At 34.2% G+C, this 72,089-nt stretch overlaps 1 protein-coding gene across 1 annotated transcript; it reads right to left on the bottom strand.

Moving 5' to 3' along the window:
- Positions 1-29,883: 29,883 nt before the first annotated feature.
- Positions 29,884-42,614, bottom strand: LOC140442079 (general transcription factor II-I repeat domain-containing protein 2-like). The gene is made up of 2 exons (XM_072533151.1): positions 42,448-42,614; positions 29,884-30,376 (listed from the first exon to the last, which is right to left on the bottom strand). Exons 1-2 carry the CDS (start codon positions 42,612-42,614, stop codon positions 29,884-29,886), a joined length of 660 nt encoding a protein of 219 aa, XP_072389252.1.
- Positions 42,615-72,089: the final 29,475 nt, after the last annotated feature.

Here is a 72,089-nt window from a genome sequence, read left to right as displayed (position 1 = left end):
AGACATGCGTATAGTCATGTGTGGCATTTCGACCTTGAGGATATCTTACATCTTCTAAACTGTTGATTAAATGAAATTACGGGGATATTTTATCGAATATTATCATATGAATAAATAAATTTCTATCTAAGTGCACTGACAGATGACTAAATTATATTTTTTTAAACCTACGATTAAATTATAGGTAGGTATGTGGAATGTATTTTGAGCACTTACAGAAAGTGTGATTCAAGTCTCTTACTTTCTGACATTCAGTACACAGATTTGAATTAAAAAATTCTTGCAGATGTAGAGAGAAACTTGCATGTACAAACTTCATTTTGATTAAAGCTGTTATATATCTTCGAGGTACTATATAATTTTTAAATTAATATATATTTGGAACTGTAGGTTGAATCAGTGAATACTGAGATTTGGAATGTTTACAAAGATCTTGCTATAATTGACTCCATTGATTTTTAATACTCTGCTTAATAGTATTACCTACCCTATGTTTATTAAATATATATATACACATCGGTTTAGAACGTCTTTCGACGTTGTCCGATACCTAAACACCATCTCTTCCTATGTTCGCAGTCGTTTGTTGTTAAATTTCTTTCGCTCATGGACTTGTTTACGCCGTGTTGCCATTCTAATCTGGGTCTTCCTTTTTCCGTCGACCTATCGGTTGCCATTCTATTACTTTTTTGGGGAGTCTTGATGCTGGCATCCGTTGAACATGCCCATACCACCTTAATTGTTTCTTCTCTATATCTTGAGTTATATTTCCTTCTATTCCCATACGTTGTTTTATTACATCATTTTTGATTCGGTCTCGTCTGGAAATACCTAAAGATCTTCTCATTGCATCCATCTCTACTGCTTCTATTCGCTTTTTGTTCTTTTCACTAATTCTCCATGTTTCAGCGCCATAAAGAAGAGTAGTTTTAATCATGGTCTCATATATATTAAATTTCCTTCCTTTCGTTATCTCTTTACTCCACAGTATACCATTGAGACATCCTAAGACTTTCTTTGCTTGAGTGATTCGTTTTTCTATTTCCCGTGTATCAGTTCCTGTATTGTCAAAGGCAACACCCAAGTAGTCATAGCTCTGACAGTAGGAAATATGTTGTCCGTTTTCGAGGTCTATGTTATCTGACTCGTTTCCAATACAAAGATATTTGGTTTTTGTTCTATTGACATTCATTCCCCAGTCGTTATATTCTTCTATCAGTTTTCTTAGCATGTACTGCATGTCTTCCCTGTCGGTCGCTAGCACTACCTGGTCATCAGCAAACTGGAGTGTATATATACATTCATTGCTAAGCTCTATACCCATCCTATGTACCTTTCTTTTCCATCTTTCCAATGCCGCTGCAACATATATCTTGAATAAGGTTGGTGAGATACAGCATCCCTGTCGCAAGCCTTTTGTAACCAGGAATTCTTCCGTTAGATATTTTCCTGTTTTTATCTGTGCCTTTGAGTCTCTATATAGTTCTTGTACAGCATTTATCAATGTGTGGTTGATGTTAGATCTGTGGACAACGTGAAGAGTGTCCACAGTTTTGTTAAGTTGTCATATGCTTTTTGCAGGTCTACAAAAGTAATATGAGTTTCTAGATTCTTAGCCGATCTTTTTTCTATTATTTGTTTAAGACAAAATACGTTATCGGTGCACGATCTTCCTGCACGGAAACCGCTTTGTTCTTCCTCTTCATTGTGCTTATATTCTTCCTCGATCATATTTCTCAAAATTCGTCCATACAGTCTGCTCAGAGTGCTGGTTACCGATATGCCTCTATAATTATTACAATTCCTTTTGTCCCCCTTTTTGTGTATTGAGGACATGTATGCCGTTCTCCATTGTTCTGGTACTGGGTGTCCATTTAGACACTGATTTATCACATAAGTTAATATTTCAAATAATTTATGAGTTCCATTCTTAAGCATTTCAGCATAGATTCCCTCAGGTCCAGCGGATTTACCATTCTTTAGGGTCATTACAGCCTTTCTTACTGTTTCGATGTCTACCCTCGCTTCCTCTCCTTGTATATGTACTGACTGTGTTGGGGAGTTCGCTAGGTATTCTTGTCTTGTCTCTATCAGCAAGCTTTCATAGTGATCTTTCCATTGTCTTGGTTTTATGGTGTGTATGTGTGCTTTGTCTTTTCCTGTATTTTTTACTGATTGTATAAAATTTCATACCTCTGTACATTGCTTCCCTCTGATGTATGTATTGATTTCTTGACATTTATGATCCCATGTTTTATTCTTTTCTTGTTTTATCATTTTTCGTAGTTGTCTATCGGCTTCTTTGTAAGCTTGATGGTCTTCAGTATTTTTTGTATTTAGCCATTTTAGATGCTGTTCTTTTTTCTGTTTTACCATATATTCGATTTCTTCGTTCCACCATATTTTGTTACTAATTTTGTTTTGCTGTATCCCGAGTATCTCCTTAGAGGCCTGGTGTAAACTAGCAATAATATTCTCGTAAATATCTGAAAATGTTTGTCTCTCTATTTCTCGTAGTTTTTCATCCAGTCGTCGTTGGTATAGCTGTTTAGTACTATCATTTATAAAACTATTGAAGTTGTACTTCGGAGTATCTACTGTCTGCAAGTCTTGCTTGTCTTCTAGGTTTTGGTCTCCGTGTATTATCTTAAGTGGGAACAAAATTTTCGCTCTTACTAAGTAGTGATCGGATCCACATGTTATTCCTCGGAGAATTCTTACATCATTCCACTGCAATACAGATTTTTGTTTACTAATAATATAATCGATGACTGATTTTAGATTGCGTGTTTGTTGAATCCAGGTATATCTATGTATGTCCTTATGTTTGTAGAATCCATTGCTAATTTTTAACTCATAGCTCTCACATAAGTGTATAAGTCTACCGCCATTATCATTAGTTGCCATTTCTCCAAAAGGTCCTACTACTCTACTGTTTTTCTGATATCCCGTTCTACTATTGAAGTCCCCAAGCATAATTATTTCTCTGTTTTTTTCTATGTTGTTAAGTATATCCTCGATTTTTTGAAAGAAATCTTCTTTCACGTTGATTGTTGCATCATCAGAGGGGGCATAAGCGGCTATCATGGTAATCTTGTGCCCATATATGTCTATATTTACTTTTAGGATATTCTCATCAATTGTTTCCCAGTCTGTGATATTATTCTTAAGTTTTTTCTTTATTATTATTGATACTCCCCTAGCGGCTCTTTTATCTTTCGGGACTCCAGTGAATATATGTATATAATTTCCTACCATATCAGTGCCAGTTCCTTTTTTCTTTGTTTCAGTTAGTGCTATAATATCCATTTTCATTTGTTCTAGATCAGGCACAATGATATCAATCTTTTGTTTTATCCCCTGTATATTCCATGTACCAATATTCATAATCCGTTTTCTTAGGTTTGGTCGTTTCCTTGAAAACCCATCTAAAGTTCCGAGGCTTTGTTTAGGCTTTTTGGTATGTTAAAATTTTGACGAGTATTGGAGAACCAGTCCAATGCCACAACCCCCAACCTGGAGTACCGGGTAATTTGTGATCAAGGTTTTCTTCCTCTAGCCTTTGACGATCCAACGACTATAACTACAAGGCAGCAGCTTGATTCTATACAAACCCTAAAATCAAAGGTTGCCACTTCCGCCCTCCATGCCGTAGTGAAAATATTCTTCCCCGCCACGAATGCCTTTGTGGACTTCCAAATAACCTATGGTTATTTGAAATACCATATTCAATGGCTTTTTAGCCAAACCATCAACATATTCATTAGGTGTTAGTCTTACAATACGATTTTGAAATTGCTTTAAAAAATTTTAAACCCTTATTGCATCGATTTACTATAAATTCAATATGTAATTTCCAAGTCAATTTACGATCTATAATCATCCCTAAATATTTAATGGATGAAGGAAATGCATAGTCTCAGCGATTAAGTTTTAACTTTCCTATTTTTGTGATATTGTGTCTAGTGAAAATGCAGACAGTAGATTTGTTTGGAGCAATTTCAAACCCGTTTTGATTGAACCATGAATTAACATAGCATTAAATAATACAGAAGAAAATCATCAGCATATGGCATTATTTGAAATCTAAAAATGTTAGTGGAAACTTTATGCAAATCCGCAGTATACGTATTAAACATCGGAGGTCATAAAACTGATCCCTGTAGTAGTCCTAAATTATTATATCTAGGACCTATCAGTTTGTTATTGTTAGTTGTCAGATATATCTTTCTGTAGGAATAAAAATTATAAACAGCTTCTGCCAACTGAGGCAATATTTAATTAATTGTTTCATTAAAATATCTAGACTCATGTTACCACTGTAGTATTTATAGCTAGGGAGTCTGTTATACAACATGTATACTTATATCAATTTTATTAAAATCTATAAAAATAATAAATAAATAAATAATGAAATTATTTTATTCAACAGCTTATTGTACTACTTTTTTTTTAACTCGCCTGTTGGCTCGTACGGTCTTTAAGTTGTGAACAAATAAAAACTATTCAATTGTTGCACAAATTATTAGTTTTTCAATGATCTTGCCACTTAACTATTAATAATAAAATTATTGTACCCATTTAATATAATACACAAAGTAAACTCTATCCAGCTGTTTCTAAGATCAGCGTAAAGGATTTTCCCAGCTTCTTTTTCACTCTATTCACCGCTCGCGTTGAATAATCGTCCAAACATTTTTCAATCTTTTATTATGGCTAATTGGCATTCAACATTACCTCTTCCCCTAGGGAAGCCTCGTTAATTAGGAGACTATTCAATTTTATGTTCGTAATTTTTCACTAAAACTGGCAAAATTCCAACCAGACTAGTATCTACAGGAGATGACCTGATTATATTCATTTTTTCATAGTTAAGTTCAAACAGTGGCGCAACAAGATGTTGCTAGCATGTCAGAACTTCAAAAATATACAGTACATTTTATTTATAAAATAACGGGTAAAAGTCCTTGTGAAAACAGGACTTTTTGCTTTTCTGTTTAATCGATTACTGTTTCGGGTCATTTCAAACCTTTTTGGTTCGATATTCATTCTATATATTTAATCAAGTATACTAAGTGTAAGTCCATCTGCAAACCTTTGTAATTTTCTTTGATTTATTTATTTTTTGAGCCTACTGCCTTTGTCGTATGCGATATTTATAATGATGATTAGGTAACACATGTAAGTATGTCAGAGTCTGTCATAAGTCATGTAGAGCTAAGATTAATACTATTACAGGAATTAATATTAAACTCAATAGTCTTCCGGGTTGAACGGCGTCGATTATCATTGCGTCGAGCTTTCGACATCCTCTTCGATGTCTTCTTCAGGGCTTCCGAGGTCTCAGTCTTCGAAGTCCCCAGACACTAACACACTGATCACTAAACATTACTGGTGCTGAGAATAGAGGACGGGTCATTTATACCGTCGAGGGTGATTTTTTTTGTGTGGTTTGGATGAAGGTTGGCGTGGGAAATAGCATGGTGATAGGCGCGGGGATTGGCGCGGGAATTGGCTCGGATATTGGCGCGGGGGTTGGCGCGAACATTTCTGACAGTGGGATTGTGATTGACGAGTGGAACGTACGATGTTTTCTTTTTGAGAGGTCTCCAAGTCGAAGATAACCGTAAGCTGTTATCTCTTTTATTGAGACAATTTAAGCTTTTTTCCATTTCTATAAGTTCTCGAAAAATTCTTGGTTTATAATGGATAATGTTGTCTTTGATTGATTGGACAAGAGATGAAAGTTTTTGTTGAGGGGTAAATATTGTCTTTATCTTGATTTTAGAATTTTGTCAATATTGTCAGTGACAACTTTGATGTAAGGAAGAAGAGCTTTAGTATGATAAGGGTCTGAGTCTTTGGATTGAGTTTAAGTGGGAGATTAATGTCTGTGGATGCTCCTATCGATGTGATTTTCGCGGTATTCGTTTTGGATGAGTGCTTGTCTTAAACTAGAGAGCTCAGCGAGTCTACTTGTATCATCGCAAAGTCGTGTTGATCCGAAGACAAGCGTATTAATGACAATTAATTTGTGAAGGGAGATGATGAGAGTTGGCATGAAAGTAAAGATTGGTATGGGTGGGTTTTCGATAAACAGAGTGATGAAACCTTGGGATTGGTTTTTTTTTATGATAGCGTCGAGAAACGGTAGGAATGAATTAGTTTCCACCTCCATGGTGAACAGGATACTAGGATGTATACCATTCAGATGAGTATGAAAAAACACCAAAGCATCGTTGTCGAATGTATCGTCAACATATCCTAGCCAACATGTGATTTTGCGCACTGATGTGGATAGTGCTCGGATCTCGAAGTCTTCCATAAAGATATTGGCAATTACTGGAGAAATTGGGGCGCCCATTTGGGCACTATTGATTTGTCTGTAGAACCTAGCCTAACCCAACCTTTCGGAACATTGTTATTGTTAAATATAAAATATATGTTCCGATATATATCAAAATCACAATTGTTTGTCTTCTTCAGACCAAATTCAGGTTCATAAAATTCTCGAGCCACGTCAAAAAGGAAAGCAAATAACTTATAGTGTATCTTGGTAGCAGTTAATTTTAATCTATCCAGGACTCCCGTAGAATAATCATTTTCACCTACACTTTTTCTTTCTAATCAATTAAATTAAATTTTTCAAAAATTCAATGCTTCTAAACTTTGACAATCGAGTTTTTCAAACATACATTCTAAGATGATCTTCTTTCTGGTTCTCTTACCTTTAGCTTTTCTCTTTCCTCCTCCCAGATAATTCCTAGCCAATCCATTTCTTCAGTTTTTTCCCTGTCAGATTTTTTTGTTCTACGTAAAACATACCTCTGTCTTTCACAAAGTTTCCATGTAATTTTTACAAATTAGAAAATTATAGAAACTCAAACAAATTTACTTATGGGTACTTACTAAAGAAATTATGGGTAAAACATATGGGTAAAAAGAAGAAGAATATCTTGGTTAAAGAACCTCAGAATCTGATTCAATACAAAATCTGTGCAGCTTTTCCGCGCTGCTGCAGATAAGATAAAGATTTCCATGATGATCGCCAACATTCATAACGGATAGGCACATCAAGAAGAAGAAGAATGGTATCTGTTGGTTTGTTGTATTCTGCAGACTTCTCTATCAGGTTCTTTATCACTAGTAAGTGGTCGTTAGTGCTGTATCCCGGACTAAATCCAGCTTGCTCTCCAGGCTGGTAGAAATCTGATTTAGCGTCCAGTCTTTTTTTTTGATAATTTGTGTGAAAAGTTTATATATGTGTGAAAGTTAACTAATAGAACGGTAGTTTTTTAAATCTGTTATGTCTCATTGCTTGTATAATAAAATATTGACTGCATTGTTCCATTGAGAAGGAATTTTTCCTTGGTAGATGCGTTCGGTGGAAAGCTTGGCCAAAGCATGGATAATTTTATTTCCACTTAGTTTGATCGTTTCGATTATTACTTCGTCATCGCCAGAGAGATTTTATATGGAGTTATTTTTGGCATTAATTCTTATCCCTGGTTTGTGATTTTGGGCAGGGGCTGATCTTGCCTTTCGTCTGTGCTCTCATACATTTCGCGATAAAAGGATTCGACAACCTCAAGTATTTTGGTTCTATCAGTAGTAATGTTTCCATCTTCTTTTCTTATTTTGTATGTATTTTTGTTCCCTATGTTGTTCGTATTTCGCCTCAAAACTTTTAAACTTCTTGAATTTCTTGAATTATTGAATTGAATTATTTCAGTTCTTTCTCTTATATTGTTTTCTCTTATTTAATTTCTTCATTGTTGTGTAGTTGGACCCGTATTTTTCCGTCAGCTGTCCTCTTTTACCTATTAGCTCTTTGGTATTTTGGTTTAGTTTTTCTGTATGGATCAGAACGGTCGGGCAGCACTCCCTTTCCGTTTCTTTTCGAACCTTCATTATTCCATCATTTGCTTGATCTACATCTTTTATTTCGTCTTGCAAGTCTAATATATGTTTGGTTAGTGTATCTTCATAGAGGTCGTTGTTTCTAGGGAAATCCATTTCTTTTTTCTTGTTTTTAGGATCATCTTTGTTCTTTCCAATTTGACATTTAATAGTATCTTAGCTCGTATTCATCTGTGGTCGCTTCCTATTGAAAATTTGTTGAGTACTTCGATATCTTTAATTAACTTACTTAGGAATAGACAAAAGATATGATTATTTAATCAAAAATACGTTTTATTATTATATTATTTATTATAATATTTTATTATCGGTCACAATGCGACATTGTGCTTTTTTCTCCGAATCACTAATTAAACTACCTATCTAAATTATACAGTCAACATTTGGGATTGTGCTGCAAATTTTCATCTCTAATGCACTTCAAGACTCACAGCATATGGGAATCAGGACAATATACAATATTTTAAGTATTTTATATATTCAAGGTCAAGGTTTTTGTAAATGTCTCGATTAAAAGGGATCAAAAACCAGTACAAAATATATTCACTGAACAATCGTCATAATAGTAATGTTAAGTTGTAACGCCCTGTATGAATTGAAAGAAACAAAGTAACGGCGCATAAATGAATAAATGGGTAATCGTTCCGGTCATCATTAACTAATTTCTATATATCATTTTAAGAGACTTTTGCTATAAACGGGTCTAATGGACGAAATTCTCCCTTCGGCAAGAAATTATTGAAAAGGTTCTGAATAGACTACTTGCCGTATAATTTCTTTCCTACGGATAAGAAGATAAGTAATGATGCGGACATGCAATTTCGTACCAATTGAAATATTCATAATGTAATCTCTATACGTAAAGTTACCTTATGGCCATTCTCTTAGTAAAACTGTGAGAGAAGTTAAGGCCGATATATGGAGGTATCAATGCTTATAATTTAGTTATTTTGTCTAAGCTTGTGAGGTACAACTTCTTGTTATACTGAATCAACGTGAGAACAGAAGTTATCAGAATATTTTTATCCACCAAAAAATTTTGATTTTTAAGTTTATACATAAAATTTATTATTGTCAACTTTTATATAAATTGAGTCGCTCAAAAGCACAATGACCTAAGTATAAAATTGATGTTTTGTGATATCGGCAAATAAAGAATTAAGCTAAAAATGAAACCTTCTTCTTCTTCATGTGCCTTGTCCGTTCCGAACGTTGGCAATCAACATGGCTATTCTGACTTTGTTTACGGCAGATCTGAATAGTTCAGCAGATGGCAATCCGAACCATTGCCAAGTTTTGGAGCCACGAGTGTCTTCTCCTCCCTGGACCCCATCTGCTGTCTATTTTCCCTTAAACGATCAGTTGTAGTACTCTATATGAAACCAGTTTTTTTTATTAACCAGTATTATTTTGTTCACGCACACAAAAAATTCCTGGAACCTTATACATTATATAAGCGAATAAGAGTCAAATGAGCAAAAAATTGACAAAAAATCTTTTATTCTACAAAAAAGTCAGTTGGGCCACTATGTCAAATATTAAGCTTGTACGAAAAAACATAAAACTTTCTCTTGGGTCACCTATTCCTCTGTTTCCGATCCAATATCAATATCTATTGCCTCCACGTTTGTCTTCAGGTTTGTGTAAATTCATGATCCTCCTCCTCCTAAGTGCCTTCTCTGTTGAGGTTGGCGATCAATATGGCAAATTTCTCTCTATTCTGGGCTTGGTGAATTAATTTATTTCCTTTTATGGGGTCCAATCTCTGATGTTTCGTAGCCAAGATTTTTTCTTTCGTCCTATGCCCCTTTTACCTTCAAGCTTGCCTTCTAATATTACCTGGAGCTGCTAAAATTCCCTATGGCGCATTATGTGTCCTAGATATGACGTCTTTCTAATTTTGATAGTATTGACCAGATGAGGGCGTGTGTTTATTGCTCTCAGTACTTCTTTAATCGTAGTTCTGCTGGTCCAGCTTATACTTAGCATTCGGCGGTACATCCACATTTCAAATGAATTTAATTTGTTGACGTCATACTCTTTTAATGTCCAGGTCTCACAGCCATATAGTAATAGAGATCACACATAACACTTTAGTGTTGGCAATCTTATTGAGACTGATAGCTTTGGGTTACAGAGCATTTTACGCATATTTATGAAACCAGATCTTGCTATTTCAATGCGTCTTCTCATTTCTTTTGAGTGGTCTAGTTGACTATTTAGTTTTCTGCCTAGGTATATGAAGCTTTGGGAACTCTAAAGGGTGATACCATTTATTTGTATGTTAGGTGTAACTTGTTCATGGGGGTTTTTATGTTATACCAGAATTTTGGTTTTGGAAAAGTTAATGTCCATGCCCAGCCTGTGACTTTCTTCTGATAATATGTTCATCAATATTTTTAGTTGGTCTTCTGTTTCTGCTAATACTACGGTGTCATCGGCATATCTTATATTGTTAATGATGATTCCATTGGCTCGGCACCTTCAGGGTGATCTTCAAGAGAAGCCCTAACTATATGTTCGGCATATACATTAAATAATAGGGGGATAAAATGCACCCTTGACGCACTCTTCGTTCTATGTTGATGTACTTAGTGTTTCCGTTCTCTGTTCGAACGCATCCTGTGTGGTTCCAGTATTTATTACTTATGATACCTATGTCGTGTCCGTCCAACCCTACTTCCGTGCTCAAGATACCTTTCTGCCATCAGTGTCAATCCAATAATTGCTTCTCTAGTGGCTGTACCCTTTCTAAAGCCATATTGAGAACGACTCAGGTATTCTTCACACTTATTTTGAATTCGGTTATAAATTATTCGCATAAAAATCTTAGCGGCATGACTCATTAGGGATACAGTTCGATGGTCCTCACATTTCCTTGCTTTTTGTTTTTTTAGGAAGAGCTATATATGCGGATGTTAGCCAGTCATCCGGTATTATGCCATGTTCATATATAATGTTGTAGAGGGATGTTAATTTCCTGACAACATTATCACTTAGGTGTTTAAAATGTTCGGCTGTTATTAGGTCTTCGCCGGGTGCCTTGTTGTTCTTTGCGTCTTTTATTGCCTGCAAAACTTCTTCGGTGAGAATGTTTAATTTTTCATCTGTATCTATTTGTGGGGGCTGTTCTGTTCTCTGATCACCAAACAAATCTTTAAGATATTGCTCCCATATTTCTTTCTGCTTTTCAGCGTCCAATTCAATTTGGTTTTTCTTGTTTGTTGCAAACGATAAGTGTTTGGGTTTCCATATTCCAGCTACTTCTTTAACCTTTCTGTGTACTTCTCTATCTTTATGCTTCATATGCAGATCTTCTACCTCTTTACATTTTTCTTTTATCCACTCTTCCTTAGCTACATTAATTTTTTTCTCAATTTCATCATTTTCTTTAAATTCATGATAGACCGGCGGAATGTAAGGATGAAGACTCTGAAGGTCTTTATATTTTAGTTGCTCTATGAGTATTCCAGCAGGATAGAGGATGTCCAAGTAGAAGTCTTCTCTTTTTATCTGAAAGACGTCTGTTTTTTTTTGAAACGTCAACACAATTAAATAATACACTCTCGTTATTAGAATATTTAAAATAAATTTTGAAGGGCTCTTCTGCTTTGAACATTAGCCACTGTATTTTAAGTCATTCTACTTTTATATCTTGTTCCGCTTTTTTCCGGTTTGTAAGTAACTTCTCTAGTTTTTCAGTACACTTTTTAGAGGTCATTTTAAATACCTGAAATTTGTTCTTCTTTTTGGAACTGGAAATAACTTTCACCCAATAGTCTAGCAAAAAAATGTCTTTAAAATATGGTTTTTATTTTTCGATCACTCTGAAGTCTCTGTCACATGGCAAATAGGAGTGACACGAAAGTAGAAACTTGTGATATATGACTGTGGTGAATTTCGATTCTGACCTCCGCATTGATCGCTGTACAAGATCAAAACCGGATAAAAAAAAATCGGTTGCCTGTAAAGTCGGTTTTACGGGCGAAGATTTTACGTGACAACGTCTTTTTCTCGGTAGAATATTTATTGATATGAATATTATTAAATTGCACAATATTTGTTTGCAGTTGAAACGCGCTGTTTCTTCTCAATCTACTGAATTACGATTGATTGCAGAGTGATTTAAACTAATAATTTACTTAACACTATCAACATTTGTCAATAGTATGACATAACCTATAAACTCAGTTTCTCAACTTTTGTGTCAATCTAACAATTAATCAATCAATCATAGTTTACGATAATGAAATATTAGTGTACAATTATTTACCTTTATTGTTGTAGTTGTTGTAAATGACGAATCTAAGCACTCCACATTTTCACTACAGACACAGCTGACGATACTTTAACCACACGTGTGAACTTGTATTATGACGCTTTCTCGGTTTTCCAACGCCAAGGACGCTCGAGAAAGACAGAGACACAAGCACGCACCGATTCAACGCGCCTAATTCTCTAGTGCTGCGCGCGCAGCGGACCGATCATGTTTGAGTGGGAGAGAGACGCAAGGCATTCGCCGGTCCGGCGGGCCTCTCTCTCGCTCGGTGACTCATCGTAACAGACGTGAGCGGGCGTTACACTTTTTCATGAGTGACTCCGAGCCACAACCTAATTTAAGACGTTGTCACGTCAAAACATACGTTTTTACGTAGTGTAAAATGCAAGAACCAATTTCTTGTGGGCTACGTGAGGCTATGCCTTCATGCCATACATACATGTGTATCTGAACTGTCTTTACATTGTGGATGCCAAAACAATACGTCCACAGCTGTCTCTTGTAATAAGTCACTCCCGTAGAAATACTAGGAGTAGCTAAAGTTTTCATCAAATCAAATGTAATTACTGTTGTGGTATCTTTATTCTTGGCTGTATCTTCCTTTATTCAACTTCGAGTTGCTTCTGCCTTCCGTAGGTGTAATTCTTTTTCTGTTTCCATTCTGCTTTTTTCTACACCAACACCGCTTTTTATTTTCGTGTTATAAGCGTCACATCGTTTGCAAGTGTCACTATCATTAAAGTTTGAATTGGTGCATAGAACGGCAGCATTGGGTAGCAGAATGGCATAATGTAGCATTTAGCGATGAATCGTAAGGCGCCGCCGTGGAGCGCGACCAGATATCGGGTTTTCTGTTGAGAGGCATGTACACAGGACAGTTGCAGTAATGGTTTGGGGGAATATTGCCTACGCTAGCCGATCACACCTGTGTTTATAAAAGACAGTATGACAACTAAGCGGGGTGTGTATGACATCTTACAAACCAACAAGAGATATTGCTCGTCGAACTATAACCGTTTTCCAAGAAGCGGGCGTTAATGTTTTGCCGTGGTCATCCTGTTGGCCGGATTTAAATCATGTCGAACATGCATGGGATATGATGGGAAGGAGACTGTCCAGACGTCACAGAGGTATGCCCCAGATTCTGGCATAGTTAATCTATGAAGTTCAAGTTGCTTGAAACGAGGTGCCAAAAGCAGACATTGATCATCTCATTTTGTCAATGCCTATACGTATACAGGAGCGTATTCAGCCAAGGAGTTGCCAAACATATTATAAATTTTTTTTTAATACATTTTAATAAAAAATTTTGCCAACGTTATCGTTTTATTCTTAACGTAAATCTACCATGTTTCCAAAAAAATAAGTTTATGAAATTGTTCTTCTATTCTTTTCTATTTTATTTTCCAAAAAAACTCTTTGGTCCAAAATCTAAAGTAATTTTAAATTTATTACATCGAGATAATTTCCTTAAAGCTCATTTTTTTTTGATACTCTAGGTATCTGTCATCAGTGAATTTTCTTCTCAAATGAAGTGAGAGTTGCACAGCTTCAATTTTATAGAACTATTATTGCAAGTGTTTCATATTCTTCGTATCCTTACTGAATGGATTCTTTGCGAGATACGGCATGAATTCTTCTGATTTTTATGTGCGTGTATATGTGTAAACTATCGTATTTTAAGGATACGGTAAATTTTTTTAGAGTGGTATAAATTTCACTATATCTAAGCATATTATGTATTTTAAGACTGCAACGTGATATTCAGATGTTAGATCTATTTTAAAGTACTCAAAAAACAATTATACCAGAGAGTGTCTTGTGTCAGTCAATTTGATCCTTTCTTGAAGGGGCCTAGAAGAAAATATAAAAATAGTAAAACAGCTACATCAAGACATTACTAAATGTATTCTTAGTCTAAAAGTAGGCTATCATTAAAACGAAATGAAAATATTTTAGAAATTTGAGCTTACAATAACATTTGTTTTTAATATATGTTTATGTTTGCGTTGTTTTTCCGGTTCTTTTACTTTTGAGGGAAAAATATTACATATGGCTCTGAATGTATTGCCGTAATTCAGTTTTATTAATACAATAAGTTAATATGGTTCTATCAATTTCGAAACTTTGGTGTTTCACTCTTTTTTATTTTACAATATACTATTACTATGTACTACTACAATCACTGTAAACGTAATTTGTTACACTAGAACTTTGATTGTAAGATAAACACATTTGCGTAGTAGCTATGAAATAAATTGGGAATCGGGTACAAAAATTTAAATTAAACATTGTATTCGCAGAAAAATAAATTAGATAATATCAGTACTATAAAAACCGCAAAATAACACACTTTTAATATGAAAATTTGAAGACTTGAAATAAATAATGTGGTAAGTGCCGAAATCATTATTTCGAAATAATCGATTTTTTTTCCACGATGAATGTATTAGAAATAACTTTCTCGAAATTAAACATAGGTTTATTCAAGTGAATTATGTTTTTTTGCATTAAATACTTTTGCAAACTTTTTGTAAAATAATTGTAAAAAAAAATAAAACAGCTATAAAATCTTAGAATGTGCTAAGTGCCATCACAAAAATATAAAGTATTGGGGTAAGTAATAATGAAAAAAAAAACAAGATTAAAAAGGTCTTCATAAAATTTTCTAATTTCTTTCTTAAATTTTTTTTTTTATAGCCCTTTTTCTATCCGAATATCTATTTTTGTGAATGTCCTGGTTTGAGCTCCGTAAGTGAGAACGGGAAGGATACAAGAATCGAACACTTTGGTTCGAAGGTTTTGGGGTATCTTTATGTCTTTCAGTATGTATGAGAGTTTTCCAAATGCGGCCCATCCCATTCTTACTCGTCTGCTTATTTCGGTAGTTTGGTTTTCTTTGTTTACCTTGATATTCTGACCCAGATATATGTATTCTTCTACATGTTCCACTTTTGTTCCATGGATGGTTATCGTCGGTTGATCATCTTTATTCGACATTAGCTTAGTTTTACTCAGATTCATTTTCAGTCCTTTTTTTATGGATTCCATATGAAGCTCATCGATCATCGTCTTCAGTTCTTTCCAGCAGTCGGCTATTAGTACTACGTCATCTGCATATCTTAGATGGTTTAAATACTTTCCGTTTATCGATAGTCCCTTCGTTTCCCAATTTAGTGATTTAAAGATGTCTTCAAGTGCGGCAGTAAATAGTTTTGGAGATATGGTGTCTCCCTGTCTTACTCCTCGGTTGATTTTTATTGGCCTCGTTTTCATTCCGTTATCCATCGTGACTACCATTTCAGCGTGTTGATATATATTATGTATTAATATCCTATATCTAGAATCTATTCTGCTGTTGACCAGTGCTTCCTCAATAGCCCATAATTCTATGCTGTCAAAAGCTTTCTCGTAGTCTATAAATGCTAAACAGATTGGTAAATTGTATTCGTTAACTTTTTCTATTAGGACCTTTAGTGTGTGAAGATGGTCACATGTACTGAACCCTTTTCTAAATCCGGCTTGCTCTACTGGTTGATATACATCGAACTTTGTTGTCAATCTATTTGTAATTATTTTTGTGAATGTTTTATAAAGGTGTGATAGTAGTGATATTGGACGATAATTTTTCAGATCTGTATTGTCCCCTTTTTTGTGTATTAATATTGTGTTAGCAGTATTCCATTCCTTTGGTATGTTTCCTTCAAATAGGCATTTATTAAAAAGTATTTTTAGGTACCTGATTACTTCTTCTCCGCCTTCTTTCAACATTTCTGCCAGAATTCCATCACTACCAGGTGCTTTATTTCTTTTCAATTCTTTAATTGCATTTTCGATTTCTACTTCGCTTATTTCGGGCATTACTTCAGAATTTACGTTTGTTATTTGTCTTTTCAGATTTTGCTTTGAAGAGTCGGGGGGATCGTTTCTTGAGCGGTATAACTCAGTATAGAAGTTTTCAACTATGTTTTATATCTGAGCTTTGCTTGTTTCTAGTTGGCCTTGTTGATTTTTCATAGTCATAATATTTTTCTTTCCTAATTTCGGTTTGGTATATTTCAGACTTCGATTTTTCTCTATCACTCTTTCTACATGTTCTTGTTGATGTTTTTTAATTTCTTCAAATAGCCATTGCCAAAAAGTTTTGTTTCTTTTTTCTTCAGAAATTCTACTCTGGCAGGTCAAGTTAGGAAGAATCATTTCTGCAATAGTTTTAATTGTATCATTTCTCTTTAAAACCCTTGTTGATTTCCAAGTTTCCAATGCATTCAGAGTCTCTCGTATTTTAACTAATCCCGGATTTTGTCGGTTAATATTGATCCACTGAGCTTTTGAAATTTGAAGCTTGGATTGAACTTTCAAAAGCAACTTTAAAATCGAAGAAGTCCTCACGGTTCATTAATGTAACAAGAAATGGTGTTTTCTTGACAGCTGTTGTCATCATTCTTACAAAATCCATAGGTACCTCACACTTCTCTTGTTTTTTTCGCTTTTCAATTTGGGCGAAATCCCTGTCGCAACTCATAAATAAATGACTAGATACTAGATACTTATGATTTATCTCACCGAAATACCCCTTAGAAACTAAATAAATCCATAACAACAATAACATTTTATTTTTATTTTGTCCGGCACAGTTGTCGCCCCAAATTGTTACTTTTCCTTACTTTTCTTTTATTACTTTTCGTCTCTGTGTCCGTATATTAGTGAATGCTTTCAACACACAATTGACGCAATTTCATTCCCTCCACGTCCTGTTATAGCCTCATGCCACAAAAACATGAAGCCAGTGATATTATCCCCTAGGTGAACATAAATGTTGTAGTTGGAAAGCTGTCGCATATTTGACTATGAGTTAGAGTTGGCAATGATAAGACCTGTTTTCATCTAGATTCATAGAAACTGTTATGGTGTCTCTCGTGGGTTGCTGATAGTTCTGATGGTCTTTTCTCATTGCTTCTACAGCTGCTTCAGCTTTTAGGTAGTGAAGTTCTAACTTAAATTGAGCATCTTTCTGTATGGGATCTTTTGTTTGCATGTGCAGTAAATTACAGGTAGCACAGGTATCCGTTCTACGCTTACGAAAGCTTATATTGGGAAAATTATTTTAGAAAATTTGAAAGTAAAACCGATAGCTCACTGCTGAATGAGGATGAGCTTCCGTAACGCCAAGTAAAGTCTATTTATATTGAGTTCGGAGCTCATATACTGTTTCTCGCTTTTTAAACGGTTGTAATATCCCACGTCTCTGGGAAATTTGTTTATGTACTCGATAACCAATGCTCATCTTCCGGCATGAACTTTCTAAACTGCAGTTTATTACCTCTTCTTTCGTTATAAACTGAATCTCTTTTTTTCAACTTAGCTAATGCTTCAATTTGTCTTGGAGTTATTCCAAACACTGCGCAAAATGTCTTCCTACACACCTGTAAAATGTTTCCTTCTCCGTTGGGCAATGTGAAGCAAAGCGTAACCTGTTTCTTACTCTCTTCTGGTCTATCTTAATTTCCGTGCGTTCTCCTCTTGATAGCACACACATGGATAAAATTTATAGCATAGTATGTTGCCGTACACTATCATTTTAACCATAAAATTCGTGAAAGAGCCTCAATTTTTGTTCATACTGTATCTCTTTACACTTGAAGTTGCATTTGCACAATATTTAAAACAAAATTTCAGAATAATACTGCCCAAAAATAAAAACACTATTCGACGAACCTTAATTTCAGGAGGCTGCTTGGCAGGAACTTTTTGATTAGTTTTCTTTGTATAGTACTCTTCTCCAGCATTTCTTTTTTTCTGCCTTTCTTTTTCTTTATTTCCCTTTCTAAAAGTAGCATCAGCATTCATTCTTATATGATTTTAAGATTATACAGAATGAGATAAACAATAACAACTTTACTAATACAACATCAAAACAGTACTGAAACTGTCATATTTATTGGCAATTATCACATTTTTTACCGGCGACGTTGTGGCGATTGACAAACACGCACTCTGTTGAGAATTTTTTAAGTACGTAATAATAACCCGGCGACTTAGCGCATTTTATAGGTTGTTGGTTATGGTACACTTCCCGTCATATAAAACTGGTACACTTTTTTTTCCAATGTAAACCTGTGTTCAGACTGGACACAATGGTCCGTGAATCAATTCGTTGTTGCCATCACAGATAACGGAATTGCACAAAATCTAAATATATAAAAAATAACGTTCAAAAATGTATAAAGTTTTTAGATAGGAATTATTTTTATCAATAACAACAAAAAACCGTATCTAAGAAATTTAATAACCAGAGATAGGGTTGAGCTAATATCCAAAATGTTTGAAGGATCTTTAAACCTAGGGTATTGGCACAGGGAACATTGGAATGCATATACTGTAATTTTATACTTCAATTACCTACCGAACACGAATTGTATTTTGTGTCAATAAGTTTACTAGCAGGCAAATTACCAAAATTAAATTATTATTTATTACAACAACAATAAATGTGAAAAACTAGCATTATACTTTATCCTACTTATTATAAACTATAAAAGATCCGGGACGAAAAAACGCTTCAAAACGTGACAGTTACAATCCAATATCTCACTGTAGTGTTTTATTATAATAATTTAAAGTTATGTCTAGATTGATTATCTATCAATATTTTTGAATTGAAATATTTTCATAAATTACAATAAAACACAAATCAATGTGTGGTTACTTAATTGAGATTATGGAAAATTACAATAGTAATAGGAGAATTTTTTAGGATGCATGTTTAAATAAATGTTACTGACTGATAGAGAATGTTCGATAATGTTTTAGTTTTTAGTATACTCAAAACTGGCGGTCTGCCCTGCTTTTAGCTGGTTTCATACAATATTTTCGTTGAACTGGCAACAGTGCCCTAGAAATTAGAATGACACATGTGACAAGACCAACGTACACAACTTAAAAAACACGGTTTTTGGTTATAAGAGTTGTACCAGTTTTTTATGACGCGAACGGTACTTGAAACGTTTTAAAGGTATAAAATAAAAATGAGATTTTTTGGCACTTACCACATTATTCATGTCATGTATTCATTTATTTCATCCCTACTACACTGTCCAAGAATAAATTCCTCGTTATGTTTACAAACATAGTAGAGTTACTTTGCATTTACATAAGCTCGTGTGACGAGATAGTAATCACAGGTTCTGCAGTCGTCACATACAGAAATATTAATTAACATTTATATAACATTGTCAAGTAATTACATTATGAAGTTTATTGGTAGAACAGAATAGAGATGGTCGTTTTTAAGTAACGTTCTTGGCTACGGATATCAAAAGTAGCCGCATGCAGGTGAATATAAGAAATTTTCATTAAATATGATGTCAGCTGTCATACTACCTCTTTGGGGGTCATCCTAATGGTCTTTTTGTATTGGGTTTATGTATTTTTACCCATTTCGCGATTCTTTCCAAGTCTACTCTGTAGACATAATCCCTTTATTTGTGTTATTATGCTCGTGTCCATCTTAGCACATCCTGGACTCTTTCTCTATTCTAGCAGCCGTAGCACAGCGGACAACATACTGGCTTTGTAAGCCAGAGGAATTTTGATTTCTAAAAATGATAACGAGTCGTCATCTTTGTTCGGAGCGCACGTAAAGCCGTCGATCCCACTGGGATAGTGTGCATCTCTCCTTTAAAAATGCCGTACGACTAATTCCACGTTAATTATGCAAAGTTGGTCAGGGACCTCTATCGATTTGGCTTAAATTTTACAGGCGTATTCTATAATATAAAATATAATGATTTACCAAATTTCAATCTTCTATTGGTTGGTTAATTCAATTATATCATGATATTCTGGCTGTCAACAACATCAGATACGCCGATGACACCGCAATAATGGCAGAGAGTCTAGAAGATCTTCACACCCTGTTGAATGCTGTAAACAACGAATGCACTGAAAAGGGCTAAACAATCAACGCAAAAAAAAAACGAAATGGATGGTGGTCGGAAAAATTAATATCGAAGACTCAGTACTAAGATTAGATAACAAAATCCTGGAAATGGTGGAACACTTTAGATATCTGGGTAGCTGGATTGACTGCATGGTTGAAATTTCGACCAGAATAGAACTCGCACGGAAAAACTTTATTAACTGGCGTTCTATATTATGCAGTAGAAGTCTGTCGTTGACCACACGTCTAAGAGTATTGAAGTGCTACGTCTGGTCCACTTTGTTCTATGTATGTGAAACCTCGACAACAAACATAAAAAATCTTAACAAATTAGAAGCGTTTGAGTTATGGTGTTACCGTCGCATGCTCAGAATCCCGTGGACAGCACACATATCTAACGAACGCGTGCTAGAGACCGTGCACAAAGAGTGAGAATTGATCAACATCATCAAAATGAGAAAGGTCCAATACTTCGGTCATATAATGAGAGGACCTAAATATCGCTTATTCCGGTTAATCATTCAGGGCAAAATCGAAGGAAAACGTTGGGTCAGAAGAAAACAACTGTCCTGGCTGCGTAACATTAGACAATGGACAGGTCGAACGGTCGAGGAACTGTTTCATCTAGCTGCCGACCGAGAATCATTTCATCAGCTTGTCAATATGACGATAGCAAACGCTTGAATACAAGCACGGCACACAAAGAAGAAGATTCTGTCTGTCATATTCATTTTCTGACATGGTAACTGTATCATCCGCATAGTAGAGAATAGTCAAGCTCTGTTTCCCATTAGATACCCAATGCTGGTTACATTTACACTTTTTATTACCTTGTCCATGATCATGTTAAAGAGATTCTGAATAAGGATATCTGCCTGATTGATTCCTGCCGACAGGTTTATTTCTTCAGCCACTTCATGTTCCGTTTTTAGTATTGTTTTATTTGGATTTTGATGTTTGGATATCGCCTGCTCAGTAAAAATACGTAGTCGAAGAATATTCCAAATAAGCAATAATTTTTAAACCGAATAATTCAAGTCCTTTCACCTCACGGCTTCTCGAAGTTTATGCATACAAGATCAACTTGGCCATATTCGTATAGTGTTAAAATAAGTACATTTCGAATACTCCTGCTGTATTTGTATTAATTCCAAAAATAAAATTTTCCATCTCTACAAGAAACGTCTGCTTAAATTTATTATCGCCATTGATTGATTGAAAAGATAATTATGAGAATGACATTTCTCGCGACTGTCTCTTGAAATATATCTCAGTGATTCTCAAGCAAAAACATGATTTATATTTTTGATACCTAATCAGAGTCAGATATAGGTTAAAAATGTATCATAGGCTCCCGTTGCTCCGGATATATTTAATATACACGTGATATAAAGTATAGTATACTTTCGGTTAGAATGTTGTAATACGTGTGTATAATACCCTTCAGTTCTGTAATAGTCATTTATTAAAAGTCATTTAAAAGTTCCAAAGCCAAGGGCGATAATTTTTGAGCCAAAAAATAGTAACAGGATGAAACCTCGGTAAGATTTTATTGAGTTTTGGCAATGTCTGATCAGAACCATTTTATTACTTAAGAAATGGATGCTGAAATTGACCATTTAATAATTTTGACCGACTTAAGTGCAACTGTTTAAATAATGTTTTTGAACAAAATGTTGAAAATCCGAAAAACAAAAATTATTTCTGTTTTTACTTGATTAAGTTTAAACAAAAAAGATACATATTAAGTTTATTTATTGTATGCGTTTATGTTGCTTCTATATTAAAATAAATTTCAATTAAAAGCCGCTTGACTTCTTTATCCATGACGAAATATACACACAACCAAACTCATATGAAATCACCCAGTATTTCTGATTTTGTAAAGTATTACTAAATTTTTTTTAATGAAAAATGAACTACAATTTATACTAAACCAGTTTAATTACTATCAAAAGAAAAACAATCAAAAAATGTTACAAATGCTTGAAATTAACAAAAATGCAAAAAATACGAACAAATGAAAACATTGCAATGGTTGACTAAAGAAAGATACAGTCTTGTTGTTCATTTTAATAGTCAGGTCATTGGCATTGATATTTGTAGACTTTAAAAAGGCGTTTGGTACAGTGGAACTACCGTCCATCTTAAGAGCACTACAAGATTGCAGGGTCGACCACAGATATTGTAATATAGTTGAAAATATATATGAAAATGCCACAACAACCATAAGTCTACATTCAGCAACTAATAAAATAAAGATAAAAGGGGAGTCAGGCAAGGTGATACCATGTCACCAAAGCTGTTCATTACCGTTCTTGAGTATGCATTTAAAAGACTAACATGGTAACAGAAAGGAATATCCATCGATGGAGAAAGATTAAACCATCTACGTTTTGCGGACGATATCGTGCTTCTGTCAGATAATCTGGGAGAGATCAAAGACATGCTCCAAGAACTAAATGACATACTACAAGAAACTGGGCTGGAGATAAATTTCGAGAAAACCAAAATGATGACCAATATGGTTCCCAGCGAAGAGATTCACATCAATAACAACAAGGTAGAATTAATCGATAAATACACATACTTGGGTCATGAAATTAGAATAACCAGAGACAACCAAACCTGCGAGCTAAATAGACGAATCACGTTGGGATGGGCGGCATATGGAAGGATGAGAGACATTTTTAAAACAAATACCCCAATTCACCTGAAAAGGAAGGCATTTAACCAATGCATCTTACCAGTCTTGACCTACGGAGCAAAGACCCTAACTTTAACGAAAGCTACTGCCGAAAAACTGAGGGTAACACAAAGGCGAATGGAGAGATTAATGCTGGGTCTGACCTTGAAAGATCGCGTGAGAAATGAGGAGATACGCCGACGAACTGGTGTAGACGATATTATACTGCGAATCAATAAACAAAAGTGGAGGTGGGCTGGACATGTTGCTAGAATGGAAGACGGAAGATGGACGAAAAGATTATTGGAGTGGAGACCAAGAGCGGACAAGCGAAGTCGAGGCAGACCACCCACCCGATGGACCGACGACCTAAAGAGAATAGAAACAAACTGGATTGCAGCAGCTAGAGATAGAGAGAACTGGAAACGTTTGGTGGAGACCTATATCCAACAATGGATGTGAAAATGGGGCTGGATGATGATGATGAATTGACAAAAGAAAATAGCCTAAAACTATCTATTTTTAAGGCCTTACTCATTAAAATCAAAAAAGTTCCAATACAAAACGCGTTTTGTTAATTTACTCAAAACTTTGAAAATGCGACACGACCCCTTTATCTATTCGTGTCACCAAATATCAATAACAATAATCTTATGCATAGGAATTGCCAAAACGTTTAAAGTAGTTCAACATTTTTCAACCTAAATTCTAAAATCAACCTCATATGCCGTTCAAACGTAATCAAGCGAACAATGATACATTGACATAAGAAATTCCATCAAGACATTCCTTGCAGTTTTTACGAAAACCACACATAGCAATGATTTTAGTACATCTCGAATATACAGTTAGATTTTACATTCAAGGAACAAGCCCACTCGGATAATTTGCAGTAGTACTTCACTCGATAGCTGGTAAGAGTATAGGTACTTAACTATTAGGTACTTCAAAAATTACCTCTGCTAATGAACCATAGGCGTATGCGTGCAATAAGGAAATTTATAGGGGGAAGGTGGTAATATAATATTATATTAGGTAACTTAATATGTGATCAAACCAATTAATACACTCGGAATTCGGATCGGTCAGCGAAAACGCGTTTAATTGTTTAATTAAGGTATCAGTGATTTCGTCGCTATGTCAGAGGAATGCAGAGTTTCTAAGCAGTTTCGTCAAGATCTGCAATTTTGGTTTTTTTTTCGTTATTTTTTGTTGAGTACTCTGATTATTTAAATCTTTACTCTTCTTGTTTTTCTTGTTTGCAGTATTTTTTTCCTTTCTTCTCTTTTCACCATTATGTTCTCGGGAGAATTAACTACAGTAGCTGACTGTTTTCTTTTATATTCTTCTTCTTCAGGTGACATCTCCGCTATGGAGATTGGCAATCATCATAGCTATTTTAATTTTTGAGGCAGTAGCTCTAAATAGTTGTTTTGAGTTGCATCCAAACCATTCTCTCAGGTTCTTGAGCCATGAAATTCGTCTTCTTCCGATGCTTCTTCTGCCATCTATCTTTCCTTGCATTATGAGTCGCAGGATGCCATACTTCTCGCCCCGCATCACATGTCCGAGATACTGTAGCTTTCTTTCTTTAATTGTAAGTTCAACTTCCTTCTCTTTACCTATTCTTCTCAGTATTTCATTGTTCGTAACTCTATCTACCCAGGAAACCCTCATAATTCTTCTATAGGTCCACATTTCAAAGGCGTTAAGTCGTCTCATTGTGTCTACATTTAACGTCCATGATTCCACTCCATAGTATAGTACACTGTATACGTAACATTTTGTTAGGCGTACTTTAAGAGCTAATGTTAAATCTTTGCCACATAGGACCTTTTCATTTTCATAAAATTAGAACGTGCTTTTTCGATTCTGACTTTGATTTCTGCAGTGTAGTCATTATTTTCTGTTACAAGTGTTCCTAGGTAAGTGTACTTTTTTACTCTTTCGATCTGTTGGCCTGCTACTGTCAAGATTTCGTTAGTATTATGGTTGTTTTTACAAATTTTCATCAACTTCGTCTTTTTGATATTGAGCGAGAGTCCGTACTCCCTACTACACATCACTATTTTACTTATGAGTCTTTCCAGGTCTTGTAAACTATCGGCTATTACTATATATATATTCTATATCGGCTATTACTTTTATTATTTTTTTTTGAACCTATTCTCTATCCTTCGATTGTTGGATGTAGGTCTCCCCCAGTTCTCTCCATCTTTCCCTATCTTGAGCTGTTCTCTGCCATGTGAGACCTCCTTGTTTCCTGATGTCATCTTTCCACCTCATCTGTGGTCTGCCTCTTGATCTCTTTGCATTGTATAAACGCCACTTTCCAATGGCATTGTTCCATCGTCTGTCTTGGAGACGTTCATTGTGTCCAGCCCATTTCCATTTCAGTTTTGCTGCTTGTTCTATCGCGTCTACTGTCTTTGTTTTGGTTCTGATCCACTGGTTACGTTTTCCTTCTTTAAGTGATATACCCAACATTTGTCTCTCCATCGCTCTTTGTGCCTTCCTTATCCTATTCAAATTGGCCTGTGTAAATGTCCATGTCTGTGCTCCGTAGGAGGAGGAGACACGATAAAAAAAATGCTAAAAATTACTATATATATTATTATATATATTCTTTTATATATGGAATAGGAATTTTTGGAACAGGCCTAATTTCTTGTAAAAAATTACTCGGTGTTATATCATTGTCATCTAAACGATCTTTTGAAGAATTGGGTTGAGGTTCTGAGGTGTTATCTCTACTCAGTATTTTCGAAATTTCAATAGATTTCTGGTATAATTGGTCATTTCTTTTTGTAATTCCTAACAGCTTATATTTTCTGCTAAAGGGTTATTTTCTTTATTGTACTACTACTACTAAGGATTTCCACAGTTTTCACTGTCTTCCTTCACTCAACCGTTTTCTCCAATTTTCCCTGTCATTCCAGTCTCCATCTCGCAGGGTTCTTTTCTCCATAGCCTCGTCGATTTCATCTCTGAATGACCTTCGGGGTCTTCCTCTCTTTCTTCTTCCAATCGGGCTCCATTCTGTGATTTTGTTTATCCAGCGTCCTCTGTCCGCTCTTCTGACGTGGCCGTACCAGGATAGTCTCTTCTCCTCTATATAGTCGATTATGTCTGATTGCACTCCCATTCTCCGCTTAATCTCTGCGTTTTCAATTCTGTCTCTTTTTGTAAGTCTACAGCTTCTCCTCAGGAACTCCATTTCTACTGCTCTTATTATACCTCTATTTCTCTTGTTTATTGTCCAGTTTTCGGATCCATATGTCAGGATACTTCTTGTCAGGGTATTATATATTCTCTTTTTTGTCTTTATCGTAATGTTCTTATCCCACAACACTGAGTTTAGTTGTCTTATACAGTTTCTTGTTTGTCTCAGTCTGTTGTTTATATCTTCTTCTGTTGTTCCCTGGTTCGATATTATGGTTCCTAAATACTTGAATTTATCTGTTCCATTTATTTGTCTTCCCTCGTCTATCTCTAGGTTTCTCATATCCTTGTTTTCTGTTGTTAGGTATTCGGTTTTCTCTAAGTTTATTTCCATTCCGTTGTTTTTATATTCTTCTTCTAGTTTTCTGAGCATAAAGCTGAGATCTTCTTCATCTTGTGCGATGACTACTTGATCGTCGGCAAAACTTAAGGTGTATAGGTATTCGTCTCTTACTGGTATGCCCATTCCTTCGCACTTTCTCCTCCATGGTTTGAGTGTCTTTTCCAAGAATATTTTAAACAGAGTAGGGGACGTAGCACAGCCTTGTAGAAGTCCTTTTGTCGTCTTAAATGGATTGTAGGCTTTATTTCCACATTTAATAGCTACTTTGTTTTCTTTGTATAGTGCTTTAACTGCTTTTATTAGTGTTTGTCGGATTCCGAGATCATTCATTGCTTCCCATAATTTGACTCTAGGTATTGAGTCATATGCTTTCTTTAGATCAACAAAGGCCAGATGGACCGGTCTACCTTTTGCCATTTTCTTCTCTATCAGTTGTTCTAATGTGTACGTATGATCTAGGCATGATTTTCCTACTGTGAATCCTGCTTTTCTTTAATAATTTTCCCGTAAAGTCTACCTACCGACGATATTATACTTATTCCTCTATAGTTTTCACATTTTTTCTTGTTTTCTTTCTTATTTATGGATGTGATGTATGCTTGTGTCCATTCCGCAGGTATTTCTTCTCCATTTAGTCCTCTTTCAAACATTCTATGTAGCATGCGGAATAACTTTTCCGTTCCGTTTTTAATTAGTTCGTTTGGTATTCCTCCGGGTCCTTTGGCTTTTTTGTTCTTCAATGTCTTGATTGCTCTCTTAACTTCTACCAGGCTTATTTCTATCTGGTCGTATGCCCCATTTCATGCCTGTTCTATATTCTCTTCCTGAAATTGGGGACGGTTTTCTGTAAGTAGTTCTACGTAGTATTCTTGCCACTCGTTTTCACTAATTTTGCCGATCTGGGTTTTCTCTGTCTTATTTCGTTGAAGTGCTTTTATTATTCGCCATGATTCTGAATTTCTCGTTCCTCCGATATGTCGTTCTATCTCTGTGCATGCTTGTTCCCATCGTTCGTTCTTTTCATTTGTTACTCTTTTCTTTACCTCTCTGTTTTTCGCTCTATATAGGTCTAAGTCTTCCTGTTTTTTGGTGTTTAGGTATTTTATGTGTAGTTTTTTCTTTTCTTTTATGCATTGACTATTTAATGTTGATGCATCTGAAATTGCGAAAAATGATTAGGTATAGCATTGTGGTTAAGTAAAAATATACCTGTGCTTTTAAATCTGAATATTGCATTTGCTTGTAGAAGCACGACACCAAGCATTTCCTAGAACTTCTCCCACTTAATACCGAGATAGTTTTCTGTTGGGATGATTGAGCATCCATGTGTTAGTTTCTTGATTCCAGTAGGTTTTAAGAAGACCGAAAAAACATCTATTCAAAGGCTGCATTGCTTGTTTACAGTGACTTGGTAAGCACATTAATAATACATCATTTCTTTCTGCCGTTAGAAGCATTTCAACATATCAGCAATGTGATGAGTACTCATCCATAATTTGTAAGGTTTTTCCGGCTGGTTTTCTAGGAAGAAAATGTGTTTCCAGCCAAAATATCGGATTTTATAAAAAAAGACTTCTTATGTAAACCAAAGAACCAGCAGGTAGGCCATCGGAAAATTCTGATTTTTGGTTAACTCCCTTCAAGATTATTACCGGCGGAAGAAATATTTCTTCAGCATTGCAACAACCAATTACCGTTACATTTTCGCCTTTTTCACGAGATGTCACTGTAAGGACATCCTTTGCTCCTTTGAGAGTTATCACTTTGGATGGTTTATTTATTATCTGAATTCCGCACTCATCCATATTAAAAATATTTGCTGAATGATCTATTAAACTATTTATTATTATCTCTATTAGAGAAAGATCTAGGTTTCTTTCCATAAAACTTCTAAATCATTTTTTTTATAGCTATTTCAGACTGTACAGAAAATTTATGCGTTATATTGAGCTTTTTAGTAAAATTAAAAGCCAAAATTCGGGAGCATTATGATCAGGCGGAAATTCAGCTGTACAAAGACATTTATTGTAATTGGCAAGTCATTGTTCTTTCCGAGAAAACCTGAAACAATCCAAAACATTATTTTTATTACATATAAGTAGGTACTGAGCTCATTTTAACCATTTAAACAAAAAACACACAATTTACCTTCTGGACCTAGAGCTCCTTTTCTATGCTTTCCAGTGTTTATCTTTCTATCAATTGTACGTGCTGGTACTCCATATCTTCTTTCTGCTTCTCGTGTTAATATCTCACCGATCTGAAACTTATTTATTACTAGGTTTAATTGCTTATCAGTATAATTGCCCTTGTGCTTAGCGGTTTGCATTCGAATGTACTTCCTCGGCATTGTAAATTTACCTCAACAACATTGAAAACTTTTACTTTTTTGAATTAAAAGTTTAATGCCAAATAGAACCATTATTTATAAAGTATAAACCAAAAATTGCAAATTGCCGTAATAGACTAACAGACTATGTGACTCTGTACATTTCAATAGTTTGTTATTTGAGATATGCCTACCGCGTGACCTGCGGCATCTCCCATACTTTACCATATTAGTGCCAAAATAGAAGAAAATTACAAATTCTATTGTTTTTAAATTGTAATGGTAAGTATTAACTAATAAAATAGCAATAACACTCAAAATTTTTAAAGAATGGAAAAGGAAAGTATTTTGGAAGTGTATAAACATTTAATTCCTATTTCCTGAATGAGGAAAATCGAATGCCAGCCTTTTAAATGATTCTTCAAAAATAACAATTGACATATGTCATTAGAAAATTAAGATTTTCAAATTATCGAAAAATTGCTGAATAGAAATTCAATAACATCCAGACTATGCAATATAGGAGAATGTTCTTAGTAAGTCTCCACTCATCAATAGAGCGAAAATACTTGCAATATTTACTTTGTTTTAGTGATTATTTGTTGTTTTGGAAAGACAACAAATAATCACTAAAACAAAGAATCTTCCTGATACTCGATCAGGGCAGCTTTGCTACTCTTAAAAACGTCTGCTGCCGCGCTGGTCCATACACCATTAAGCTTGGGTGAAAAATTGTTACTTAACAGTTGGCACAACATTTTCAATTTTGTGGAAATCAGCAAATCGTTTTTTAAATCAAGTTCATCAATAAAACGTGAGAACTGGAGAACATCAATATCTTTAGTACTATCACAAACGAATTTAAGGAGGGGAAAATGCAAAAGTGCTGCCTTAATATCCTCAGAAAAAAGTTCAATCTTTTTAGAAAAACTCCTAACATCTGTCAGAAGTTCACAAACAAGTTTCCCTTGCATTGTAGTTTTAAATTCAAGTTCAGATGTCTGAAGATATTCGCCAAAAATGCGATAGTTGCAACGTTTTCTGTGTCCAAGAGGAAGCCCAGATGGTCATTTGCAGCTTCATTATCTAGTGGACAGAAATTCTTTTATATTGTCAAGTATTGCAAAGAATCTTTTAAGCACTAAACCTGTGCTCAGCTATCTCAGTTATGAAGAAGCAAATCTTCAAACTGAGCATTAGTATCTTCTAGGAATGATTTGAATTGACGATGCCTCAAAGATGATTTTGCACATATAAAGTTCACTATCTTCATGACAGTTTGCATTTTACTGTGAAGATTTGGATTTAAACTGCAACACAACATACTTTCGACTATCGCTACTTGGTTGCTGAACCAAACTTTTCTACAAATAACCATCGCTGTAGCGCCGTCCGTAGTGATTGAAATAACTTTTTTTAAATCCAAACTATCCTTGCCAAAATAGTCCACCACAGCCTTGTGTAAATCCTCTCCTGTAGTAGTTTCTGACATTGACAAAATGGTCAAAAGTTCTTCAACAAACTCTTCACTGGTTCTGTCCAGATAGCGCATGAAAATGACAAGCTGTGCTGTATCTTTAATTTCGCATGACTCATCCAATACCAAAGCAAAATATTTATTGACAGCTAATGTTTGTTTTAATACCTGCCAATACCTGTGTATTCCTTGTACTTAAAGTAGTAGATATTGGAATACACCGTATAGTATCGACCACATCCTTTTTATTTTCAAATAATGAATTTCCTGCTTCCAGAAAATACTTTTTGACGATAGCTCCATCACTAGATGGTTTCATATGTTAGGCAAGCGTTCAGGAACTGCGTAAAGAAGTCTCAGAACATTTTTCTTGATCGGTCATTGATCGCCTAATAATTTCCGTAGATGTAGCGTAAACTCTCAAGTTTACAATCGTAGACTAATTTTCGAAACCAAATTCATGAGGCCTATTGGGCCGAATATTGGGCCTATAATAAAGCATTCGATAAAGTACGACATAAACATTTAATGAATGTCCTGAAATCAAAGAAGATTGACTACAACGACCTCAGGATCATATCAAATTTATACTATAAACAGCGAGCAAAAGTACGTGTTAACGAACAGCTGTCAGAAGAAATTGAAATTAGATGTGGAGTAAGACAGGGATGCGTATTGTCGCCAATTCTTTTCAACGCCTACTCCGAAGAGGTCCTGAAAAAAGCTCTTGAGGGTGAAACAGCTGGAATAAAGGTAAATGGAGTTCCCATTAACAACATTAGATATGCGGACGACACTGTGATTTTAGCCGAAAACATTGAAGATCTTCAGAGACTGGTAACCAGAATAGCAGAGTATGGAAAAGAGTATGGTCTAACAATGAATGTCAAGAAGACGAAATTTATGAGAATATCGAAAACTCAAAGAAATAACGAGAATCTTCTAATAAACGAAACCAACGTCGAACAAGTGGACAAATATGCATACCTGGGAACAATGATTAACTCCACAAATGATTACAATCAGGAGATAAAAATAAGAATAGAAAAGGCTAGAGCAAATTTCAACAAAATGAGAAGAGTTCTATGTACCAGGGATTTAAAACTGGAACTAAGAGTTAGGTTGGCGAGGTGCTATGTTTTTTCGACCTTATTTTATGGAATGGAATCCTGGACCTTGAATGCTACATCAATGAAAAAACTGGAATCATTTGAGCTGTGGGTGTACAGAAGAATTCTGAAAATATCATGGACAGAACACGTCACAAACAAAGAGGTTCTGAGAAGAATGAACAAAGAAATGGAAATTTTAAATTCAATAAAAACAAAAAAATTGGAATATCTCGGACATATTACACGTGGAGAGAAATACACCTTGCTCCAACTGATCATGCAGGGAAAGATCCAAGGAAAGAGAAGCATAGGTAGGCGTAGAATGTCATGGCTGCGCAACCTGAGAGAGTGGTACGGATGTACATCAAATGAACTTTTCAGAGCAGCCGTCTCAAAAGTTCGAATAGCTATGATGATTGCCGACCTCCGCCGCGGAGATGGCACTTGAAGAAGAAGATTGGGCCGAAATACGTATAAGCGGATGCGTAAGCGCCCTGTACGTGAAATCAAATCTTAACTGTCTTTTCCTTTTTATTTCGATATACTCTGTACGAGTGCTAGAAACCAATTCGCTAAGAATTTTGCTTAGTTGAGGAGATATGTTGTGGAATGCAATTTTTAGATTCCCCATGTCTCTCTTAACATCTTTATCAACGTCTGTTTTGCCTTGAAATTCTTAGAAGGCACAGATTAAAGCGGAATTCTTGAATTTGGTTTCGAAAATTAGTCTACGATTTTATTATCAGATGTCGCTACATTGCGTCTATACGAAGTCATGTTAGAGTTGCTTCCTAAGACAGAAAAGATTTATTTCACGTTCAGAGCGTTTGCGAAAGCCGTTCTGATGAGGCCTATTGGGCCGAAATACGTATAAGCGGATGCGCAAGTGCCCTGTACGTGAAATCAAATCTTAACTGTCTTTTCCTTTTTTTTCTCGTTTACTTTTACGAATTAGAGTTCCTATTCTATATTTTTCGTCAAATATTTTATCGTAATGCCGTTTAACATTCGAACTTTTAATTATTGCCATAGTCTGATGACAAATCAAACAAACAGGTATTGCTCCAACAGCATTGCAGGTCTGGCAAAGTAAAACAATATAAATCTGTCCATTAAGGTTGCAAGTGCCTGTTTTTTTATTCAATTTTTCTTTTCTTCTTATCCATATTGATATGAATGTAAAATATAAACAACGCTCGAACTATATGGAAAATAACACTTATTACACAAAACTACAAAAATTACAACACAAACAACAAGTATTAACTACAAACACAATAAAAAGAATAAAAGTGTAAATAATACTCAGAATGACGACTGATCAAAGACTGCGATGCGACAAGCAAAACTAAGACTGAGGCTAGGGATGCGCTGATGGGCGATGTTCATTTATGATTGATAAACATCCTATTCCTTGGCTCGATGGTCGATGTTTTGACATCGATATTTAGGTATTCGATAACATCGATGCTAAATCGATGTTAAATGAAAATATCCAACATCAACTCCAGTAATCTTTAGTTTTATTAAATACAATATAATTATTATAAAATTTCACAGAATGGTTACTATGTCAGAAATATGCAAATTGAAATAATGTTGATATACTTGATATTGATAATGTTGATTGAATAATGAAAGACAAAAAAATTTCAAAATTTGAAATACAAAAGAAATTCATTTTATTATGGTTCTATTACCTGAAATTTTGGAAAAAACATTTTTGTTTTATTATAGACTGAATAATTTTAGTGTTCAGACAGCTTCCCTATTGTAGTTTACTAAAAGATTATTTTTAGGTAGGTATAGTTTGTTTCACGAAAAATAGTTGAGTGCTTAATGATTACCTGAGTTGATCCTATTGTGTATACAAGAGTCTCTCAATAAACTACCGAAGTACACAGGGTCGCACTTCAGAAAGTTTGTTATTTAATATATTTCATTGGTAGCTGTGTAATACATGATTATAAAAATTTATTAAATTATTTCATATGTTATTTTCAGGTTGTTCAAGTGAATATACTTGATAATTGAACAATTTTTAACATGAAGAAAGTAGTTTTTTTGTTCTACGTGAATAATTGTAGTATATGGATCTAAATTCAGAAAGGTACTTTCCTTCACACTTTTTACAGGCCTAGGACTGTCAGCAAAAAACTGGCGTGTTTAAAAGTTTTTGCTCTTCCTAATCGAATATCGTTAAATATGTACAGTAATAATAGTTCTATTTACAGTATATACATACAAACGAATACATAATGTACAAAAAATAGATGAATTGAAAAAAATATATAGAAAAATATATACAAGTTAATATTTACAAAAAAAAAATACCCAAAATAACCAAAACATATTTATGAATTCCTAAATACCTAATTCTGTTTCGCTGTCGCTATCCTCTTCAAGATTAATCACAATTGGTTTAATTATGTGATTCAAAGTAACATACGAATTTTCTACGTTCAATACATGGCGTACTGAATTTTTCCAACTTTCTGGGGAGATATCATCAACACGTTTCCTTATTAATTCGACTACACTACCACTTAAAGTCGGAGAAATATTTTGTGACCTAACATTTGACTTTAGTTGGTGCCACATATGCTCTATGGTATTAAATAAACAATAGTAGGGCGGAAGCCGTAACACTGTATGTCCCATGTCCTCGGCCAATGCGTCATAAACATATACTTTTTTAATAGAAATTGATTTTAACACTTCTAACAGTTCATTTTTTAAATACCTTTCTTCAAAATATATATCGTTTTGTAACAGGTAGTTTTGAATTTTAATTTTCGTGTTATTTGCACTTGGAGACTTATGTAATTGACGACTGTGGTAACTTGCATTGTCCATTACTATCACACTATTTTGAGGAAGGTCAGGTATAAGACAATTCTTAAGCCATTGCTCAAAAAGCTCTGCCGTTGTATCCTCATGGTAGTTCACGCAGGAGTCTTTAATGTTCTTTGCAGAAAGCCATAAGGCATTTTGGACCCAACCATTTTCTTATCCTGCATGTAAAATTGTTTTTTTTTCCCTTTGTTTGATGGAGCTTTTGTTTGACACCTGTTGGAAGAATCGAACCATCCTTTGGATGGTGTTTCATGAGTGTCAAACCATGTCTCGTCCAGATAAATTATTGGTCGATCTTCTGTACGGTACTTTCTTATGGAAGTTATATATTCAGTACGCCACTTTTGTAAACGATGGGACTCCATAAGCACTTGCCTTTTGTCCATTGTACGATATCTGAAGCCCATTTTAGACAAAATCCTCCAAGGACTAATGCGACTACAGTTTATTTGTGTATCATCATTAGTAAGCCGTTGTTTTAAAGCATCTAATGTAGGTATCCGTTGCTCTTCGTACATTGTGTAAATTTTTCGTCTTATTAAGTCCTTATCACTTTCGTCAATACATTTGGTAGAACCGGCATCCTTACGCTTCCTTCTTGACTTAATGGGATTTGATGTAATTCTTTTCACTGTGGTTAGAGGTATTTTCGTTAAATCAGATATTTCACTGGTAGCAGTATTAGCAGTAAGTCCTCTTGTAAGTAAAGAACTATATATTGTTTTTACGATTTCTCTAGCGTCAGCAGATTAATGCTTTTTCTTTGCTGGAACACTGGAAGAAGCACCATCAATGTTTTTCCACGGACGCCACATAATGCTGTTTTATAGGTATAAATAGGTATAACACTGGTAACATTTGTAACACTTTCAACTAAATGAAACAAAATGTATATTTAAAAATTTCTCATCGGTTTTATATTCTTTTACAAATTATACAGAATAGAGGGAACCTGTATAATTATTCCAGGAAATACTTTCAGAACGATCAACAAATTTATTGTGGTCATTAAAAGATCAACCATTGATAGTGAAACTCACTGTTAAAATGTTTACAACTTTATGAAATAAAATGTATTCTAATCGTTTTTATAATTTTATACGATTTTTTAATCGTTTTTATATTACCAGGAATTTATTATACAAACAAGATAACGACACTCCACAGTAGCTTCAATTTTACCTGAATACTTACCTGCTTAACTAATGTTGACTAAGCTGGGGTACTTGCGGTCGGGTTTTATTGCAAACATTAAGCACTCAACCATTTTTCGTGGAATAAACTATACTTCCTGAAATTTTGGACAACCGTTTAGCCGAAACATATTGTTTAGATTTTGATTATAACAAGCAGTCATTTGGTGACTGCTGGACTCTATAGTACTGGTTGTTTTGTAACTTCAAGCCAAGAGATTTTTAAATCCACTTTTATACCTACATCTTAAATGTTTTAATTTTTTTTTCCATATGGAACAACTCGGAATACATATAGCCATCAGTATCCTCAGTGTACCTTAGCTTGTTTATAAGGATTGTAAGGCTTTCCGAAAAATGTGTTTTTAATTTTGCTATTCATAGAGTTAGTCAACAGTTCCGTTAGTTGGGCTATAAAAACGATCTCATAAATAGTAACTTGTAAAACGTTCGAGATACATCGTTTTGAGATATATCGGAAACATAATATCCAACTCTCTCCTACCAAAACACCCACGGCAAAGCAATCTACATAACACAGACATCCACTACTTAAGTACTAAATACTGTTTTGTATTATAAAGTTGACGATAAGACTATTATTTAACTTTTGATGGGCACTCGTGTCGTTCGCTGATTGAAATATTGTTAAAGATAAATATTATCATCCTTTAATTTCATTGTAAATAATTTATTGCTGGTTTGTGCGTTATTTATAGCGTGTTTGACATCGAAAATTTTGCTCTTGGCTTGGTGTGGCCGTTGATCTTGGACTTAGCAGGTGTTATGTTGTAAATCAATAGTTCATAGTGTTGGATCCTAATGCAGTATCAATTGGGTTTTAATTAATTTTATATAGGTATATATAGCTAGTTTTATTGATCGTAAGAGAAGAAAAAAAACAGTAAAAGCTATAATAACTTACAAATTTAATATACCAGCAATCTGTGTATTTAAGGATAAACAAGCAAAATACAGAAGAGAATTTACTGCAACAACTATATGAAATCATTGAAAAATTCCCACAAAATGAACTTAGAAAAAAACATAAAAAAGTAATTAAAATAAGTCTTATAATAATCATTACTTCTATTGAATGGTTACTCTCACACAAGAAATTTATAATAAATGTAAAAAAACAGTTATGTGATAGTGAACTGTCATTTTCATCTTGTTTGGATAACGTGAGTAGTAGCTTATAATTATTCTTCTTCCTATGCCGACCCCATTAACGGAGGTTAATGTCTGTCTGGTTAATCTCTGTCTTTTGCAACGTGGAATAATTCGTCTACAGTCATGTTTGTCCAGTCTCGAATATTTCGCAGTCATGACTTCCTCTTTCTACTTATTCCCTTTTTGCCATTGACTCTACCCTGCATGATGACCTGCAGAAGACTATATTTATCATTCCTCAGTATGTGTCCAAGGTATGCAGTCTTGCGTAATTTTATTGTTCTCAACAATTTTTTGTCTCGACCCATCCTTCTCAGCACTTCCTGATTGGTGACCCTGGCAGTCCATAGAATTCTCCGATATATACAAAGTTTAAAGGCTTCAAGCTTCTTTACTATTTGCGATTTTAACGTCCATGTTTCTACCCCGTACAATAGTTGGGACCAGACGTAACATTCAACAAACCTCAGTCTCAGCGCAGTATTCAGATTTTTGTCACAGAACAATTGCTTGAATTTTAAGAACGCTGCCCTTGTCATGTCTATTCGTACCCTGATCTCTTGGTCTGGATCTAATTCTGTGTTGATGTAAGCTCCCAGATATTTATATTTTGTCACTCTCTCTATTTGCTGTCCACCAAGGGTTAGTTGTTATTCATTATTTATTGAACTCGGAAACCTAATAGCCATTCGGGGTCGGAAAAAACAAGAGTTAGCCAAGTGAGACTGATAGGAACGATTAAAGACATATCACTCAAAACAAGTTGAAAAAGAGTAATTTGTGAAGGCTCTTATGATGTGCCAGGTGCGTTTCATAAGCGTATAAGTATTAATGCACCTTGTGCTTCCGCTCATACCTCGGGACCTTGACTACAGACTGTATTGCTCGTCCAGCATGCCATAGCATGGAGGATAGGGTGCGCGTCATTTTTTACAATGAAGACACTCCAACTCCATGGCCTGACAGTAATATACATACATACATATATATATATATATATATATATATATATATATATATATAAGCATGGAAAAGTTGTTACATGTGTTACCTTAAAAAGATATGTAGCAGTCAGTGATATTAAAGTTGTAAAGACACTTAAGTAAATGGACATTATACGATTACGATGTATAAACAATAAATTGAACTAAATAAGTTAACAATTTGTTCAATCTAAGCACAGCAAAAACAACATGTGGTTTTGTTTTTTATATAAAAAATGTATAAGTAAAAAACATTGAAAAAGAGAATGAAGAACTAAGAAAATCATAGATGCACTTCCAACAATACAGCAATAGTTATGATTTGATTTTAACTTTAGGTAGCATTATTATATTAATTAATATTGAAATTGAATAATTTAATTACCACTCCTGGCTTCTTGAATGCTGCCGGTAAAATGGTGTTTTATTAAGACAACCACGCCACCAACGCAAAAGACAGTAGAACCTTGAGGTCATTAATTATGACAGAACAGCAAGGTGAAATACCAACCCTAATAATAGAGCAGTTTATTTAAATGATAAGATGAGTTTGGGTGACAACCTGCTTGTAAGGAACCAATAAATGAAAGGAAAGGTGGTTAATAACACCAAATTTCCCCCATTGATCGGCTAAGAAAAAAAAACAAACAAACAAGTGAAGTCAAACCAAAAACTCATATAAAAATCGTCAACGTTGTGGCTGGTTAATCAGCCAGGTTAATAAGATCAATTATAATTTACAACAGTCCAAGGTTCATACACTTGGAGCTGCAAATGAAAAAAGGATTACATGAATCCTTTCAATTATATAACTGTATTGAACTATTTGATTAAAAACAGTTAATACAAATCTGTGTATATGCAACACGAGACTAGGTCAAAAGTAATGCAAGTTGCATAAGTGTAAGATAATATATGTAAGAAATATTTCCTATATTCTATTTTATATTTAAATTTATTTCATATGTTAATAATATATGTGTGAATATGCAACAAGTGACTATGTCAAAAGTTACATAAGTTTAAGTTAATATAAGTAAGAAATATTTCTTTATTTTTATTTTATTTGAATTTATTTTAATATGTTTATATGTATTTAATTATTTAATAAGAAAATATGGTAAACCTGTACACCTTAAATGACAATGATAAAGTAAATAGCTTAATAAGCCTAATTCTGCAATATTAAAGCATGATATATTTGGCTCAAGTTACTGATATCTGTTCTTTTGTTAAGAGTATTCGGGTGTTTAAGTATTAAACACATTTCCAAAAACTGTCTTTTGACGAGATTACGTTCTGTGCCAAGAATCTTAACTTCATTAAAGTTTATCTTATGCTTGGTATCAATAGCATGCTGGGCAAGAGCACAAGTATGTTTAGATAAATTGATGTCACTACGATGTGTAGTAAGGCGCCCTTTCAATGATCTCCCAGTCTGACCTATATAACATGAGTCACACTCAGCACAAGATATGTGATAAATGGTATTAACTTGTTCCAGAAGGGAGAAGGGTGTTTTAGTTTTTGAAAACAAATTTCTAACAGTCTTAGCATTCTTAACAGCGATTTTCACAGTTATGTTTTTTTGTTTATAAAGTTTAATATATAGTATATATAAAGTTATATATATATATATATATATATATATATATATATATATATATATATATATATATATATATATATATATATATATATATATATATATATACATAAATACGTTCAAACTATCGGGTATAGTGGTCTATAATAAAAATCTTTCTTTTTTCTAAATTACTCAATATTTCGCTATTTATTTAAAAGCTTCCTCAGGAGTAAACTAAAAACAATTTGAACATTACAAAAAATGGCGTACAAATACATTTTAAAACACTTATAGAATTTTAAAAGATTTCGCAAATAAAAACTGACATTGAAGTATTTGAAATATTGAATGTCAAGATTAAATTGTCTTAAATTGATGATATATATATATATCATCTTCTACATTCATTTTGTACCTTGTTATGGGCCCACCTCTTCTCAGTCATCAGGTCTTCATAACTACAGGAAATTTTTAGAGTGCTATATCATAATTATATTTTTATAAAATTGCTTCAACTTCAACAACTTCAACAATTCCTTTTAACCTTTATGGTACCCATATACCCAAATTACCCATATTTTTCATTTAGTTATAACTGAACTGTGCATCTGGTTGAATCATCGTGTGGGTGTCCCTGAAAGAAGAAAAGAGAAGGGAACAATTGAGAAATATTAAAATTCAGTTAGAGTGCTAAAATATTGGCTGAAAGTTTTATATTAAAAAAAAACATAAGTTATGAAATTATTAAAAGTACATACAATTAAAGAAGCTTTTTGAAGATGGTTCAAATCCAGAGCAGAAGAAAAAGTTTTGCAAAACTTAAGGATTGGAGATTGACCAAGTAATTTTCAATTAGTTCTGTAAAGCTAGGAATAAATATATTTCCGTATCTGTATCTCTAATTAAAGAAAAAGCCTTAGAAGCAGTAAGAAATTTAAAAATAATGACTTTTAACGACGCAAATGGATGTTTGGGTTCAAATCGATGTGGTTTATCAAAGACTCAACATATACTTTGCTTGCAAGCAATTTGGCTTGGAAAGAAAAGCTAATAGTAAAAATTCTTTTACCTTCGATTTCTTATAAAGCGTCATATTTCTTGTTGTTGGTATAAATATGGGCTCCAGATCTTTTGACAAGCTCTCCCAGTGCTCGTTTTTAATTCTTCTTACAAGTGCATGTGCTTCATTTCTTGTTTTCTTGTCATCGTCGTACATTTGTTGTGTCTCCTTTAACATGTACTTCGGGTAAGCTTTTTTCTCTTTCTTGTATTTTTTTTACCTCTGTACAGGACCACGAAATTTTCATAATTGTGCATTTAAATTTCCTTGTCTGAATAATTCTACTATAGCATTATTTTTTTGTCTATTTTCATCTCATCTGGGAACTAATATCTGTATCTTTTAAACCCTGTTTTTGGAACTTAAATAAAAAAGTGTATTCCCGATGGTTGCCACACTTGAGTTCCCACAAAACGCAACAGGATCCATCATTACCAAAAACTAACGGGAATTCTATTTCAATTAGTGTCGAAGACCCTTTACATCATCACAGAACGCCATCAATCATTTCGGAAGCTGTCGTTGTCTTTGTGCATAGAAGATAAGGCGTGTGGGACGATAGGAGTGCATCCCAGTAACCCTTGACAAGCCGTCGACGTGAGTATAACAAACAACACATGCAATTCTTTTGGGAAAGGCGGTTTTCTGATTGGCCCAACAGTTCCACCAAATATTAATATAAGAAGTTTTCGTGTAACTTCTATTTGTTACAATATACAATAAATATTAAATATAATCAATACATGGGAAAGTATAATGACTCAAATTAGATAATACAATCAGACAAATAGTGTGGGAAAATAGTAGCAAAAATATTATCTGCTATAAATTAGAACAGGCAAAATAGATAACGATATAATGATGGGTAGAAAATCCACAGAATAATAAAAGTAAAATTTATTGGCATGTCTCGCAAAACAGAAAACCAAAAAAGGTATATCGATGGAAGGCAACCGTATATACGTATTTCTGACTATTGGTCGTCTTCAGTACGGTGCAGCCAAGAGTTAGAAAAGGAGTACGTTAATTTGGGAAAGGATCACTACAGGAGCAATGCAACCAATATGTAGTATTACAGTTAGAAGACCCTGATGGTTTCCAGGGCCACAACTAACAAGAACCACGGAGGAAGCTACAGCTTCCTGGGGAAAGGAATGCCAAACGTTGAAACGTTTAAATCAAATGGAAAAGGATAATGTGAGTGAACAATAAAAGTAAAATGTAATGGCATGTCTCGCAAACCAGAAAACCAAAATAAAGTAGTGCTTTGATAAATTAAAGAACGTTTTCGGAATCAATATTCCATCTTCAGTGTTGCTACTAGGTGGCTTTAAACATGTATAGAGCAAAATCTTATAAGTAATAGCCAAATATGAAGCAAAAACCAATGGAAAATATTCTACTACAACTTTGTAAACAATTTTCAGTTTTCTCTTGACGCCACTTTTATTACAATATTTTTTATTCTATATCTGTAGTGCAATCCATTCCGGAGATATGGCACAGAGCCTTTCTTAGTTGGCTATCCTGTATATTACAATAGATATAAAAAAAGTAAAAAAATATTTGATACAATTATTCATAATTCTTTCAATATTTCTTAAAACAATTTAAAAAAAACCTTGAATTATCTCATTTTGGTGGAATTGAACGAACAATCTAAAGAATTGTTTTTCATTTCACTTTCCCAGAATCTCACCCGACAACATAATAAAGTACCCACATGCGTCCATGTCACTTCTTTTCTCTTAACTATTAGCCTTGGTAATTGAAATCGTTCTCGTTCAAAATATTGTTATAATGTTAATATAATCTATAAAATCAAACATTATTACTTCCATTTGAGATTTGCAGCATTTTATTATGTTTGTTTGAACGTCTATAAAATTAGAAAGGTTTTTAAAAAAGTCGAAGTATTTTTCTTAAAAAGATCTGTCAAATAACAACAATGTCATAAACCAGTCAAGAGCAGAGTTTCACAATGATCAGTACTTGGACCACTACTCATTTGTATCTACACCAGTGATCTTCTGCTCATTGTACCCAGTAAAGTTTCAAAACAAATTACATGTGAATCCTATTTTTACTTAACATGAAAAACGTTATTTTATCGTTTCTTTACTTACTCGGTAAGGCGAAACGCGTGCGTCGTTCGCTCACGAGGTGGCAACTGTCACTGTATTCTTGAGCTAAGGGCACGGAGTGACGTTTCGTGGTTCCGATAAGGCTTGCTTTTCGGATACCTGGATAGCGTTAGTGTGATTCGTTTTGAACGTCAACTTACCTCCAGCCTGATTTGAATTCAAGGACACTGCCAGGTGGGAAGTTTGACTGGGGCGGTACATCTATCAAAAAATAACGCAGGTATCCTAAGGCCAGCTCAGCGAGGACAGAAACCTCGGGTAAAGCAAAAGGATGAAAACTGGCTTGATCCTGATGTTTAGTATGCATAGGGACTGCACAAGCAAGGCCTATCAATTCCTTTTTGTTGAAAAGTTTTCAGCAAGAGGTGACAGAAAAGTTACCACAGGGATAACTGGCTTATGAAGGACAAGCGTTTATAGCGACGTGGTTTTTTGATTCTTCGATTTCGGCTCTTTCTATCATTGCGAAGCAGAATTCGTCAAGCGTTGGATTGTTCACCCATAGACAGGAAGCGTGAGCTGGGTTTAGACCGTCGTGAGACAGGTTAGTTTTACTCAACTGATGACTCGTCATTGCTATAGTAATCTTGCTCAATACGAGTGGTATTTGGTTGACGAACCTGCTCGAGCGGGTAATGGTGCGAAGCTACCATTCGTGGGATTATGCCTGAAAGCCTCCAAGGCCGTATTCTTTTTAGTCAAAGATGGCAACGTTATCTGTTGCAGTTCCGAGAGTGGAAAGGCTCAAAACAATGTGGCTTTACTAGGCAATCGTAGTTTGCTGTGGTCTAAAGACCACATCTTTAGACGTACGAATATGGGTATTATAATCTTTTCGATGTTGGAACTCGGAATTGTCTGTAGACGACTTACATACCTGGCAGGGTGTTGTACCCGGTAGAGCAGTTTTCACGCTGCGATCTATTGAGACTCAGCCCTCAGCTTGAAAATTCGTTTTGTCGGTTAGACGAGACCCCTGATATTAAAAAAATTAAGCCGTTTTCGAGAAGTATGGCATCCTGCGACTCATAATGCAAGGAAAGATAGATGGCAGAAAAAGCATCGGAAGAAGACGAATTTCATGGCTTAAGAACCTGAGAGAATGGTTTGGATGCAGCTCAAAACAACTATTTAGAGCTACTACCTCAAAAATTAAAATAGCTATGATGATTGCCAACGTCCGTAACGGGGATGGCACCTGAAGAAGAAGAAAAACTTACAATTTAAGCAAAATTAGCGTTCACCTATTTAATACCTAGGATTAAAGTTAAAATTAAATCTGCCATAACTTTGGTTCTAGGGTATCTAAAGGCTTTTTTAAACGCTTAAAACTTTTCGTTGAGATTTAATATTGCAGAATAATTAACCAGATGAGAAAAATCATTAACGAGCACATGGGTTGGATTACTTATGAAGTAAACAGCTCAATCAGTATTATCAGTTTACAAATGATAAAAAAAGCGTTTTCGAAAAACTGACAATTTTTACACCGCTGTATCTTCGAATCTACTAAATGGATTTTAATTTACCAATACTCGTTAGAAAGGTATTTAAGAATACTTTAATTAACTAGTTTTTACGTTTTTTTCCTCATTTGGTTAAATTTTGACATTAATTTGAAATTAATTTAAAATCATAAAATTTTGTCAGTTTTCTTTTCGTTCTTCTTGACCTATATAATAAAAATCATCTTTTGGGGCATTGGAAATTGTTTCATCAAAAAGTTGACATTATACCAAAAAAATATAAGAACTTATGAGATTAAATGGGTCCACAGGGCTCAAGGATATGCCAGATTCATACACAACCCTCCATGTACAAATCGGTATCAATAGAGTGTTTAACGTTATTTCTGTATCCTTACTTCTTCACATACTCGGACCTACACAAACTCATACACAAAACGAAGAGCGAAGGTGTCCTGCTATTTTCCACTTCAAGTGGTAGCTACAAAAATAACAGGACGTAGATTGGTCAGCCAGGATATAAGTCTGCGTCCAGGGTTCCCTTGCCCCTTAATTGCCATGTAGAATCCTCTGCAGAAGTCTTGTAGAAGAGAGTTAAGAATTTTTTTGTCTCTTATTACCGTCTAGAGAATAGTTGTGTTAGTTGTGTAGTGTATATATGAGTCCGTTAACATATATTGGTAGCATCACAGTTCAAATGCCTCTAACCCTTTTAAGGCATGTTCTGCTATTCTTTTGAATCTCTGGCTTCTTAGAACTTGCAAACTAAATAGTGTTTCTCGCGTTCGAAGTCCTGCTCCGAATGCAAATTAAACTTCACTTAGGTGTTCTTCAAATTTGTTGTATATGCGCGAGTGAATGATAGTAGGAAGTACTTTAATACATGGCTCATCAAACTAATTAATCTATGCATAGTTACTTTTTCGTTTGTTATTTCTGAGCCGTTAGGATTGTTCAATATAGTAGGTCTTCCTGCTGTATCTTCGAATAATTCTTGCATGTATTCTTTCCGTATTGTTTTAATTTCCGTAGAGTTCTGTATCAGCCATGCTTCTTTTGCTTTTCCATCATCTGTAGTATTTTATCTACCATCCATTCTGTTTGTTTTCTTTTTTTGATTTATAAAACTATGATAATAGATGTCTCCATTTTCTTCCATTCTATTTCGCTAATAGCGTCTTCAACTATTTTTGCAAAATTCTTAGATTCTGTTTTAGTTATCAATCTTTGCCCATTTTAATTATTCTTATTATTTTTATGCATATAGTTAGTTCATGCATTATTACAGTCTCCTATGACTATCTTTGTTATCCTAAAGAATTTGTAGAGCATGTCTACGCTTCTGTTCTGTCGTAACATTTATTTTCAGTTAATTTCGTTTCTCTACCTTCCTCTTTTCCTTACTAGTCATTTCCTTATGTCATTTATTGGTCTTCATTGAAGAATGCAGGTTTATATTGATAAAAGAAATTATTAGTTTTTTATAAATCATGGGTATTGCTATAAAAACTATTTTTCGTTTTTATCATGGGGAATAGTGTTTGAAATTTAAAAATATAACTCATTTCTCAAACCCCAAAATTGTGGTTAGTTTCCAATACTTTCTATCAGATCATCGTTCACGGAAACGGTTATACATCAGAAAATCTACCGAAAAAAAACCCGTATCACATTCACATCTACATCCCATATCAATGTTCAAAACGTATTCTTAGAAATCGTGTCTAGCAAATCTCTCACTTGTAAACTGACTGGTCAATGGCAATAGTTTATTTTTGCATTAATCTTCTCATTTTGTTTAAACTATTAAACCATAGCCTGGAGGTTGATTAGTCACAGGTCACCGCAAGAGATGTTTTGTTTATTTGTTTTTTTTTTCTTTGAGTAATTTCAATAGGGATCCTGGTTGGTTCATTTCTATTTTTATGTTGAGAGAATAGGATATTTTAAATAAATGTTTTTATTTAAATTAACAAATTTATGTTAATAATTTCAATATAATTTGCATTTGGTAGTAATTGATGACTTTTATTTGGCAACGAGAGGTATCTGAGGGAACGCAATTGCAGGTTAGTAAAATTTGTTGGTATACTAGTTAAACAAGTATACCAACTAATAAAATAAATATAAAATAGGATAGCTGCCAGTTTATTGCTCTTTTTTTACTGTTCAAATATTTATTTAGTAAAAAGTTCTTTATTTCGGCACTTTTATCCTAAAATGCATATTTTCTACAACAAAAAATAATATAATAAACTGTACGTTTAAAAAGAGGTGTATTTAATGAATAGCCACTTTAGAAATGCCTTTATTTAAATACCAAATAAACTTTTGATAAAAATTTTCGAAAGGCAGTCTACCATCATTTATGAGATCCATAGTAACAATTAAAGAGCTATACAGGGTGAGTCATAACTATTGGGACATAGACTAAGGACAGGTTATTTGGACCAAAATATGGCTATTGGGCCAAATATACCTTAATAAAATGTTGCTGACAAAAAAGATACAGGGTGTTAAAGTTAATTTTTGTTTTTTGTTTTTTGGTAGTAGTTTCCCTGCATATTAATAAATTGCTATCAAAATTGGCACAGAGGCATAATCTTAGACAAGAAATAGTATTTTATTTACAATTTTACGTTTTGTCATAAAGGGCGTCACGTGGATCATTCCTAATGATCAAATTGAGTCTATACTTTTTCTGATGAAACTTTTTAGTAATTTTTATTAGAAAATATGACGTAAACATCATTATTACGTAAAATTGGTACTCTTGTTTAAACATGATAATTTCAACCGTTTTCGATAAAAACGCAGTCGAACTGCTTAGAGTCTTAAAAAAGGATTTCAAATATTATTTCATTTATGAAAAGTATGCTTTGGACTATCAGATAATTGTTGTTGGTAAATGTCATTTGTTCAGAGTAAATTATTTTTGATGTGACAGTGTAGTATAATGTTGCATTTTTTAAAAGTAATCATTACTTTTTTTGATTGAAATGCCTCGTCACAATCATTTTACTAATGAAGAAATGCGAGATATGATTTGCGTATACGCACAAGAAAATTTTTGCGGTCGCTCGGCAGCCAGAAGGTATGGAATGTTATACGCAAACAGAAGGCAACCAAATCACAAAACTTTTTCAAGATTATATCGTAGTTTAGGTGAAACTGGGTCATTTCACACTAAAAATCGGGGTGGTCGACCGAAACAAATCACACCTAATCAAGAAAATGAACTTTTGGTTCGAGTAGATGAAAATCCTGAAATAAGTTCACGACATCTATCGGAAGCAACAGGAGTAAGTCAGTCGTCTATTGTTAGAATTCTAAAAAAAGAGAACCTCCATCCTTATCACTTTTACTCCTGTTCAAAATTTACTTCCAACAGATCTTCCACCACGGTTACAGTTTTGCCAACGTATTCTGAATAAACATCGCAATGACAGACACTTTATTAAGAATATTATGTTCACCAACGAAACAACTTTTACCAGACGAGGGGTTTTTAATTGGCAAAATAGTCATTATTCTTCCTCCGAATTTAAATTGAGATTCTTATTTATTCTTTTTGGAAAATACTCTTAGTGATATTTTAGATGATCTGTCACTGGATGTAAGAAGAAAAATGTGGATTATGCAGGATGGAGCGCCACCTCATTTTTCATTAGCTGTTAGAAATCTTCTTAATGACGTATTTCCTCAGCGATGGATTGGTAGAGGCAGTGATTTTCAATGGCCACCAAGAAGTCCTGAGTACAACCCGCTAGATTTTTATTTTTGGGGACATATGAAGTCCTTAGTTTATGCCAATGAAATTAATACACGAGACGAACTTTGGAGATTCATTCAAAATGCAGCTAATCTTATAAGGGGACAGAATAATATTTTTTTTAACGTCCGAAAATCCTTTATAAAAAGAATTAGAAAAGGCATAGAAATCAGAGGAGATCATGTAGAACATTTAGTTTGAGTTTTTGTGAGTTCTTTTAAGTTAAAGTGTGTTTAGTTTTGATTTATCGTCAAAACGGAAACCTTACGTTAGTTGCAACACTTTGTTTATTAGTTTGGGATTTGATAGTGGAATTGTAAATAAAATACTATTTCTTGTCTAAGATTATGCCTCTGTGCCAATTTTGATAGCAATTTATAAATATACAGGGAAACTATTAGCAAAAAACGAAAAACAAAAATTAACTTTAACACCCTGTATCTTTTTTCTCAGCAACATTTTATTAAGGCATTTTTGGCCCAATAGCCATATTTTGGTCCAAATAACCTGTCCTTAGTCTATGTCCCAATAGTTATGACTCACCCTGTATAGTGACAGCATTTATTAAACATCAATTGTCTTCTTCTTCTTCTTCTTCTTCTTTTGACATCATAACCCTGGATGGGTCTTTGCCTGTCTGGCTGTCCTTCCATTTAGATCTCTCTTGTGCCCTTCTCCTCCATTGTCTTATATTCATGGTTTTCAGGTCGTCTTCCACGTCATCCAACCATCTGGTTCTGGGCCCTCCTTTTTTCCGCCTTCCTACCGGCTTCCACTCTAACATTTTCTTTGTCGTTTTCGTGTCTTATTGTCGCTGAACATGTCCCAGCAATGACAGTCTGTGACTTTTCAAAAATCTTACAATGTCATACCCTTCATTCAATTCATTAACCTCGTCGTTTCTCCTGATTCTTTATCTACGATTCTCTTCAGTATCTTTCTCTCGAATGTCCTGAGTTGGGCTTCCTTTTCCTTTTCTCAAAGTATTTCAAATATTTTGTATTTTATTATATACCTTTTACTAAGGATTTGAAATAAAAATTTTTGTGATACATGGTATACAGCCAGCTACAGGAACTTAGTTTCCTAGTGGATTTTATTTTTATTTCTTTTTTGTAGCAGCTTTTAGAATAAACAACAACTTAGCCAAATATACTAAGAATAACAAGACTCAAACGAAAAAGCACTAACACAGTGGTGTATACAAACAAATATATATATATATATATATATATATATATATATATATATATATATATATATATATACATGTAATATGTAATAGCATGTCTCGCAAAACAGGAAAACGAAAACCGAAATAGGTATATCGATGGAAGGCAATCGTATATACATATTTCTGACTATTGGTCGTGTTCAGTACGGTACAGCCAAGTTAGAAAAGGAAAATGTTAACTTGGGAAAGGATCACTACAGAAGCAATGCCACCAATTTGTGGCGTTAGAGTTAGAAGACCCTGGTGGTTTCCAGGACAAAAACTAACAATGACCACGGAGGAAGCTACAGCTCTCTGAGGAAAGGAATGCCAAACGTTAAAACATTTAAAACAAATAGAAAAGGTTAATGCTAGTGAACAATAAAAGTAAAATGTAATGGCATGTCCCGCAAAACAGGAAAACAAAAAGCAAGATAGGTATATCAATGGAAGGCAACCATATACACGTATTTTTGACTATTGGTCGTCTTCAGTACGGTGCAGTCAAGTTAGAATAGGAAAATGTTAACTTGGAAAAGGACGTATTTTTTTGGGGTCATAGTGTTATTTGATATGACTATTATTAAAATCTATGAAAATTAACAAATTAAAAAATACAGACTTTATTCTGAATGGCCAAATTAAGACAAACAGTTCTCCCCTCCTCGACTTATTAATTTAAATACTATAAAGTGTCGGCAGTCAGCCGAAACAGCTGTAGTAATAAAAACAATTTTAATAAATTTTGGTTTTCAGTGTTTTATTGTTGATAGAATGAATTTACATCAAGTAATGGTCGAATCCGTCACTTATCTAATTTAAACTTCATTTGTAAAAAAAAATTTATTTTGTAGAAACTCTGCCACTATATCACTATCTGCTTGCCTTATATAAACTAGTATACTAAAGAATTTATCGAGCACTTTCCAATTCCAACAGTTGTCCTGTTGTATTCCTCGAAGTTAAAGAAGATAAATCAGGATCGTGGCTTCCGAGAAAAATTGGATAAACCGCCACCACGAGCTTTCAAAAAATAAACATAAATCTTTGGCAATGAATCGTACCGAAGAAATATTATATCCCAGGGAATTACGGAAAAGTCTCTTAAAGGATACAACTCGAGACGGGGTTTTTTCCGAAACGTTTATTTCGTATGCGAACGACAATTAGCGAATAAGCTAGAAATATAGCCCGATGCACTAACGTCTAATGAAGAGTTTTTTGAATTGCACTTTCAGAACCGGACACTTTTAATTTCGACTTTTATAAAACAAATTTTTTTGTCTCGACATCTTTGGTCATTGACACGGGAGCAAAGGTTTACAATAGTACATACAGAGTTTATAATAGTAAATAATAACAATCATCATCAATGGCGCTACAACTCTTCATGAGTCTTTGCTGCGTTTACTATTGTCTTCCATGTTTGTCGGTCCTGTGCCAGTAATTCCCATTGTCGCACTCCCATTTTCTCTAGATCTTCTTTGACTGCATTTTTCCACCTTTTTCTAGGCCGCCCTACAGACTTTCTTCTCTCTGGCCTTTCCCAGAACACATTGTTTATAAGGTGATTATCGTTACTGCGTATTACATGCCTTGCCCATTTGAGTCTATTGACCTTTATATATCTGACTAGATTTTCTTTTCAGAATAGAGACTCTAGCTCGTTATTGTATCTGCCCCTCCATTCGTTTGTCACGCTGTCTCTGTTAGGGCCATATATCATTCGAAGAATTTTACGTTCCCACACCAGCAATTTATTTATTTCTCTTTTTGTTAACGTCCATGTTTCGCTTCCATATGCGACTGCTGGTCGTATTATGGTCTTACATATCCGGATTTCTGTATCTCGTGAAAGAAGTTTTGACTTCATTAGATGTTGTATTGCAAAGAAAGATCTGTTTAATGCCATTATTCTCGTTTCAACTTCTCGCTCTAATTTGCTGTCATTTGTGAGTGTTGCTCCTAGATATTTAAATTCTTTAACCACTTCGAAGTTTTGATCATTTATAGTAATTTTTTGCCTTATTTGCCGTCGTTCTTGTTTTGAGACGACCATGTATTTTGTTTTGTCTTCATTTATTTTTAGACCGATGTTTAATGCAGCTTCTTCAAGGCTCGAGAAAATATCCTTCATTTCTAATGTTGATTGTGCTACTGCGTCTACCTCATCGGCAAAGGCGAGTATGATTTTTGCTCCTCGAGCAGTTATGCCTAGTTTGATTTTTGGATATATTTTTCGCATGACGTATTCTAAGGCCAGGTTAAATAACAATGGGGACAAAGGATCTCCCTGTCTCAGACCAGAATGTATGCAGAAAGCATTTGATATTTTCCCCCCTATTCTAACTTGTGCAAAAGAGTTACTTGCACACATTTGTGTTACCGCAGCTAGTTTCTTGGGTACGCCGAGCTCGATCATTGCCTTCCATAATGTTGCACGATTAATTGAATCATAAGCCTGTAGGAAATAATCAATAATAAATCAAAACGAAGAATTTTTTCAGATACATTTTGTTTTGCGACAAAGTTACATTTACAAAAAATAAAATTTTTAATGTGCATATTGCACAATATTATTCGAACCCCACGTTGTTCAAGAATTTAAGCATCAGCATAGGTTTAGCCGATTTCTCGATTTCTATCAATTAGAAGAACAGGCAGGATTTCGAGCGGGACACGGAACAAACGACCATTTGCAATGCCTTAAAACTCTAGTTGAAAAGTCTATCGAATATAACAGACCCCTTGCTCTTATCTTTGTCGACTTCCACAAAGCATTTGACATAGTCGAAACAGTTGCTATCTTAAAAGCACTATCAGAATGCAGAATAGATCACAGGTATGCAAATATTATTCGAAATATATACGAAAATGCGACAACAACCGTTAACCTCCATTGCATGACTGAGAAGATAAAAATTGGCAGAGGGGTGCAGCAGGGAGATACCTTGTCGCCAAAACTATTTATAACAGTTATGGAGTACGCATTTAAACGGCTAGAGTGGGAATCAAAGGGTATTAGCATCGATGGAAAGATATTCAATCATCTCAGATATGCCGATGATATTGTTCTCACAACAGACAACTTAGGAGAAGCCAGAGTTATGCTACAACAACTACAGCAAGTAACCCAGAAAGTCGGTTTAAAAATAAACTATGGAAAAACAAAAATGATGACCAATTTCGTCCCCAATGAGCTAATAGAAATCGAAAAGTCGCCCATAGAACTTGTGAAAAAAAATGTGTATTTGGGTCACGAAATAAGGTTAACGCAAGATAACCAAACATGCGAGCTACCCAGAAGAATAAGTCTGAGTTGGGCTGCATTCGTAAAAATGAGAGACTCATTTAAAACAAATATACCGATCCATTTAAAAAGAAAAGCTTTTAACCAGTGCGTTCTACCAGTCCTCACATACGGAGCAGAAACCTTAACTCTCACAAAAACATCAGCCGAAAAATTAAGAAGGACACAACGAAAGATGGAGAGATCAATGCTTGGAATAAGCTTAAGAAATAGAATAAGAAACGAGGAAGTTCGTAGACGAACCGGAGTGGAAGACATTATCAAAAATATTACAATTCAAAAATGGAGATGGGCAGGACATGTTGCAAGAATGAAAGACGACAGTTGGACAAAACAATTGCTTGAGTGGAGACCACGGGCTGACAAGCGAAGCCGAGGAAGACCCCCAACGCAATGGACCGACGACCTCAAAAGAATCGTGACAAATTGGATAGCAGAGGCGCAGAACAGAAGCAGATGGAAAAGTCTAGAGGAGGCCTATGTTCAACAATGGACAACATGGCTGATTGATGATGATGATAGGTTTAGCCTAAACGTCTGGATTGGAGTATTTAACGACTATCTACTTGGGCCTGTGAAATTGCCTGATCGTTTAAATGGTGCTGATTACTTACATTTTCTACAAAATGTTTTACCTGATTCGTTAGATGATGTGCCTTTAAATATTCTGCAAAACTTATGGTTTCTACATGACGGCTGTCCGAACCACTTTAGTAGGAATTTATGAGGCTTTCTTGATAATATCTATAAACACCACTGGAATGAAAGAGGCTGTGCAGTTGCTTGGCCAGCAAGGTCGCCGGATTTTAATCCTGGCGATTATTGTGTTAATTCCGTTCCGATAAAAAAATCGTGCACAACTTTGGCTAAGGATACAAGATGCTTGTAACGAATTTAGAAATAAATTTGGAATTGTTGCAAGAATTCGGCGTGCAAGCAAAAAAAAACAAACAAAAATTTGTGCATAGAGACTAATGGTCATCAACATCGAGCATCTTTTGTAACTATCTACTTTTAATACTTGTTCTTTTGTGTGAGTTTTGTTCCATCATAATAAACAGTTTGTTGTTTTTAAAACCCTTTAACTTAAATTTTGTTTTATTTGATTTTTTGCTTCTTTTACCATACTTTTTTTACGAATTGTATGCGGGATTTATATCGATCGGATAGCCAAGCGGGCTGGGCGGCTGGCTTCTCCTTCGCTTCACTGCGAGAGATGTCAGTTCGATCCCCAGCTCGGTGACAGAAAACAAAAAGGCTAACGCAGCAGTTTAAAATTCTAAAATGAATCTGCGGCTTAGTCTGGAATATGCTGGTATCTGATCGGCCTATGGTGGAGCAGTACGGCAAGAGATAAGGGCTTGCGGCTTGGTGATACTCCTCCATAGATCCCTACCGGAAGGGCGTGTGCCGCCTAAATACCGGGTATATATATATATATATATATATATATATATATATATATATATATATATGCGGGATTTATTAAAACAAAAGATAATTTATAAAATTAATTAAGGTACCTAGTAATTTAACTTTCATGACGAAAAAACGAAAACTTTTCAAATCGAGTTTTCTAGAAAACGGTGTATCCTACACACTTAAAGTAGGAGTACCTCTTAGTAAAAGAATACCTTAAAATGTAATAATCTGGTATAATGAATGCTTAAAAGATAGATACAAAAAAGTTATGCGTTAAAATAATCGTTGACCTACCCAAAACGGACACCTATGAAAGGTACTAGAAATTCGCAATTAATGAAATCGATTCAATTCTGGTTGATAAATAATCGTACCAGTTTTCGTTTTTCTAACTAGAAGCGTTCTGAAGGTATTAAAAAATCCTAATTACAAGGTGCCACAATTTAAAGAGCTCTAGCTCCTTAGGAAGCATTTTCGGACTTCGTGAATTGGGTTATAAATTGTCTTAAAATTATCAGAGGAATCTCCGGTCTCAGTTTGTCAGGAAAGTTTCTGGACACCTTGTATATACTGTAAGTGTTTTAACTTTTAGAAAAACTTTAAATAAATTATTTTGTATGTTCTATTTTTTTCCAAAATATTTCCAATAAGTTAATTTTTTTTTTCCTATAAATTTTTAACACTTTTTTATTTTAATACACTAACTCTTGTAATGACATTTCTTCGTTAAATTTTCAATCAAATATATAACAGCTTTTGATCTGGAAATCAAAACATCAATTGCTTTGCGAATTTATTTTAGAATTTCGGGATTATTTCCAAAAAAATATTCATTCTTCCATTACCTTGTTAATTTTAAGTTCTATTTTCACTTGGATATTATATTTTTGATGTTCCTGATGCGTCCCTGTGCTTTCGTGGTTTTCCCTTGTAAATTAAATTCGGCCTTTTAATTGGTCCTTGGCGAGGACACCGCTTTCTTATACCGAGAAACGATCTGCTGAGAAATTCAGCTGGTCAGCAACCCCAGTCTGATTTTTTGTTGATTTCGGTTTGGTTTGGGCCTCCTGTGACTATGAATTAGCAGATAATGCATTGGTTCCGAGAAAAGTGCATCGTACGAGAAGCCGAAAGACAAAAAACAACAACGAAACGATAGAACAAAATGTTTAACTGTAAATTAAAGATGAGATTAAAAGAAAAAAACTATAAAATTATTCAGGGAATTGAGATTGCCAAGTATGTACAACCACAACTTTGGCATTTAAAAAATAAATAGTATAAGGATAGGGAAACAATAGAAAACGAATTAATATTATTATTATTATTATCCGATTCTTAGGATATCCTACTAATAATCTATATAAAATTAGCGTATTCTAGATACAAGTATTAAATTACATTCAATTGTCTAGTTTTTAGCACAAATTTTCGTATATAATAAATCATAAGAGAGAAAATTTTGCCGGAAATATTTTTGACTGGTATGAAAGTTTGTTTCCTGGCAATGATATTCAACAAGACAATTTTGCGAGACAATTAATGCACCATATCAACTTTATTTATTTGTTAACAATATTAAATGTACAATTATTATAAGCTATAGTAGTTTTCCCATTCTTTTCTGCCAAAGCATGTTTTGTGTATTATTGACCTGTAGCATTTGGGAACTCGAAGGTCCAGCTTCATTTGTTGTTCTGAGATTTTCGATCAATTTCTGGTGGTGACTGGAATCCAGCTACAGATATGGTTTTAGAGAGCTTGCATTTGAGTGACCCGTTAATTTAATTAACTTCTGTTCAGAAACCACTTGTTTGAACAACGCTGACACAGCTGAAGATCAATGGTTTATTATTTTATGTTTTTTTGTGTCTATTCCAATTTTTTCGGCGGACACTTTTGTCCATTTAGATACGGTGTTGATTCCAAGTGGACAGTTTTTAAACCAAGATCCATCCTTCCAGTTGGGGTGAACGGTAAGAAAGAGTCTGTCTAATAAAATCTTTGGTCCCCTTTTTTCCATTGATTTCAAAAATAATCCAACTGGGCATAAATTTTCGTTTGATGAATTTCTTACCAGCCTCTTGCTGCTTGCCAAACTTTTCAAACCGCCTTGACTTGTTATGGAAACAATGCTGTTGTATTGAATTCGGCCCGTAAACTCTCCCATATCATCAACTTTCTTCTGAAAAAAGTGAATCTTGCAGTTTACGGCCTCATTGCCTCTCCAAGCAAATTTAAATGAGCATAGGTGAAAAAACTTTTTTGTGCTCCATCGGGGTTTCCTCGTCGTAGCTTTGGATGATTTTTATTAGTTCTTCGGTGGATAATGCTTTTAAACTAAGTTTTCTGTTTTCTTGAACACTTTGAAGCTGCCTCCGCTTGGTATCTCTGACCAATCTTGCACATTTGAAATATATATCTGTGAAAAAGTCGATTTTTATGCTGTACTCCATGAAATATTTTTCTTGTACCTTTTTTTGCTGTGGTATTCCACATTGAATTTACAGACGACTCTTTATAGTCTTCCCCATTGCCTTTTTTCATGTTAAAGGCATAATCCTCGAAAATTTTTGATAATTTCCTTATGATAGTAAATCTTTTAAGCGTAAATTTTTTCACCTAGGAACTCTGAAAATTGGGTCCAAATAGAGCTTCTGGACCTATGCGTGTTCAATTGGACATTTTCCGAATCCAATTTTTTTATTTCTTCACCTGAGGCATCCAAGTCTTGATTTTTCGTGTGGATTAATTATATTTGTCCAAAAATAATTACGCCTCAATGACGTTTGCCAAACTAACAACAATAGAATTACCAGACACCTTCGTGACGGATCTGTCATCATTTTGTAGCTGAGAAATCACGGGCAGGAAGGAGTTTTGTCAGTAGGAAACGTGGCATTGCTATGACGTTTTATCAGTTAAAAATAGTCTAGTGAAATAGTCTAACAAAAATGAATGAAATAAAGCAGACAATGAAAAACTTCAGTATGTTATGAATTGAAAAACTTTATTAAGTCACAAATTTCAGGGAAAGTAAGGGTGAAGAACCAGGTGTCAGATGTTTCCTCATTTTATTAGGGATAGATGGAGGCTTTCAACCTTGAAATTTGAGGCTTTTTTTTAAGTTAAGAACATAAAGAGCGATTTTCAGAATTTCACAAGATTTTCATAGATTTTAAGAATTTGTTAGGTTTTGTTTACTGTGGAAGTTAGACTTTCGTTGATAACACTTGTAAGAAATGATACTGGTTAGAGTACTTTGTTTTTGATGTTTTGCAAGACTTTTTTAAGTATGATTCGGAAATTATTTTATTGAAACTTTCTTTTTGAAACATTTAAATTTTAATTAATAATAAAATTAATAATAAAATAGGCATATAATCTGCGGGTAATCGTTTAAGAAAATACTATAAACTTTTTATTATAACGTAAAACACCCAGTCACAAAAATCAATCGATTGTTTAATAATTAAGCAAATTAACAAATGACCGCAGTAAAGATTCATCATCATAGTCATTATCATCTTGGCAGATGTGTGGTGTTTTATCATTGAGCTTCAGCAGCTCGGATAGTCTGATTAATGATACTTCTCCACTGTCATCTGTTACATGTACTGCCTTCGTATACTGTTTTCTGAGAAGCTTTTTCGTAATGTATGTCCATCCCTGTGTAGATCTGTCGCGTTGGAGTTGATTGTGAGGCCTTTCTTAAACCACCAGTTACTCTCTTTTGTAATCACTTCGATAGATATGACCAATAAACTTTAAAATTATAGAGTAAACAGTACTTGGGAGACACTGATTGGGCTTAATTTTATCTAGAACCGAGATATTCGTACGGTGAACTGTCCATGGAATTCGAATGTCCTTCATGTCCACATTTCAAAAGGGACTATGTATCGTCTATCGGATTATTTGACTGTTCATATCTCACATGCATAATAAAATGTGGAAAAGACCAAATTTAAAACAAGTTGAATTTCGGGTTCACAACTGCCTGTGTTGTTAACTAGAGCTCCAAGATATATCATAGAGAAGACTCCCTTGTATAATAGTTCGGGTTTTAGGAAACTGTTGTTGGCGATCAATAACCATGATTTTGGTTTTGTTATAATTAACCATGAGTCCAAACTTATCACTTTTTTTCCTCCATGAGTCTTTTTAATACGTTAGTAATTTCTTCTGAAGTAGAGGCTAGAAGTGTAGTGTCGTCTGCAAAACGCAAGTTAGAAATCTTGATATCACCTAGGTTTACTTCTTCCTCCCAACCATCCAAGACTCTTCCCATTATGGACTCTGAATAGATATTAAGTAATAAGAAAGATAACACGCATCATTGGCCTACTCACTTCTCCAAAGTGCATTCGTCAGATAGATATCCGTCCATTCGAATATAGGCCACGTGATCTTGATAAAGTTAGCTAATCAGGTGAATTAAGTGTTTATGTACACCCATTGTTATCAATATGTTCCATAGTTTGTCCCATCTAATATTATCAAAGGCCATTATAAAATCAACAGAACATATAAATATCGGGATCTGATACTTTCCTACTTTTTCTATGATGTTTCTTACATTGAGGATTTGTTCTCTAGTACCTCTGTCCTTTATAAATCCAGCCTGTTCAGGTGCTATTTGCTAATTTATGAAGTTTACTAGACGACGTGGAATAATGTTGAGAATCACCTTACTGGCATGTGATATTAGAACTAGTGCTATATAGTTATTAAAAATTATTTGTTGGACCTTTCTTATGTAGAAATATGATTATTGTTTTTCTCCAATCATCAGGCCAGACGCCTGTGTGCCAGATTTCATTACACAATCCATGTAATATTTTAACTTCACATACCGGGAGATGCTTTGAGACATCAGCAGTAATGAAATCATAGCGTATTACGTTGTTTAACTCTTTCAAGTATTATTTTAAGTTTTCAGAGCGAATTCCATTTCGGAAAAAAGTATGTCAGGTTCAGATTCAAAGACAGTATCATGTATCATTGTTGAAGGAGAGTGGAAAGTGGAGGCCTGACATTCATTTACATACGGAGTATCAGTGGGCAGCTGATCTGTATCAGCGTATAAAGACTTACAATACACCCTCCTCCAAATATCTTTAGCCTTGTCCAAATCCATCTGTATATTACCTTCATCATATTGAATAGACCAAAATTTCTGCTTGAATTTATGTGAGTAGTCTGACGTTATCGAAGTGTTCTTTGGTGTTATTTGTATCGGCATGTTATCGAGTCTCTCTGTAGATTTTCTTTATATATGTACTGGTGTTTGTCTCATCTACAAGCAGCCTGGATCGCTCTAAATAGCTGTCGATACTGGGGATTTCTAAGAGGATTCTTAATTTCAGAAATTTTGAGTTTTTTGCGTTCTTTAACGAGGTTAAAAAGTATGTGCATTCATCCACAAGCTTTTTGGTCCGTTTGAGTTGGCATTAGACTTTGCCTCGCAGTCAGTCAAAATCGGGCTCAAGGTATTTTTAAAAGATTGCCAAAACTTTTCGAAATCATGAGTGCCGATGGTTGGTAAAATATTTTGTAATCTTTCATTACATTTTTTGTAATTGTTGTGTATCTTTTATTTATAACATCTTCTTGTTTCTAACACAAAGGAGTTGGTGATCAGAGCCACAGTCAGCGCCAGCTCGTGTTTTGCATAGACTAATAGATACTCACCTTATACTTTATCGTGTCCGGACATGTCATTTATAAAATTTTGGCACAGTCACAGTTTACACAATCTTGGTCGATTTTTCCCCATTTTTACATGTTTGATTTTACTGGAACGACCCCCGTTCTTATCTGATTCATAGTTTTCCACGTTTTAAAGTCTAGGGACTGGCCGATCCATTGAACCTGGGGAAAATACTCAGGCGGTTGACCCTGCACTGTTCCAAGGAAGCTTTTTCTAGATTTTAGTCGCTTTCGTGGTGTTTGAGTGTTTTCGTGTGTTTGTATAGGGCATGTCGCTCGTCCGCGATCTGTTTAATTTTCTCTATGTGCTCTGCAACGCCTCTGCATGTTGAGGGTTCTGCAAAACCCACTGCTTTATATAGATTTGAGAGTGGCGTTGGTTTCATGCACCCCGTTACTATCCTGTATGTCTCATTTAGCGCAGTATCAACTTGTTTGGTGTTGGCAGATCTGCCCCAAACGGAACACGCATATTCAGCAGTTGAGAAACACAGTGCCTGTGCCGTTGTTCTTAAAACGGCAGGGCGTGCGCACCATTTACTTCCCGTTAGCTTTCTGAGTATGCTGTTGAAGGAATGCTGTGAGGAAGTGCTTGGTTTCGGTCGGCGTAGGTTGCTCGTTTGTGTACATATATATTGAAGAGCATTGGTGCTAAAACATTTCCCTGTGGAAGGCCATTTTTTTTAACTCTCCACCTACTTACTTTACCCTCCAGCATAACGAAAAAACGTCTGTTTTGCAGTAAGGAATATACGACCTTACCCAGATGGTGGTCATTGAGAGGGTCGTATAATTTGCGGAGCAATGTTTTGTGCCTTACTGTGTCATAGGCTGCTGTCAAATCTACGAAAGCAGTCCCTGTTATAAGTTTTTCTTCAAAGCCATCTTCAATGTGTTTTGTTAGTACGAGGACTTGACCGGTGCAAGATTTGCCGGGTCTGAATCCTAATTGTTGTGAGATGAGGTGCTTGTCGACATTTTTTTCTATTCTGGCGAGTATGAGTCTCTCGTATAGTTTTAAAAAGTGACACAACAGCGAGATAGGTCTGTAGCTACTGGGGTTTTCTGGGTCCTTTCCTGGTTTTAACAAGGCTATTACTTTAGATTTCCTCCATGATTTTGGAATTTCGCAGATTTTGCAGCACGTGTTATAAAATTTCAAGATCTAGTTTTTTGCTCCTTGGCCTAGATGCTTTATTTGTTCACTGCATATATCATACACACCTGCAGCTTTCTCGTTTTTTAACCTGTTCATAAAGTCGTGGAGTTCTTTTAGTGTAAAAGGAGTACCTAGGTGGTTTGTCTCCGAATCCAATCTTCTTCTAGTATTTGCGTCCTTATATCGGTTCGTAGTTCTTCCATTCATAAGGAGTTGAGCAGCGACTTGGTTTGCTGTAACTTTGCAAGGTGGTTTATGTTCTTTTGGATCACCGCTAAGTTTTTTTACAAGGTTCCATGCTATTTTGCTACTATGTGTCATGTCCATTTTTTTAGGGTCTCAATCCACTTTTCCTGTCTGGCTTGACTTAGCTGTTGGAGTACTACTGCTCCGCAGTCAACCGTTTCTTGGCTAAAAGGATCAGTGGAATAGAGGGTTTCGTATGTTCTCATTAGTTTTTTGGACTAGCTGGATATCCCGAGAACATATTGTTGTCTAATAGATGATTTTCAGCGATGTGTAATAATTTTGTAATCGATCTGATTTCGCGTGTCTTCCATTAGGCGAAATAAAAGTGTACATTCTTCTGGGGTGATGCTTATACGTAGAGTTCATTATTGCCAAATCATTGTCAACGCAGAACTGAAGGCGGTCTTGCCTTTAAATACGTTCACCCATTCCATATCTGCTCACAACATTTCGTATGTGTTCGTCAGCCACAGTAACACCGATTTTTGAGTTTAAATCGCACATGATAGTAGCGATTTATTTCTTTGGGATATTTTGAAGATATAATTCCAGCTTGTTGAATAAATATTCAGTTAAATCATCATCAGCAGTTGATGTAGGTGCATATACCTGAACCAAATGAATCGTAAAGCTCGTCATCCGAAACTTGATACCATGGTATCAAGTTGATACTTGATGATACCTTTCATGGACGAAATAGAGGGGTGGTTTTATATTGCCTACTCCATTGGTTGGAAATTTTATTAAAAAACTGTGCTTATATAGGAGTAGTAGAAAAAGACAGTCCTATGTTAACTCCTGTTTGGACTTAACAGATATACCAAGGCTCACGTGGGCAGGGTCGCATTGCAGAAAAAAACTATCATCTATTGGGTTTATAGAATAAGTCTCTACCCACTACCCTGCAGTAAATAGTAGAAAGAAATATAATGACCTGTCTGTCCTCGGAAACCTACTTACCATTCGGAGTAGGAAGAAACAAAAGTTAGACAAGAGAAGCTGATAGGTAAGATTAAAGACATTTCATTCAAGACAAGTTGAACAAGAGTAAAATGTGGAGGCCCTTATGATACGCTAGTTGCGTTTCATAAGAGTATTAATACACTTTGTTTTCCCGCTCATACCTCGGGGGGTTGACTACAGACTGTATGGCTCGTCCAGCATGCTATAGCATTAGCATGAAGGATAAGGTGTACGCCATTTTTCAATGCAGACACCCCAACTCCATGGTCTGACAAAGCGTATATAGTATTTACTTTAAAAAACAACCAAACGATTAAAAAGCCCATATTTGTGCTTTGTTGGCTATACATGCTTTACAATTCTTTATTTATTCGATATTGTGAAGTTACCTTGCTTTACGTAAATCTGAACAGAACAAAAAGGTCTTCTTTTTCTTCATTTCAGAAACTAGATTTTTGTTGTGAAGACAATTGAAAATAAGATCGAATTAGGCCGTTACGAAAACATATTTTATAAAATTATTTGTTTTATATTCTGACACTGAAATTTTAAACATACTTCAAAGGAAGTCTACTTGGTTCAAGGATCTATTTTAAGATAAACTTATATTAAAAGATATGGAATACGACGACCGATCGGGTTACGGCCCTGTGGAGTATCGCTTATACGCTACATGATTATATTAAAACCGTCGTTGAAAAGTGAATTAAAAATGTTTGGAGCCCATCTAGTCTGGCTTGTCTTTTCCTTTTTTCCTTCTTGCCTTCTGCCGACGTCTACAAAGATACAAAATTCGATACGGTCTTAAAATCTGCAATTTTTTCAGTTTGATACACATTGAGATTAATTGAATTTAGATACAGATATGGTATATATGATAAAAGGAGATATCTTCGAAAAAATTGAATTTTTGGAAGATGAAACGTTGCTAAATAAAAGTAGAAGATTAATTGTATATTTTAATAGTAAAAACATTTTTAAAATATGTTGACACATTAAAGTTATTGATAGCCAAATAAATTACCTTAGGGAGAAAGAGAAAAATAGTTACGTCTCTCAAAAAAAGAAAAGTTCTTATAAAAAAATTGGAACAACTAAATATACTAAGTGACATAGAAATCCGAACACCCAGTTTAAATGATTATATTTCAATAAAATTTGGTGTAATTTATTTATCTTACTGAAAAAAACAAGTGATAAAGTTTTTAGCCTTATTAGTTGGAGATTCCGGTTTTTATACTTTTTGTTTTTAAATTCACTAACAATCTAAAAATGAATATTTCAGCAGCAGTAAAGATCCAAATTTGGCGGATTGTGGTTCTTGACATTCTTTACGATTGGTTACGATGCCTAGAGTACGGAGACCTGTACGATTTCGTCAACTTAGGGAGTTTGATAGGAGCCGTATAATGGGACTTCGGAAAGCTGTACTTTCTTTTCGGGAAGTTGCAGTTAGAGTGCAAAGAAGTGTAGACACCATGGTTAGGTGTTGTCAGGCATGGCTTCAAGAAGGCCTTAGACAAAGAGCAAGGGGCACTGGACGCCGCCGTAGAACTATAGACCGTGAAGATTGCCGTCTAAGATTATTGGCCTTAAATGACCGTTTCTCCACTACCAGCTCCATTGCAAATGAATGGTTTGCAGAACACGGAAGACCTATTGGCATGCGAAGTGTTTACCGACGAATGAGAAGTTTTGGCATGTTTTCATACCGACCACACTGAGTCCTCCCTTTAACTCCAGAACACCGCAGTAATCGCATTTAGTGGTGCAGAGAACGGTCACTCTGGAATCAGGAATGGAACAATATTGTCTTTAGTGACGAGTCTCGATTTTGTTTAGGCATGCACGATGGTCTAGCGAGGGTTAGAAGGCGACGTGGTGAAAGGAGGAATCCACAGTTTTTTGCTGAAAGACATGTTCATCACACTGTTGGAGTTATGGTTTGAGGTGCTATAGCTTATGGTTCCAGGTCACCTTTAATCTTCATCAGAGGTAACATGAATGTACAGCGTTATATCCAAGAAGTTCTAGAACCCCACCTTTTACCCTATCTTGACACCCTGGTAAATCCAACTTTCCAACAAGATAATGCCCGACCACATGTTGCAAGAGTCACAATATACTTCTTTCAACATAATGATGTCACATTGTTAGCATGGCCACCAAGATCTCCCGACTTATCCCCAATTGAGTACGTGTGGGATATGATGGGTAGGAGATTGCTCAATTTGCAACGACCTTCTCAGACTCTACAAGCACTTCGAGAGGAGTTGGAGGATGCCTGGAATGAGATACCACAAGAGGACATTGACCACCTGATCAGAAACATGCCTAGGCGCGTTGGAGAATGCGTAACACATCGGGGTACATCCACACATTATAAAAGGTAAAAGGGCTTTAAAGTAATGCAATCATTTTGAAATTTTAATCATTTACTTATTATGCTTCATTAAATACTTATACAAAATTTTAGTAAAATAAAATCATTTAAACTGGGTGTTCGGATTTCTATGTCACTTAGTATAACAATTTTATTAAAATCCTACACCTATAAATTTAAATATAGATTTTAGAGAGAGGCGCAATGCGAACAGCGATCACAATCCAGTAATAATAAATATCCAAAAGAAAACAAAACAAAAATACATATATATATATATATATATATATATATATATATATATATATATATATATATATATATATATATATATAGTTTTTTGTGCTACATCGGTCGGTAATTCCATTATGGTATAGAATATCCAAAAAACTTTCTTCTTCTTTAGGTGCCGTCTTTTTAGCGAAGGTTGGCGATGACCTCTGCAAAGTCTTCCCTATTTTGGGCTTTCCTTATTAAACTTTAAAAGTCTAATCCTGTCCAATCTTTGATGTTGCGCAGCCAGGTCATTTGACGTCTGCCCGGGCCGCGTCTGCCTTCTATTTTCCCTTCTATAATAAGCTGAAGGAAGTTATACCTGTCGTGTCTAAATATGTGTCCAAGATAAGACGTTTTAAGCTTCTTGACAATTTCTGTGAGTTTACGTTCTCTATTCATATTCATACGCCTTAAAACTTCTTCATTTCCAACGCGGTCGGTCCATGGAATTTTCAGCATACGACGAAATACCCACATCTCAAAGCTCTCTAAACGTCGTAACGAGCTGACTGTTAACGTCCAAGCTTACACGCCGTGTAATAGTAAAAACTTATTTAGAAAATTGTAGTCAATGATATTCTCCATACTTGGATAATATGTGGAATTCTACAGGGTGATTAATTACTACGTGATATAGCAAACATAAAATTTTTTAAATGGGACACCCTATATATTTTTTCAAATTTGTATTCTTCTAATAATTGTTGTTCTTATAGTATTGGGTGCATAAACAATTATTTATTTTATATAATTAAGTAAACAATACATTGTAGTTTCTAAAATAAGTTTAATTGAAATCATTGGCAAAAATTTGTATACAGGGTGATGTACAAAACAAAATTACGATTTTCTTAATTTTTTTAGATAGATCACCCTATATTTTTTTAAAAATATTGTATTTATGATACTCTTTCATTTTTATATAGAATTTCCGATATCTAAACTTATTACTTTCCGAGATATTTTTAGTTTTCTTCAAATTTCGGAAATACATTAAATTTTTGTAAGTAGAAATAAGTATTGAGTATTGAATATAACAAAATTATTTTTATTCAATAAGTAACTAACAAAAAATATAAACCAAATAATATGCAATGAATGTATCAATAAATGTGATATATGGAAATATATTTCCTTAATGAAATACAAGATTCGTAAAATTCCTACAAGATAAATATGTTTTTGTATAATAATATAACAAGATTATTTTTATTCAATAAATAACTCACACAAAACAGAAAGCAAAACTATATAGAATTGATGTAACAAATTTTAGATTGTTATATCAGCAGTATTCTGTTGATATCAAGCCAGGAATTAAAAAAAAACATTCCTAACTGTCGATTGTGTCAGTTATAAAGGTAAAATAGTAGGCTTTGAAAAAATAACAGTTTTCGTATTATTAAACCGTAAGCGGTAGGCTTTGAAAATGACAGTTTGTATATTATTACCTTTTTAATCGGTCTGTGTGGCTTGTCTTTATTGCTAAAAATGAATTTTACTGTAGAAGAGTTAACAGATATGATCTGGGTATTATGAGAAAGTTCGAGAAATTGCTTACTTGCATCCAAAATATATCACGAGCGATATCCTGAACGGAGGAAGTCAAACTCAAGAGCTTCTGAAAATTTAATGGATCGGTTTGTTCGTACTGGGTCAGTTGTATATGAAAAAAATAAGAGAACCAAAACTGTTTTGTTGAGGTTGAATACCAAAAGTGAAGAAAGAGAATATGATGTACTGGATAAATTTCTGTAAGAAATGTATCCAAGTGTTTCTACGCCACTGGTAGCAATTAACTTACAATTCTTAACTTCTACCTAGGTAAATTCTCATGAAAGTCGAAAATGTATTTAAAAGATTATGTTTACCCGTAGATTAACTTTCTCCGACCAATTTCAAAAATTTCTCTGTTAGACAAGAATTCAAAAGGTCGGTTTTTACCTACCTCTTTATAGAACTATCGAAGTTGTCCCCCGCCGCTCGAAAATTCCTTGCAATAGTCAGGTATTGAAAATCGGAATTTTAAGTCAGTATAATATTGTACCCCAGCTTAGCTGGTCGCTCGCATATTAGTTAGTTTTTAGTTTCGAATTCGATATAATTCGATGCATTTTTGGTTTAAGAGTTTTTAGACTATCGCGTAATCAGTATCAAATTGTTTCCCAGCTGAGCTGGTCGCTTCTTGTTTTTAGAGTTTTATCTCGCGCATTGTAGTTATCGTTACATAGCTTAGAGTTAAAAGCTGAACGCTCATTAGTTATTAAGTTTATTCATATGTAAGAAAACGTCCTTAGTTGAAGTGATGGTTAGTAGTAATATTTAATCTGTATCAGTGCTTGTGTTTGTAGTGTGTCGTGGACCAGTGTATAGACAGTGATCGGGGCTATTTCAATAAAGAACTTGCACTAAAACTTTGGCTAGATATTAACTTAGTTGTAGTAACATTCAATTATTAAATTACGTATTGTTTGAACTGCTTATGTTCTTATTTCCCACGCCAGTGGGTGGCCCTTCGGATTGGAATTAATTAAAAGACTTAGTACGCTCTAAATAGTAGCAATATCGCCATCCAAATTTGTTGAATAAATGTCCGTTTAATTCTACCAATGTACTGTTAGCTACTATTGAAGATCCCCACATTAACACCCCTGAAATTTCACGTCAACATGACATTAGTCAAACTTGGGCAGCAAAAATCCTTCGTAAACATAAACTGCATCCTTACCGCATACAGTTACATTAAGAATTGACAGTCGATGATTATAAACGCAGATTAGCTTTATATCAATGGTCTCAGCAGCAACTGCAAAGAGACCGATTTTTTTTTAATTATGTGCTTTTTGGAAATTGAAACTTGCTCACAAAAATGAAACTGTGAATCGACATAATTTTCATTATTATGCATTAAGCAAGCTCTATTTTGTTAACACTCATAGTCAAACTAGGTGATCTATAAATTTTTGGGGTTGTATTGTTGGCGATTATGTGATTGGCCCACATTTTTTGACGGTTTTGTGAATGGTGCCATATATCTGGATTTTCTAAATAATCATTTGCTAATATTACTGCAAAATGTACCACTTAATATTCGACAACGAATGTGGTTTTTACATGACGGTGCTCCAGTTCACCGCACTGCTTCTATTCACAATCATCTAAATAATAACTTTCCTGAGAGTAGGATAGGCAGAGGAGGGCCAACGATTTGGCCACGGCGATCACCGGAATTCTCCAAAATTGAGTTTTTCATGTGGGACTATCTAAAAGATCTTGTAGACCAGCCTCTAATAACGCCAGCTGATATGAAAAATAGACTAAGAGAAGCTTTTAATAAAATTGACTTACAAATATTAAGAAATGTGGCTCGGTCATTTGAATATCAGTTACAAACTTGTATAGACGTTGAAGGTGGACATTTTGAACATTTACTTTAGAATTATTTACTTAATATCACATTAATTGTTACATTCATTACATATTATTATAAAATAATTTTGTTTGAAATATAAAAATTGAATGTGTAGAAATTTGAAGAAAACTAAAAATATCTCGGAAAATATTGAGTTTCGGTATAGAGAATGCTATATATAAATGAAAGGGTATAATAAATACAATATTTCTAAAAAATCAAATACAGGACAATTCATTAAAAAAAAATTGAGAAAATCGTAATTTTGTTTTGTAGTTCACCCTGTATACAAATTTTTGTCAAGGATTTCAATTGAACTTAATTTAAAAACTGCAATATATTTTTTACTTTATTATATAATATAAATAATTGTTTATACATTACTTCTTTATATACATGGTGTTGATTTCATAGGGATTTCGAAATAAAAATGGTCATATCTTGTTAAATACTCTGTATAGTAATGCAAAACCCAATATTATAAGAACAAAGTATCAATCCTTGGAATAAAAAAATATTTTTTTCGATTTGTTAACATTTAACTCCCATTTTCTTTTATACGCAGAACGTCTATGAATCGGTTCATCAACAGTCAGCTTCTGATATGTCTCCCTGTAAGTTCTATGTTTGCAGTTCCCATTTATAATTCTGCGGAAGAGAGCCAACCTCATGGGAACTGTTCACTTATCTCAACAAATCGAGAGATTACAACACAATTTATGAACTTTTATTGAATTTGATCAGTATATAGGTAATTGAACTAAGTCTCTAGAGAAGATGAAAGTCAAATAATTTAGTGAGGTATAAAACTGAAAAGCAAACTGTTAATGTGATGTTTGTTTAAGTTAGCTAAAAAGGTCTGAGGAATGTATCTTGAAGAAAGAAATGAAAAAACGTGTGGAAATAATGTTATTTATAAAAGTAATTAAAAAGCAAAAAAAAAACTTGTTCTTGTAAGTCCCGAAAAGAAAAACATTTATAATAAAAAGTTTTCCTACTTTTCGCATTCCAACTTTTTTAACGAAATATCATTTTTCAAGTGTCCATTTTGCTGATCTGGATTGACAAAAATTTTTGCAACGTATGTTATCATATTAAAATATTTAATGTTATTGATATTTACGGGATACGGGCAACTATACACTGAATAAAGGCAATCCTTACAGTAGAGATTCTGGCTTGTACAGAAAAATGTAAGCTGGTGTGGGGTAGTACTGTACTTTGGTTGCATTGGTGATGTCTTAGCTAAATCGTAGAGGATATGATAATAATATAAAATCATTTAGGCATCAAATATCCCAAACTCTTTTCAGGCCATTTTAACCAGGCCATTGTTTCAGCCGCTAAACTGCATTATCATAACACATAAACTGGATACTGGAAATAAACTATATATATATATATATATATATATATATATATATATATATATATATATTGATATGATATAGGAGAAAGAAAGGTATTGTTTAAAAAATTAATTTGTAAGTTATATACTAGATAATTTTAGATATAACAAGTATTTGGTTATTTTAAGAAGTTATATACTAGAGAATTTAATAAAAATATATTTATGTGAGGGCATTTTTAATAAATTAGCATATAATAAGTGTAAAAAGTTGTATTTTAATGTTGTAAATATATTTAAGTGAGCCATGTGCATAGGCAACCAACTATACAGTAAATTGACAGATAGAAATTAATCATAATACGAATATAAGTGGGGTTATAATAATAATGTTAGTTTAAAATGTTTAATTTATATATATTTAATGATTTAAATGTTTATTCTGATCTGAAAAGCCTAAATGTCAACAAAATTATTAATAGAAAAGAATGGAATTCTCTGGATCACCGGAGATGGCCATGTTTGCGAAATGGTTTGTTCCAGAAAATTCAGACATGTATTTAATAGAACAAATTGGAACATGATCTCTTACCAGATGGTTCTAGAATATCCAAAAAGATATAAATACCGTGATTTGGATTCAAGATGGCAGTTTTTAGTCAGAAGTCAGGCCAGTTCATTATGAAAGTTAGTAGACACATTTAGTTAGTGAAGTAAATTGTTCAGAATTTTCAAGAAGTCAGTCAGAAAAGTTTAGTAAGAAATATGAAAGTTAGTTGGAGTCAGTGAATCAGTTACAAATAGTCCAATTGTTTAATATAGTGAGTTAAATGAAGATTAAAAATTATGCATATATTTAATGCACATTTATAATTATACACAAATAATTATTGAAGATTATAAAAGTATATTAGAAGAATATTGGATGGACATTGGAAGGAATTAAAATTATATTATGATTGGAGATTAGTATAAATCAACTTATAATAATTGGATATTGGTATATTGAAAAGAAGAATAAATATAAATGGTGTTTGCTGGTTTGCTTGGTGGTGTATAAATGCTGGTGAAGAAAACTATATCTTAAATTGGTAGAAGCTGATAATTGGAAAAAGTAATTTCACAAAAACAAGGATAACCGAAGTACGAAGACATTCAGTGATGATTAGAATCTATATAGTGGAAAACAGTTCATTTAGGCATTCAGTGAAAGAAAGGTACAAAATTTTGTTAATATAATTTAGTTAGTGTCATAACAATTTCAATTTTGAAGATAGTTTGTTTAAATTTTACATTGTCTATAGAATTTAATTAGTTTTATAAGAATATCAATTTAAAGATAGTTTATTTTAAATTTACATTGGCTAGGTTAGATATATATGTGTGTTTCATAATAGTTATAATAAAGATAATTTAAAAAAGTACTTACAAACTAATTCTTTGAGAACCGCGATAAAAACCCTATATTATTAAAAATACTCATTGCTCATCATTCAAACAAAAAACACATCATAACAATATATATATGTAGGAATCAGCTCAGAATTATAACAGATTTCTTTACTGGACAAGAGATCCTCCTCTTTGTCAGTACTAATCTCATAAAGTTGTGGTAACACCATCAAATTTTTATAATTTTTTTACAATTCCCTTCCATCCTTTTCTGACCTGTGCTAGTTGTTTTGCTTTGTTAATCCTCAGTTAATCAGTATTTTTGTTTGGTCGAACGGTTGGAGATCTTTTGGTCTTTTTTCTTTTTGGTTTTTCTGGCAATGTATCCAAAATATTGCAAATATCTCTGTTTTATTTGTTGAAGCAGTCTATATTTATTTTGAATTATTCTAGTAGTGATACATTTCTTCGATGTTCAACCCATGATATTCTTATCATGCTGCGGCATAGCCACCACTCAAAAGCCTCTATTTGATTTTTATCTGATTTTTTCAGTGTCCACGTTTCCGATGCAGATGTGGCTATGTAAAAAATTAATGCTCTTACCAGTCTTAATTTTGTGTGTACTGTTATGGTCGAGCTTTTCTAAATTATTTCTGATTTCATCATAGCAGTTCTTGCAATACTAGGACTTCTACGTATCTCTTCGTCGTATCCTCCTCCGTTTGTTATAGGAGCCCCTAGGTATATGAAAATATTTACTACCTCGAAGCCCCCCTTCTCTTTAATATTTTAAAGATTAGTGGTCTATCTACTATCATTATTTTTGTCTTACTCCTATTTAGCTATAGCCCATACTATTTCCGCTTCCTCTCCAGACGTCTGATTATGTTGTCCATTTATTCTTCTCTTAAAGCGATTATTAATGTGTCATCGGCATATATCAGATTACTGATTTTCTGCCCTCCAACCGATATTCTACCTTCCACCAATCAAGTACTTTCGAGTAATGTATTCGCTGTAGATATTAAAAAGAATTTTGAAACATTATCTAGCCCTACCTGACACCGGCTTTTGTTCTAAAATTATCTTCATATGTGTTGTGTATTTTTACTATGCACATGTTATTTTCATATAAACGTCTTATCAGCTAAATTAAGTGGTAGTGTGCTATCTCCGCTCCTATTGACCATAGATGCTGCCATTATTTTTTATCAAGGGCCTTTGTATAATCTACAAAGCACGTTTGTATTAAATTCACGAGATTTTTAAATTATTTTTCTGACGTTAAAGATGTGTTCTCTTATGTTCTTTCCTGGGATAAATCTCAATTGTTTTTTATCTCTGGGGTAATAGAAAAACTTTTAGTCTTTTGTGTATTACACGAAATAGAACTTTACTTGCTTATGGTATTAAGGCTACCTTCATGTGGTTGCTGCAGTCTAGTGGAGTTCCTTTTTTACAGCGGAGTGTCCAATATCAAATCTTCATAATTCATATCCGAAATTGGACAGTATAATTTTATCACCCAGTAGACCGAATGAATCTATTTGTTATTAAATACACACACGTAGTTAATTAGGTTACATACACATTTGGTCAATTATAAATAATAATTTGGACATCAGTCAAAAGTACTGACAAAGTTAAACAATTTACATAAATTAAATACACATATCACGCTAGGTACGCGAAAAATATTGAC

Source organism: Diabrotica undecimpunctata, chromosome 5 (genome assembly GCF_040954645.1).
Source record: "Diabrotica undecimpunctata isolate CICGRU chromosome 5, icDiaUnde3, whole genome shotgun sequence".
Classification (NCBI taxonomy): Eukaryota; Metazoa; Arthropoda; class Insecta; order Coleoptera; family Chrysomelidae; genus Diabrotica; species Diabrotica undecimpunctata.
This window is presented reverse-complemented; position numbering and strand designations above follow the sequence as displayed.

Excerpts from the sequence above, each read along its gene's own strand:
- LOC140442079 (XM_072533151.1), bottom strand. The coding sequence starts at position 42,614 with ATGCATACTAAACATCAGGATCAAGCCAGTTTTCATCCTTTTGCTTTA. Across the intron at positions 30,377-42,447 it reads GAATTCAAATCAGGCTGGAG|GTATTGGCAGGTATTAAAAC; the intron begins GTAAGTTGACGT and ends AGGAATACACAG.